Raw genomic sequence first — 57,415 nt, forward strand, 5'->3', positions numbered from 1 at the left:
TTAATGTCCTCACAATACATTCTAACTGTTTCACTCAATAAAAAGGCCTTGAAGTGAATATGCCGAGTAGTTGTACTCTCCAGTGGGTGTTCAAGTAATTTTGCAACTGATAGATTTAGCCGATGATTAAAAATGGTCAATTTCCTCACTTGGCCCATAGACAAATTCATCCCCAAGGGTGTCTTAGTTTCTCCACAGAGGCAGTGTACGAACGACACGCACTGCGGAGGAAGACTGCCAGTCTCACTTCCTATCAGACTGACAAGGGCAGCATTAACCTTAATAGGTACAGAATAAAAACACTGAGCAGGACAGCGAAGGCAGCCAGCAAAATTCTCAGTGCACTGTCCCATATCTACATTAGACAAATAGTGCAGGAAACCATAATCATAGATTATATAGGCCACTATAATCATTGACAAAGAAGCTTCCCAACATGGGCTTTGGGAGCCAGTCTGGTTCATCTGGCACAATCTCACAGATCTTTTTAATCTCGAGGTCCCAGGACTTTATAAGGTGTTTGAAATGGGAACTGTGGACAAAATCTCTTCCACCTGTTAAGTGAAGTTGAGCTCCTTCCTTCAGGACATTGATTTAGTAATAATAATTGCTTACACTTATATAGCGCTTTTCTGGACACTCCGCTCAAAGCTCTTTACAGGTAATGGGGATCCCCTCCACCACCACCACCAGTCTGCAGCCCCACCTGGATGATGCCCATTTAAACTGTGCATGTTCAATAGAACTAATTTATCCTTTATCCCCACAGCAATTAACCTGCTTAATGTAGGCAATTTTAGATTTTACTTTACTTTATATTTGTTTTTTCATCCTAGAGTTATGTCTTTTATTTGTATGGGGTTCTTGTTGTGTTAAATGTGTTGTGTACTGTGTCATGTCTTTTACCCTCCTGCTGAGCAAACTGCCCACCTGGGACAATAAAGGAAGTAAGCAAGCATTAAAAATCGCATCAGTGAAATGTGCATCTTGGACTCTCGGAAGGGAACAAAGGATTTGATGAGATTGGGAAGAGTTTGGCGAGGACGGCAGCTGTTGTCACTGCTCAGTCCAGTAAGGGGGCAGGCCCTTTGTTAGGGTTCCTGCGTTGGGGTTTAACAATGTCACATCCAGTGGTCACCTCAGAATAAACAATGACCACAATGGGTGTGGAAATTTCCTAACATGCGTTAGATTGCGCTCCTGTTGACTTTGTGTAGATGGATTGCTTCTTCCTTGCAGCTGGGGATTCTGGACTGTAAAGCCCTTAATTTTACATGACAGCAAAGGCAGGGACAAAACCAGAGATGAACACTAATTTGATGTAGAGGGATTCAAGGAGCAAATATAAGTATGTTGTAATTTAGAAAACAGAAATGCAAATAAAAGGGGAGAGTGGGAGAACTGTCTGCTTAGCTCTGTAAGTGGATGTTTAGGAACAGTATCGCCATGCTGGAAGGTTTTAATTGTCCCTAAAATGCAGTGTAAAAAGGAGTGTCTACCACAGGTACAAGAGAATCACGCAGTGTGTGTATTGTGTGTGTGTGTATGCTTGTTCAACACCATTTTCTTATCAGTGCCAATGGTGCTGAATGTAAACAGTTTTAAGGCAGTTTTCTGCACGTTTCAAGAGCTGTATGTTCCTTTAGCATGTGATTGGGTGCTTAAATTAACGCTTCACAATACCCAAATTACAATGATCTAAATAGAGTGAAAAGTGGATTGATGACAAAGAATTATTGGGATTCTGAACTGCATCATCAACATACATCAGTACTGATTCTGATTTGATAATATTGTATGCCACCAATAAATAAAACATTTTTATTTGCTGCCACATCCAATTCATATTCACCAAACTACCTGTTGATTCTGACCGATACCTCTCTTGGTGCTGTTTTACATCCTTATAATGACCACTTATTCCTGTTCTGTATATAATATTACTCTATATTACTTTAAATTGTACACACAAAATGTATTTCACATCAACTCATTACAACTAAAACGGATTTGTTCTACAACAATTGTGGTTTGACCTGTTTGGAGTTAAATATAGAAAAATAGTCTATAACCATATTTAACATTTTCTCAATAATAGCATGATTTCTTATAGTAATAGTAATAATTAAACATCTAAAACTGAAACCACATCTCTAAATTGTTACACTTGTCTTAAAACAGAGGTAGGTGTTACTTTAAGCACAACTGTACTGCACTATATTTAAGGCAATCAGTCTAATCAGTAATAAATCATAACGCATAAGGAAATTCCTTGTCTTTAACACATGTAACAAAGTTAATAGGAGAAGAACCTAAAATGACATTATTGTCAAAACAACATGCTGGTAGCTTCTCTCACTGCCCCGTTCACCTGAGTGTAAACTTGCTCACGGGTGTCTTCAACACTTCAATATGTAATGTACGGCCATTTTTGTCTGTTCACACGTGAGACCTCAGAACCCGAAATCGTAGACTACAAATTTTCCCGTTTCAAATCACTTTGAGTACATAATACACTGTAGCACACATTTGTAATCTCAGGTATCGTTTTCCTTATATACGGATTAAAGAGTTTTACCGTAGACTGGCAGCTCTCGGTGTTGCGACTAGACATTTATTCGAGTAATTTGCGTTTCGAGTTTCCAGGTTTTACAGATCATCGGGAGCGTTTCTGCTGGCAACTGAACAGAGTGGGTTTATAATAGGATTAGACAAGAGATTTATCGATCGGCTTTAAAAAAAAAACATGTAGGTGTCCGTACAATTATAAGGTGTATTATTCTTAATTTGTTCTTATCAAAACGGGTGGTAGACTATTTTTAAATTAAAAAAAATAGCAAAGGACAAACATAAAATGGACTCAGTACCAAATATCATTCTTAGGGACAGCCCAATTTCCTAAACTTGTAGCCGTTAAATGCATTGAAATGCTTGGGTTTATAAAATAAGGTTACATTAACCGCTGTCGCTGCGCTTAAGCCGTGTTTAACCAGGTGAGCAAAGTAGCTGGTGATTTTTATTAATACATTATGTACATCCTTAAAACGAAGGCCCATTATTTGTTTATCGAGGTAATTGGCGTTCCTGTAAGACATTACCCTGCTGTTTGTCCAGTTAATGGATTCATTTAAAGGAAGTTAGCCACCCAGGGAGAGCAAACTTCCCACGCAGAGTTTCCAACAAAAACGTTTTGCACATGAGGAAATTTATTTCGCCTCTTAACCCAAATTTCAGCGTGTATCCGTACCGCTTGGTTATTTTTTTCTTTATTTTTTAGTGTATTATAAGAAAGTCAGGAGGTATTGAAGTAATTTACCCCGCCTTGATGTACAGGATACCCCAAATTGCTTATTGGCCGTTGGAGCGGGTTTCGCACCTTGTTAACACCGCCGTTAGCTTTTCTTTACATTTGCTGATAGTTGATTTACATTTGCGACTTAATGCCATCTTTTACAGCTGTTGTCCCAGGGCTTAGGGGCACCCAGGCAGAGCTCCGCCACTTGATATAAAACAGTGTGGCACAGGAGGTCTTCAACCACTCCTAGCTCGGGACAGCTTCTGGAGAAACGTTTCTGAAGGCTTCTTGCGAATACCGCCGAGCAGGAGCGCCGTGCCCACGGAAAACACGAAGATGATCTCCTCGGTCCTCGTCCTGTGCGCTTTGGCGAGCGGGTGCTGGGGCAGGCCCACCCTCGGTTACTTGGACAACGGATTTGCTGAGGAGAACGACTCGGAGGAGGTGCGCTCGGAGGCGCTGAAGAGGCTCTTGGAGGTTTTTGGAATGGGAGACGCGCCGCACGCCCGAGGCCTTCACAAGCAGCCCCCCCAGTACATGCTGGACCTCTACAACACCGTCGCGGACGCGGACGGTGTAACGAAATACCCCGACTTGCTCGAAGGAAACACGGTCCGCAGCTTCTTTGACAAACGTAAGAGCGCGCCGTTCTTTGTTAAATCCCTCTATGTAAGATGCAACGTACCTCAAAACCTACGGCAAAGCAAAATCTAATGGTGCCGTCTAATTAGCTGCAACTGTCATTTTGCATGTAACCGGTTACAGCCGTTGAGACCAATACAGTAATCGACAGCCAACGACAACCTAGTCCCCCAGGCAGCAAGAGAGAAGCAGTTAAGGGGTTTTAAACTCGCAATTGAACAGTTGTTGGTTAAAGTCCCAAGTGGAGTACTGCTGTAATACACTTGTGTGAGGTACATTGCTTCAGTACAAATTGCGCATCTGCAGAGAGGGGTACCTATTCTACTTTGCTTGGGACTAAATCGTCGGCCGAAGAAGTAACATTCATAGAGACACAACAGACTATTCCGTAGTCATTCAGATAGGCGGCTAAAGGTGAAATGCGCAATAACACTTCATGTAAGAGTGTTTCCAAGTGTTTTTTTTAACACATGCAATTGTATACTAACAGTACACATTCTCTTTTCCCCTCCCACCCAATGTAGTTCACAGCGAAAAAATCCAGTTTATGTTCAGCTTGTCTACGGTCGCGAAGACAGAGAAAGTCCTGACGGCGGAACTTCACCTCTTCAAACTCCGACCACAGTCTTCCGTCTTATTCAGCAAACACCACTTCTGTCAGGTACAGTTTGCTTTTTATCCTCATATCAAAGCACGGACCGCGTACAGCGCCTAGCCCCGTGGGGTGGCTGGGCTGACGTTGGTTGCAGTTTTATAATATACCGGGTCTCTGATCTAATCCAGGTGTGTCATTTGTCTGTTCGACGCGGTTTCTAGTGTACGGCGCGCGGGTCACAGGGCATGCAATTAATAATATTAATTAAGATGTCCCGTTTGGTCCACGGGAGGGTATACATCGAAGAATTTCTTAAACCGTTTTACACTACAGTACTAACTGTCGCCGTTTCTTTCCAGATGTTAAATTAGTGATGTTAATTATGTACTGGTAAAGTGCCGAAGGAAAATTGTTCGAAGAGTTAATGTATCTTTCATAAGATTGCAAAGTATCAGTGTTGTCGTGCAACAATGCATTATCCCTTAGTTTGTTAGATAAGAAATAATAGATAAAGAATAGATGACAATATACTTTTATTTACCAACTTGTTTTTGCGGCTCTGGCAAGGGCATTATTGACACGTTGCGGAAAGCGATTTACAGTATCTAAAGGGAATCGCAGCACAGAAATGTTTTTTTTTAATGACATCGCTTCCGGCGGGTCAGGATAGAAGAGTTCAAAACGATTGCATTAAATTTAAAATATGTTAAATTTAACCGCGAACCGTTTTTAAAAATGATTGCAATTACAAAAGGACGTCGAGACAGCTCAGAAATCATCACTTTCAACATAAACAAGTAAACCGTGGGATTATAGCAAATGTCCATTTATTTACGCCTGAATTTATGCAGGGAGAGATAAACGGAAAGGAAAGAGCAAGTGATTTGCATCTTGGAGAAACACTTTGCGCTGAGGAGGAAGGTTGATTGTGTGTGCAGTGCTAATGAGGCCATGTGACCTTTTGTTTCCCAGGTGAGTGTCTACCAGCTCCTGGATAACAGCAAATTGAACATTTCCCAGAGCAGGAAGCTGCTGTCTTCAAGACTGCTTCCTGTCCACACCACTGGCTGGGAGGTCTTCTCCATCACACATGCAGTAAGTGTGCATTGGTTCAGATCCCATCTGCAGAATGCAAGCATTGCTGGACAGCGGTCAGACAGAGCCTTTAATCAGTCAAAATCACCGTCAGGAATTATAGACACACACAAGGCCACTTTACCAGTGTTGTAAAACAGAGATAAGTTTTAAAGGCCCAAAGAGATGTTTTATACAAATTCTGAACTGAATGCACATCGATAACAGCACAGAACTGCTGCATTGCCCTGATTCTGTAGAAACTCAGCTGACAGAAGTATGATATGACTACAAAGTCATGGGAGCATGTTTGTGGCTACAAATGTGTCAACTATCCCCACCCACTATAATTAGGATTGATAATTACTTCTTGGTGGATTTCACTGTGTGTGTATCTTGCTATGCCTTGGACCACTGTAAGCTTCAAAGATCTATGGTGGCTAAGCTGTTTGCAGCTATAGGAATGGCGATACATCCTATATATATACATATATCCTGTCGTGCCTGTAGGAAATAACCATGAAGGGGGTCTGATGCAGGGCTGTAGGGGTCTTGCCATATGGGGACACAATTCAGCTCCATGTCTAATTCTGTCTCTGCTCCTTGCCACTGCAGGTTCGGTCCTGGATGGCCGAAGAAGGCAGTAACCTGGAGTTGATGGTGGTGGTCCGAACTCTGGGGGGCAGCCAGATGGACGCGAAGCTGGTGCGCTTCGCCTCGGGCCGGAGCCACCACCAGAGCAAGCAGCCCATGCTGGTCCTGTTCACCGACGACGGCAAGCGGGAGGCATCCCTGGAGCACACTCTGCAAGGTGCCTATTCTGCAACATCTGCAGGAGCAAAACACTGGGGCTCCTCTCTCCCTACATAGTTAGATTTACTTGCATCAAGACTTTAAGAACCATATTTGACCAATTGTTCATTCTTGGATTAATGCATCTTTTGTTTTTTCATTGGTAGCTCTCATAGTGTAATGCCCGGTTTAAAAGCTGATCTTTAAAATGAAATGCGAGCTACATCCTTCTGCTTCCTCCTCACCAACACTTCCTTTCCTTCCAGATCTCGATAAGGACTCGGCTCTCCCCAGCGTGCCCCATGTACAGAGTCCCGCCGGTGCCCGCAGCGCCCGCTCCCTGGGCGATGAAGACAGCCTGGCCTGCAAGCGCCAGCCTCTGTACGTGGACTTTGAGGAGATCGGCTGGTCCAACTGGATTGTCTCCCCCCGGGGCTACAACGCCTACCACTGCAAAGGGTCCTGCCCCTTCCCGCTGGGCCAGAACATGCGCCCCACCAACCACGCCACTGTGCAGTCCATCATCAACGCCCTCAAGCTCACCAAGGGGGTCAACACTCCCTGCTGCGTGCCCGACAAGCTCTTCTCCATCAACTTGCTGTACTTCGACGACGACGAGAATGTGGTGCTCAAGCAGTACGACAACATGGTTGCTGGGAGCTGTGGGTGTCATTAGATGAGGTGTGGGGTACCCACTGGAACTGACAAACATCGGAAAGCCTGACCCCACGAGGAAGGCAATGATGAACTCCACCTACAGCCTGAGGCACGATGGCATTTCTTACTGGCATGTAGGGAGAGAACCTGACTGACTGTGCTCTGGGTTGGCACAGTGGCCCTATGGTGAGCGTTGCTGCCGTGCAGTGCAGTGTTCTCCTGTGTTCGTGTGGGCTTCCCCTGGGTGCTATGATTTCCAGTCCAACGACATACTGGTCAGTTAATTGGGTTATGGGAAAATTGGCCCTGCTGTCAGTGTGTGTCTGTGTGTCTGCTGTGCAATGGACAGGCGTCCTGCCAAGGGTGTATCCTGCCCTGCATCTGTTGCTGGTTTAACGGATCTTTGGGTTTCCGCCCTTGCCCCTCCTGCCCTGCCAGTTCGTCCCTCACTGCCTGGGCTTGAACCCGGGTCTCCGGCGTCACGCAACGGGGAACTTGCCGGCTGAGCTAAAGGAGACCTCCCTCAGCCTGGGTGGCTGAGATCCCTGTTATACGCAGGGGCGTATTTGTTACACTTGCTGGGATAATCTCCAGCTCTCCCGCAACCCTGAATTGTATTAAGTGCTTAGAAAATAGCTGCTTGGACGGTATTGTCTCATATAGAAATTCATCCATGCTACATATTAATTTCACTGCTACTGCACCAAAAACTAGCTTAGCAGTTCTTTATCAGTTACGCATTTCAGAAAGACTTTATTACACTTCTGTCAGCATTGGTACTTGTGCCATCAAGTGCCATAGATCTCTTCTCTATGTTTAAAGAGCATTGCATGCTGTCATAGCATGCTGAACATAGCTGAACCTAGCTGATACAAAGTTTTACCCCAAGCATGGCTTTTATATATTGTATGTGTCACGTGTATTGTCTGTTCCACAAACACCAAGAATGTGGATTGTAGGTGTTAGAAATACTCACTTATAATGTGCAGGCAGGGGTATTAGATGACCATTATTCTATAAACAAATCTGGCCATCAATGGAAGGAATACACTAGATTGAAATGCATGAGATTATCCATCTGGACTTTATGAATCCTGCATTTTGGTTCCCTCTCACTTGCTGTGCTAAAATGGGGCTAAAATAGATTAAGGGACACAAGTGCTTGTTCCCTGGGGGGATGTAAGATGTGTAAATAGCTATAAATATTTAATATATGAGTAATTCTTAAAAATCCTGTAAAAACCTGTAAATGTGTATATTTGTAAATATAACACCTGCATATGAAAGAGGAAAGGAATGTCCTATTAAAGTAAATCAAACTGATGTGCTTGGTCCTTCTTTCCTACTGTTGCTGGAGGTCTGAGTGGGGAGCTGCATCAGTGTGCAACTGAAGGTTAACTCCAAGCTAAAAAGGCCTTTCAGCATGAAATTAACCTCCATATATCTTCACAAATGTATTACGTTAGCATTTTTAAATGCATAATTATTCTTCTGCGTCGCAAAACTAATGGAGTCCTTGTAAAAACCAATGGGATTGGTATCAACGCCCCTATTCTCCTCCCTCTTAAAGGATTTGGGTTTGTTTTGGTCTTCAGACAGCTTTTTCTTTTCTTCTAAGACCTGGCAGCCCCAGGAACCACCGGTCCTCGGCTCACAGCCTCCTCTTGTCCTCTCGCTCACAGAGGGAGGCCGGGGTTCTCTCTTGAGAGCATCGAAAGCTGAACCCGATCTCTCACTTTCGGTTCTGAGACACCTCCCCTCTCACCCCCCCCCCCCCCCCCCCACTCTCGCCATCTGCTCCTCGTTATTTTTATCATTCCAGCATGACTGGCTGCCCATCTTCTTTGCACGTTTCATGAGGTGGGTCTCAGGAACGATTAATAATGGCTCTGCGCTTCACCGGGTGCAGTCCCCAGGGGCGAGAGGGGAGATCCCCCCCCCCTCCACAGGGGCTGCAGCTGCAGGACCCTCTCCCGCACCTGTGCAGCACCCGTCTGCAGGGCGCTCGGCTATCCCAGGATCCCTCAGTGCACTGACGAAACATGCCCGGCTAGTTTTGGTCAGCCCCTGCCTGCTGTATCTCTCTCACTGCTCACAGCAATAACTCTGATCGACTTGCATTGATCCCTACTCCATCCCTACCGTTGAATAGCTGTGGTTTAGGGAACCCTGTAATCACCCAACCCTTCTGACAGTCAGACAGCTTGCTTCTGCTTGTTCTAGTAGAGCTCAAAATGTATTTTGGTACTAGGAAAATCATCTCTAGCGGACAGTGTATGGCAATACGAAACACTGGCTCGGAGAGTTGAAGAAAAACAAGTTTGGGTGTAAAGATTTCAAAGATGTGTTTCACTTTTAGGACTAATTTTAGCTTTATTGAAGCAATTTTTCAGCTTTATTACAATATTGTTAGAATTTGTGGACTGTGGATGATTATGATATTTGCAAGAATGGCCCCACGTGTAAACATATTAAATAGTCATTTTACTAAGAGTTACTGTTGCAAAGAATAGAGTCTAGACCCGGGGAGGATTTAAATAAGTGTGGCACTTAATTGTACAAATATCTGTATTTAATTTGTAAGTATGTATGTATTTAAGTTAAATTAAGCGATAAAAAGGAGGTTTTCGCTGTTCTCAATTTTAATTAGACTTATAACACACAGTACGCGTTCAAATGTATTATGTTTTTAATATTTGCTACTTTGTATGTCTAAATTATCTCTCCCACCAGAGTTGTTCGGTGCTCGGTCCAATTTTTTGTGTTAAGTATTACTTAGAGATATTTGAATAATTCAGTTAGAGCTCTGTGAAAGGACCCAAATACGGTTAACTGAAGCTCAAAATGCAAATTATTTCCGTTGGACCTCAATGAATAAATCGTTCTCAGTGGCCTCTGCCGCTTTGCTTTCTGACTCGAGTGCCTAACCTGTTAAAGCAGAAGACGTTTAAGTTTTTTTGTTTCAGAAAACCTACAATGACCATGTTCTTGCTCTGCCTGTTCGTAAACTGCGTCTTGATTCAGATACCATGTGAGTTTGACGTTGTTTCGTATTTATTCTACCTGATAAAAAAAATGCAGATTTCAATAATTGAAACAAAGTTGACTTTAAAAAAAGGCGAAGCAAAAACTAGCGAACAGAACATTTGCAACAGCACATTCTGGGGATTGATTTATTCAATGTAAGACCATAATATATCTGATAAATGTCAATGTGACGTCAGGCTTTTAGATTCGTTTTGATTGTTATTTTACTTGTTTTAATTAATGGGTTGTTTGACAGTGGTATTAGTGATCTAGCGTTGAGGGGCTGGTGTACCGTATCGCGGTGTTGCGTTTACGGCCAAACTGGTTTAAATTGGATAAGAAAATCGATACGAAAACTACAAATACATTTGTATACAATACAATACAAAAACAATAACGCTACAAAATTGCATATAATTGATCTGTAGTGAGAAAATGGGTCTTTTTGAATTGGAACAACGTTTAACGACAGATTAAGTTTAAGCAAACTTAAAAAAAACTAGCATTGTCTTTTGTTAGTTTTAATGTTTCTTGGAAAAAAAACAAAGTATAAAGCTTTTTTATACTCAGTCATGGTAATTGTCCTAAATTTTCATTCATTAGACTATGCGTTTATTTTCAGTTCAGTATGTTCCGTCTGTCGGTGTGGAGCTAAGGGAATTTACTATTTAGTAACTGTGGTAGGGCCAGTGGAAGAAAAGTAGCTGTATCAGTTGTAGTTTAAAGAGTTTTAAACATTTAATAGTTTCTAAAGCTGAATACTACAAAATTAAGTACACATTCTGTACAACTAAGGCATCTTTAAAAATATCTCTGATTTGAACTCCGACTTCTAATATAAATCTAATTATTACTAACAATAAATATAGTATTTTATTTATCCAGATTACATAGTCTAAATCTTCAGTTTTGAAATCCTCCTCATCCCAAGAGTCACCTGTCCCGGCGGAAGAGCTGGACAAAGGGAAGGCCACTTTGGTGTGTCTGGCCAATAAGATGTCCGTGGGGCTCGCTGACGTCAGCTGGACAGCCAATGGGAGCCCGGTGAGCGGCGGGATCCTGACCAGCCCCGCCTCCCCGCAGACTGACGGCACCTTCAGCCTGAGCAGCCTGCTGAGCGTGACCCCCGCCGAGTGGAACAGCGACCGCCTGTTCTCCTGCACGGTCTCGCAGCAGATTCAAACCAGACAAACACTACAGCAGCAGCCGCTGTACGAGGACAACATTTTTCTTTGGCTTCTGATTTGATGTGAAAGTTTTGGGTTTTTCTTCCTGGTTAGTATGAATTGCTTATATAGACTATTTTTCTTTATAATTATTAGGTTGAAACAGCCTACTGATGACTGACCTGAAGTTGGTTGCTGTGCGATTCCTTCTTGTTGCTTGCTTTTGCTATTAAAATCGTTTTTAGAGATGACCATTACTTAACTCCTTAGTAGACCAAAAACAACCTTACTCTAGAATTCCCCCCAGACACAGAGTAAGGCTTAAGAACACGTTTGTGAGTACAACACCTCCCAGACCTACACTAGAACAATCTTTTAGAAGAAATATTGTCTTCACACCTGCAGTATATGTACTTAACTGAAACACACTTGGACGCAAGGTGGGATGCACCCTGGATCGGACACAGATGCAGAGCTCATACAGACACAAACATGCACACACTCACACCAGGGCCAATTTTCTCAGGAAGCCAATTACCCTACCAGAGTGTCTTTGGACCGTGGGGGGAAACCGGAGCGCCCAGAGAAAACCCATGCAGACACAGAGAAAACATGCAGACTCCACGCATACAGCAACCCGGGTCCAAAAATTGAACCCAGGGCTCCAGCGCTGCACCACCGCCACCACTGCCATTGTGCGATCCTTAAATTTCTTCACTTAGCAAACATCTACACTCTCCCATTGGCCCTTTACCAGTCATGGCCTCCTTATAACCCCCCTCTCTGAACTGGCTTCATCACTCTGCTCTCCTCCCCACTGAGAGCTGGTGTGTGGGGAGAGTATTGGTGCATTATGGCTGCCGTCACATCATCCAGGTGGGGCTGCACGCTGGTGGTGGTGGAGGGGAGTCCCCATTACCTGTAAAGCGCTTTGAGTGGAGTGTCCAGAAAAGCGCTGATATATGTGTAAGCAATTATTATTAATTATTATTATTATAATTATAAATAAAACAACACTATTACATATGGTGATTGACACGACTTCCAGTCCTTTTATTTTTTTTAAACATCTTTCATACTAACATCAAAAATACTGGCACTGAAAAGATACCAAAACACTGATCACCCCCCAATCTCCAGAACAGCATAAAACTAAATTCCAATTCATTCAAAGATCCAAGACTATCATTATGCCAACCTACACAAAGTGAAAGCAGAGCTCTTAATGTCCCTTCAATATCTACTTTACTAATGTCTACAATTTGAAATAAACTCACAAATAACTACCATATCTACGTCAATCTATTGATCCAGCTTCTAGATAACCCTTTGCATTTTTAAAATGGGGGTCTATTAACTTTCAGATATCAACTCATGCAAGATCCAAGATGCATTGTGTGTTGGTTTTGAGTGGAATGCAGAATTTTGCAAGAAGATAACTAACAAAAAAGCAAAAAGTATCAGAAAGAAAATCCTGCATGAACACTTGCAACTATACAACCGAATCACACCTGCAAAGAATACATCTTCTTAGATTCCATACACTGTACTCTTTTAGCTTCAGTATAATGTTAAGTGCAATACTTTGAGCATCACCTTATGAAATGTCTTCACTGGTTTTAGTCAAACAGATATTTAAACAGTACAACAAGTGCTGGTTATCAGTGATGCCACAACTACAGGGAACAATGCCAAAGTCAGATTAGAGGTATCTCTACTCAATTGGTAGAGATAAGGAGATAAATTAAATGTTTTACCACCTGGGCATCACAGATAGATGCTCATTGAAACTTGCCTATAGTATTAAAACGTGCAGGTAGTAATAAAAGTGAGACAATATTGTCCATGAGTTACATTTTTCTTCTCTATACACATTATACAATTAGTGTTCAAACATTCATATATAAATAAGTACTATGTATAAACACAAACCCCCCACGCAGTTGTCTGGAAAATATTAAGATATCAACCACATTCTAACAAAACTGAAAAATAATTCAGAAACAAATGCCTTGTTGAACAAGAGAACATGGACTGTCAATCCATGCGATTTAAATCAAATTAACAGGTTCAATCAGAACTGCTACCTGTGTACCTTCAACCATTAAAGAACATAAGAAAAATAACATGAACTGTGTTTTGAACTCTGACATATAAGATCAACTCCTTGTAGCAAAACCGCAGTCACAGATATCTTGTATAGTTGTGCTTAATAAGGCTAGGACGTGACTTATCACAACACGCACTCAAAGCTCAGAACTATTAAGGCAATGCACAAGGGGCAACATTAAGCTTCTTAATGTCAATCATAGATAAGACCATTCACGTCAAGTGTCTGGTAGTATGTGATGTAATACTTGTTTGAAAATATAATTTGTGCATTACACCTGTTTCCATCAAATGAGATCACCTATTTGTGTTCCAGAAACAGAACCAGGCTCTACATAGGAAAAAAAAGTATGCTAAATTTTAAATTGATTTGTAATTGAACTAATCAATTCATCTGGTTTACAGTGATAACACTGGCAAGTTATTTCAGGTTCAGGAAACAGTCTTTGCCTTCTTAGTTGTTATAAACAGTTACAATTGACTGTAATGAAGCTACAATCCCCTTTTTACACCAAATGCTTTTTGATATCCGCAAGCTGACTGAAAGATGGTTAATATTTTTATCACCTTTGTGAGAAAGTAACGCAAGACTGAATAGATAACACTATTCCCAAATAATCTGTCATGACAAGTAGTGATTGTGGTGCGTTGCTTGAGTGTAAATGGTATGCGGAGCTGTAGTAATGTTCAGCTGCCATTGACGTCTATACCAAGTATTCTGGTTTCTGGGATGTAACTACTTCTGTCTTTCCCTAGGTGGCACTATTGCTTGTCACCATTACTCTTTTTCTGCTGTCAATGAAAGTAATCACACATACTGTAAATTATGTCAGTCTCTTAAAATTAAGTACTTTCAAATAGTGGAATGAATGCTAACGATGATAATAAAAATTAGGGTTTAATTCTTAGCAACATAACTTTGGGATTAAAGTTTATCTAGATGTTTTCATTGCTTCCAAAATTAAAAAATATGTAATGTTATGTATGGTGTATTTAAAAGGATCACCTAATATTTAAAATATGAGAGGTAGATCTACAATAAGGGCATAAGTCTCAGGTGAGAGATTGCAAATCCCTGGTACAGTAATTTAGCTTAATTTATCAACAATTATCAGGAACATTCTGACAGCATTTTGTTTACAAAGTTAAAAACTGTACAAGAAACTCTAATAATGACATCCTGAAATTTTAGTCTGTTAGTACTGATAAAAGATAGTTTGCAACTACCGCAGTCTTTCATACTATGTACCTGGGCTGTGACACTCAGAGATAACAGGGATATTCACTTGTACTGAATTCTACCTGGTGTGATTAGAGAAATAAGATGGAAGAGAATAAATTTTTGCTGTATTTTTGGAACTGTGACAACAAGACCATGGTTTTCAAGGTAGAGGTTTTGTTTTAAAAGTGGGCTTGAGAATGCAGACGGGAGAGGATGTACCGCTTCTTTTTTAAGGTGTTTTGACATCCTGTTTCTCTGAACTGCCCGCACCTCCTCTTTCGAGATTTGCGGTGGTGGTGGAGAGCGAGGAGGGCCGCCCCTCACATGATGGTCTCGCTGTTGCGGTGCTTCTGCGTGTCGTTCTCCTGGCAGATGAGCTGATAGGGCTTCTCATTCTCCTCGATGACGGAGTTGCCGATCTCAGCATCGTGGGTCTGCAGCTCCTGTCGGGACAGGTGCTCGATGATGCCGGTGCCCAGGGAGTCCCCCAGCACGTTGGTGGTGGTCCTGAGCCGATCCCTGCGTGAGAAAAGCCGAGAGTCACTCCCTGTACCATGAGTCAAGGGCAAGACTCACTTTTCAATTAGCAGCACATACAACCCTTAAACATCCAGCTGTTTCTGTCTTAAATATTCAGCTCAGGTTGGCAATCAGTGCAAGAATGACAAAACAGAGTAACCTGTGACCACAAAGGACAGAGCTATTCATGCCCACTCTGTGTTATGTAAAACATATCTGTACCCTACAAAATGTTCTCAACTTGTTCAGTATACACCATTAGTTCCTCATAATATCAAAATAAACAAAAATTGGATCCATCCATTTTCTAACCGCTATATCCAATTCAGGGTTGCAGGGGAGCTGGAGCCTATACCGGCAAGCAGCAGCCACGTGGCAGGATACAACCTGGACAGGACGCCAGTCCATCGCAGGGCAGACACACTGACACAAACACACACTCACTCCAGCCTCACACTTAAGTCAGGATGGCATTCAAGAAACGTACAGAAACCAGTCAACAGCAATGATCAGCGTAATGTCCTCAGTGGGCAGCCCCACGGATGTCAATACGATCACCATGGTTACCAAACCAGCTTGAGGGATCCCTGCTGCTCCGATGCTGGCTGCTGTTGCAGTGATACTGTGTAGGAAAACAACAAACAAACAAACAAACAAAAATAGAAAGAAATGTAAAAACATGCTATATATCTAATTTCACACGCAAAGTAATGTTCAATCTTATGATGAGCGCTTAGAGAAAATTGCTTCCATAAATATTTTCACTGAACTGGCTAAGCAAAGGGGCCTAGATTTGTAAGCAGAAAAGTTGACAATAATAAGAGTTATTTTATCAGGTCAGTCTTGATAAACTATTAAACACACCAAGGTCCTGCTTCAAACTGGGAGCTCTTTGTGGAAAATCCTTTGGATAAAAGAGACAGCTACTGTGCGTAGTAGTATGTTCTCAGGTGATGTTGTCCTCACCTGATGGTGATGAGCTGCCCGAAATTGAGATCCATGTGATTGACCTGGGCGATAAAGATGGCCGCCACCGCCTCGTACAGAGCAGTGCCATCCATGTTGATGGTGGCGCCCACAGGAAGAACGAACCGGGTCACTCGCTTGTCCACTTTGTTGTTCTCCTCGAGGCAGCGGAACGTGATGGGCAGGGTGGCAGAGCTGAAAGAGACCGACACCACCTCTGTTACCTGATCATCACCCACCGTGCAGCCATTTACAAATTTGACAGGCTATAGAGCGACATCTAGTGGACAGTCAGCTGTAATTACAGCCCTGTCTTTAGCTGGCCTGCCACAGAAATTCCTTATTATTAGAAGATTATTTAGCAATCTGATTAGCAATAAGAGAAAAGGGGGAACCAAAGGAAAAAGTTAAAATCTTCCCTAGGATGTGACGTGCTCCTGCAACCGAGGAGATGTCCAATGTCTGCCCTGTGTAAATGTTCTCCATACCTGGAGGAGGTCCCCAGGGCAGTGATGAGAGCCTGCAGCAGCCCGCCTATGAAGATATAAGGGTTTTTGCGCGTGACAACAAAGTAAAGCAGCGGAAGCACAAGCAGGCCGTGGATCAGCAGCCCCACGATGACAGAGATGGTGTACATCCCCAGCTGCCCCCCAACCTGCACCAGGTCCTTCATCTCCAAGATCTTCCCCGCGATGAGGAACATGATCCCCATGGGAGCATACCTGAGAGGACAGCAAAAGGAGATGCTTCACTAAAGAAAACACTGCAGAAAGTGGAAACAATCCATTGGATATGGATTATACAATTGACAGGGTCTGTGTTTACCCTCTGGGTTGACCCACTAGAGCCTAGAGGCCACTCTTTTGTTAAATGGCTAAACTTGTTCCATCAGGTAGGATGGGTGACACCTGAGCCCCCTTCCCTATTAGGTATGGCAAAGATGGAGGCAGAAAATGTAGGGAATCAGATCTAGGAACACCAGGGGGCTGTGGAGTAGCGAGCGGATTCTCCCTTCAGAGTTACACCACCGCAGTTTTGCATGAAGGAAAGGAGGATTTGTCATGTCTTCCTGGCATGAGGGCTTACCAGATGATGATGGCCACCAGGCGCATGATGGCTTCATTGAGGCAGTCGAAGAACTCGCGCAGAGCTTGCCCTTTCTGCTTCATGTTCCCGATCACCAGGCCGAAGCACATGGAGAAGACCACCAGCCCAAGCGCGTTGACCCCGTTGGAGGAGCCTGGAACAGGAATGGTCTCCTCCACAGTGATGGTCTCCTGGAGGAAACCGGTGAGGTTGGCCAGTGTAGGGGACTCGGTGACATTCGCCACCTCCGTCAGGTTCATGGCAGTAGTGATATTCTTCTTGTATACCCTCTTGGTATAAAGGGTTTTGTACTGGAGAAGACAAAAAGGAACAGATCTTAGTGACGGATCAAGCTATCCCACACTGCGTGTCATTATGACACATGTCAGGGAAAGGTTTCCAAAGTGTGTGTTGATTAATGCAAGAAATTGCATGAAATACTTACTGTCAATGCAGTACACATTTAATGCCTCAATATAAATTAAATAAAATCTGGAAAAAAAATCACATTTGCACACTGGCTTCCTGAACTAATTGCTGTTGAAAATCAGCAGCAAAACATTTGGTAGGTACCAAATTATTCTCTCCCAGCCCTCTCAGCTCTTGCAAGACGTTACCTATAGATATTTGTGAAACAGACATGCGACAGAAATGAAAAATTACCACAGCAGATTGCCTACCAACTGTTGTGCTGGACTTCCCATCTCTGACTTCAGTGTTATGAAAGCAGACTTTGTGTAACAGCACTGTTCTCCGGTGTGGATATTAAAAAAGCACAACTTTCTTCACTCTGCAATATCTGACGATTTACATGGGTACCACTCTGGAGTAATAGGCTACCTGACTATTACTTGAAGGAATTACACAGACAGAAGGGGTGACACAATGGTGCAGTGGCCATCTCTGCTGTCCTGCAGTGCTGGGGCCCTGGGTTCAATTGCTGGGGGGCTATCTGTGTGGAATGTGAATGTTCTCCCTATGTTTGCGTTTCCTCCCTTTGAAAACGGATGGATGTCTTGGACTATGTGCAGTGCTGCAAAATGTGCACTATCTTTGCTTTAAGGAAAAAGGTCAGGTTCCTCATTTTCACCATTTACAAGTTTATTGGAAGTTCCCCTGAATTCCAGTTTTAAACACAAGCTCTAAAACCCACAAAATATCTGTGCTAAACATGTACTGTGCTTTATCTGCCAAACCTTGATATGCCTGATTTCTCACCTGTTTAAAACATGCTTCTACGAGGTTGGGAGGAAACATGTTTCTGAAAGCACACAAAAGAGAACAGGGAATTACTAACTGAATAAAAAAGAGCAACTGTTATCAGAAAGAGATATTTCATCCTACATTCTAATGATGATATTTCAAGTCCTTTTGTATTAAATTGTTATTCTTCCCAGAACTATTCAATTACTAAAGAATATAACAAGGAGAGGTGCCAGCATGTCACCATGGAAAGCAGACAGGGGGTTGAACCCTAGACCTTGTCATGGCCAGCATGAGACTATTTCCTCATACTGACACCGGCTTAGAGCCTGCTGCTAACCTGATGAGGTCAAGGAATGCATCGGCTGCCTGGACCTGCTCAATGTTGTTGCCTGTGGGCAATGGACTGTCCCGGTTCCCTTTGCCTGGTCTGATGATCATCACCATGACGATGCCAATGAACACGGCAATGAACGTGGTGACCATGTAGTAAACTATGGCTCGCATTCCCATCTTCCCTGAGGCTTTGTTGTCCAGAGACGAGATCCCTAGAATGCCAACGGTTCCTAATTAGTGATTGACAACATACCATTGAGGCGCCTCACAAACAGCGACATTATTTAATTGGAGGGCCATTTTATCGAAAGCAACACACAGAGAATACAATAACCTCTTGAACATGTACTGGAATACGCTTTGCTTAAGGGCACAGTAGGGTCACCACCCAGGATCTGAACCCCCAACCCTCTGGTCAGGAGTCCAGATGGCTTCTCAGTACTCTCTACTCTGCACTGCAGTCCTAGAAGCCCATTTCATCAATGCAGCATAAAAATCGCATTGAAGGGAAGGTGGTAATTCTGGTTTATTAAGCCAATAATTGACTCAATTAAGACCGTTTGGCCTTCCAGGACTATGAAAATTTACCATTGTTGCATACATCCAGTAGATCCTCTTATCCATTCAGAGGAATAATCCATACAGGAGTAACACTTAACACTTATTAAAGTTTGATATTGCACTTTAATCAGAGGTATAAAAAAAAAGGAATAAGTGTTGTGCTGTATTTCCTGAAACTAGTAGAAACCCATCTGTGTGTTTTTTATTTTGCTAAATATTAAAAAATGTTAAAAAATAATCCCCTAATTAATTGATTTAGCAATTAAGAACGAACATGGATTTTATTTTGTCCTTTGAGACAGATCGACAGGTGTGGATTTAAGAGGCTAACAATGAAATTCACACTTTAAATGCTGGGAAGCCTGCACATACCTGTCACAAGGCTGGACACAATCAGGGGCAGCACCAGCATTTGTAACATCCTCATGAGAAGCTCTCCGGGAAAAGAGAAATATTTAATCTCCCTGAGCGACATGTGACGAGACCGCAGGCCAAAGCCCAGCACGATTCCTGAACAAAGAACAACAGGAGAAAAAGTGAAATATTGCACTCTGCTCCAGTCTCTCAAAACTGACTTCACAAAAGATGGACATTTTTTGGTCGATCTATGATTCAAAAGGATTCTTGTTGCGCATTCCATCACAAAGATTTTCCTGTAGTCACATGGAAGTAGTCACTTCCATGAGTCACTTTAGCAATAAAAGATTTCCCTAGATTATGTCACTTGTGTCCTGTCCGATATTAAGGAAACTAAGCATGGATTCTCATTTCTTTTCAGTATGTATTTTCCAAATAAAAGTCACATGCGAACGTGTGTGCAGGGATTTGTTGAAAAACATGTTTATTGATTCAATGACTAAAGCACGGGGACTTGGGCTTTCAGTTATACCACAGAACTATTTGTAGTGCCTTTTTTTCAAGACAATGCATATTGTCTTGTGTACTCTGGATCCCTAAGGAAGGACTGTGCCATTTAACTAATTCTGAACTAATAGTTTACGAATCTATACCCGTTCTATGAATTTTTGTTTACCCAGCATGACAGCTGCCACTGTGAACAGCACAAAGGCATTCCTCCACAGAAAGTTTTTGATGCTTTCTCTGGTGATGGAGGTCATGCTCTTCTGAGCTCGGGACGCCCGCTTCTGCATGGCCTTGCGGAGCCTCTGGAAACTGCGGTGGGCGTGTGGGTGCTTGTCGGAGTCTTCGTTCAGGAACAAGGTGTTAGTGTTGGGAGGCCTCTCATTCATAATCAGCTCCAGCACCTGGTCCAGCAGGCAGGACTCGTGGGAAACTGGAGGTTAAGGGATGGAGGAGGAGGGGGTGGGGGAGGCAGGAAGCAGGGATCAGGCACAGAAATTAACCCATTTAAAATCAGCAGCAAGTATGTGGAATGGGAGCAACTTATTTTTTGAATTCTTCTAATTAAACACCTGCTGTGGCACTCTGTTATAGGTTTTCATATCGAAAGGAAAAGTTTATCCTCCTCAGATCCACTCCAGTTTGCAATTTTTGCTTGTACATTTCCTGTAATGCAAACACACATGCACTGAAATGCACACTGGGACTGAAGCAGAGGTGAGTGGTAGTGCCGAGTCCTTTAAAATACAAAAGGAGGGCCATACTGTCAAGTAGTCATGAGGCAGATGGAGAAATGCACAGTGGGAACTGATTAAACTCAGGAAAAGCAGTTCTGGAGAGGGAGCCCAATTCAAAGTCTTTTGCAAACATTTTACGCTTGCATATGTTGGTTTAAACGGTACAGGGATGCAAAATGATCTAGAATTTGCATTCAAGTCTTCTTTTTACCTGCAAAGGGCAAAGGCTTTCATGTGTGTGGATGCATTATTTTCCTAAGAGCTGCAGGTGCTAGTCTCAGTTGAAACCTTGTATTTTCAATCTTTCAGCATGCTTCTGAAGTGCTGAGTCTAACTCTCGGGTTTACCAATCTCGAAAGTAGCCATGCTGTGGAAGGACACTTACTGAAAGTGGAGTAGATCTCTAGCACAGTTTAATGTGTTTAATGAATGTGGCAGGGGTGTATGGCACTGTGAATACAGTGTATACTGAATACCCCCAAGGTGCCACCTTCTCTGTTCCATTTCTGTTTGTCAGAGCCCTTTCAGACCAAGAAAAAACAACATTTAACAACAGTAGTAATGCCCTTTTTCAGGGCAACATAATACAAATGTTCTCTCTTGCTTTAAATGGCAGATTCATGTATATGCATCCAATAACACCACAACAGTTGATTTCTAAAATGTATACATACCCACACATACCTGCTACAGAAGACTGAATATCTCTTAAAGAAATGTAACATTAAATATATTTAATAAGCAGTGATTTAACTGATACAGCCAGGTCCTGTTTGGGGTTAAAAGCTAGGGCAGTGAGCTCACCAATTGCACAACACATTAGCTCAGCCTTTTCTCTGCTACTTGTGGGGAGTCCAATTAAAGATTGGCTGAGGTGCGATCTGTTCCTATTCAGAGGAGGCAGCGCTGCGCCAGCCATTGGAAATTCTGTTTCATGCGTCCACAGAGGGTATTAAAAATGCATTACTATGAGCTGGTGGCGCTTGTGCAGAGGCAACAAACCAACGTGAGGCATTTCAAATCACGCAGAGAGGATTCTCCGCGGATATGGAGGGGTAACCTTCAGGTCCAGTCCACAGGAGCGGATGAACAATGGGAAATAAACTTACGGACACTTCACAGGATGTTGACTGAGCACTACAGGGCCACATAGGACAAATAAGAGAAAGAAACAAATAATAACAGAGTTCTGGGTCAGGTTGCTTTGGGGAGGTTCAGATCTAATGAATACCAGAGGGCAGCCACTCTGTCTGTCTGCCTGGAGATTCTGAATACTGTAATCTGCAAAATTATGGAACTCTTCTCACAGTGTTCTTTACCAGCCTCAACAACCAAAACACTTCTGCTACATTTACATATCATTGTTTGACAAATTAAAATGCAATTTACTAAATCCCCCGGCTGAAAAAAATAAAAGTACATTCAAAAGCAGCCAACCCTGAAGTAAATTTGACTAAACCAAACCTTCTCAAACTGCATTAATCTCTGCTGGTCAAGAACAGTTGGATTAAACAAATGCTGCACCATTTCAAAGGCCTTCAGAAAAAGAAGTGTTTCACTACAGTTACTTCCTCTGAATGTGATTCTTCTTTGAACAAAGCCCCTAATAAACGCCAAAATCCAGAAAGAAAGCTGAAGGAGACGTTTTCCAAGGTTGGATTTACAGAGTGCTTAAGGTAATCCTGCTTGTGTACAGCAGTTTCAAACATTTTGAGCTTCATGTGAGGCACAAAAACTATTAGGGTGACAAGTGCACTGTACTTTCCTTCCTGCTCAAATCCTCCTCTTTAAAAAGAAAGAATAAAAATGATGAAATCCCAGGTCACCCAAGCTGAATTCTGGTAAGATAACACTCTCTTTTCTAAGAAACCAGTCTGATAAGCCAATGGGGGGCACTTCCTGATAAAATGTGCTGCAGCTTGTGTGCAGATAATACACCTCTCTAATTAAACCACAGAAAACCGTTTGCAGGGCGAGTGTGAAGACTTACTGCTCAAGTGAGAAAAAATGGATCTGCTGTTTTATCCAGTTCCTAACAAACACCAATTAAATTCCCTGCAAATGTCGTCTTTTCATACTTACTGTACATCACCTCTTCCTAGGGCTGCCCTTAGTGCAGCAGCATGCAAGCAAGCTTTAGGACAAAACTACACTGGCAAATTTAAACATGTGACAGAGCAACTGGCAAATTTTCACAGAAGTAAATCCGTTTGCAGCTATTTTTTACTATCCATGTGAGGAATGGTATGTAACTTATGGAGTATACGCTAGACAACCTTTTCTTCGTTTTCTGACTGTATTTTTAAATAGGTCTGCAAAGTAGGCAAGCGTGAATGATTAAGTTGCTTTATCCAAAGTGAATTACATTTAGAGACAAATGCATGGTTTATTCCATGCTCAAAAGAGAAGAAAGGAAACACAACGTTTATACTTGTCGTATTTAGCCATCTGTGACCTAAACAGAAAGCTCACACTGGAAAAACTAGAGCTGTGTGTATAATCACTGACGTGCACGATCTGAGAAGCTTGTAAAGGCATGAAAGCCTCATGCTAAATCCACACTTCATCCAGGAGCAGAGCGTGACCGAATTCAAGCTCAAGAAAAGGAAATAACATATACCTATTTAGAATTTACCATCTGCTTTTTCATTTTACCTAAGGAAAAGGAAAGAGGAAAACAAACTAGAAGAAGAGAGTGATCTGAAGTAGGCGTCCTCGCTGGCGTCAAAACTCATGTAATGAATGTTGCCAGGAGTGTGTAAAAAAACACGACACAGATCCTTTCGTTCCACACACAGCCACATGCAGCAGTTCAAGGGAATGGTGGTAACTTTCCCTGACTTCGACGACAGCAGCCTGAGTCGAGGTTACTCACCACTCATAGCTGCAGAGTCCTCGAACCTCCACCTTCTCCCACTGTTTCTAATCCCACAGGAGTTTCAGTCACAGGGATCTGAGCCAAAGTGCGCCGTGGACACTCTGCACTGAAGCTCATATCCCACGAGACATAAAAGGTCTGCCGTCCCGCCTGGCCTGACCTTCAACACCTTGCAATCTCACCCAGTGAGCTCCCACCGGTCTCATGACAACAGAGGCACCAGGGCTCCACACGTGCACGCACACACACACACAAACACACACTCTCACTCTGCTCCCTGTCCAGATGCCCACCAGCCAACAAACCTGCCCCATTCTTCAGAGGCCCTGCGTCTTTCAGCTGCGCTTCAGAACAAAGCCAAAACCAACGAAGAGGTATGTAGTGTCCCTGCAACATCACCCCTGGTTTCAAGTGCTACACTTAAGAATGCTGGGAGCTTCAGAAAGTTATTCAACACTGTTTCACAACACAAGACAACACAAGAACCCGGGACCTGGAAGGTTTCACAACCATTTACTGTGATCACTCCCCAGAGGAGGTAGCAAGGGGACAAGGTGGAGTGTGGCGAGCATCGCTGCCTTGCAGTGCTGGGGCCCTGGGTTCAACTCCTGGGGTGCTGTCTGCATGAAGATTGTGTATTTCTCTCCACCCTTCAAAGACATAGGGAGGTTAATGGGCTAATGGTAAAATTGGCCTATCCCAACAAGCAATGGACTGGCACCCTGCCCCTGCCTATTGCTTGTTGGGATAGGATCTACCTTCCCTGCAACCCTGAATAGGATGGACAGATTAGAAAATGGATGGATCAAAATCTTTTTTGAATTTTGAATTTTGGCAGGGCAGGGAGTGGGAAAGAGCATCTCTATTCCTTCAGGGTCACAGAGTCCTCCCCTTTTTATATCCTTGTACTGATTACCTAGCTAAACTGAATATTCCAGATAAACACAGCTGATTTTTTCAATGGTATGCTGTGTGTGCCCAGTGATGAGCTGGCATCCCACCCAAAGTATATCCTGCCTTGCGCTCACTGCTTGTTCCAGTTCCCTCGCGACTCGATTGGATAAAGCGGGTTTTACAAAGTTCTTTTACTGAGAATTTCTGCTTTCTGAGGATTTCTTCTGACCTGATAAGTTACCAGTAATTTATGATGGTCTCAGGCACAGGCCTGAGTGAATAATAAGAATGCCTCTCTGTTTCCAGAAAATATCATTTCCTTTAACGTACCTCTTATTCATCTCAATTTTCCTACGAATTTGTTTTTAGATTTTGCCCAAATACACACGCACAACCACACTCATACCCACACCTTTCCAAACTTTCCAAAGACTGGGAGACACAGCCCACATTGTCCAAAGGTTTAGAGACGTATTATCCCTGAAATACATAATGACCTTAATACAGAAGCAAAAAGCCCAGCTGTCTAGAGACTGAATGACCAAAGAACTGTAAAGTTTTTTTTCAGTGAGAATGACTGTAAGTATAAAGTTGTTACAGCAGAGTGAAAAAGCAGAAAAGGAACTTGCTTAATTTGAGTGCAAACTGAAATCCAAAAAAAACCCTTGTGTCTTTCGCAATAACCAGTTTCGTTTATTAACATACAAAGTGTTTTTTGAACCAAATGGCATTCACAGTGTACAGGAAATAATGCATAAAGGGCTTTGACACACTATATAGTAAGATCACAGATCGCCAGCTCTGTAAATGAAATACAAGACACACTGGTGCCTGCTGAAAGGAATCAGCAGTGCTTCAGCAGGGACCACAGTAATCTTGTCATCTCCCCCTCAGTGAAGAAAGAGGAATGTAGAAGTCGGGTATGGTTTTTAAAAAAAAAAAGTTAAGGAGTTCTCTAATCAATCCCTTGTGTTTTACAGGGTAGGTTTCTGTGTGGAAGCCCACCCTAGCATATTACATAAAAGGACATTGTGAGGGCTTTAAATGGCAAAGACAAACGAACAACTGATCAGCTGGTGCAAAAAAAAAACTTGCTGTGTATAACCAGTGAAGTGTCATTAAAGTCCGTCCACATTGGTAAATTTAATCCAGCAATAAAAATGACAACATGCTCTAGCATGCACGCCAATGCTGTAGACATCTGTGCTTCTCTAGAGGACTGTCCTTGCTGTGAGCCGGTGACAGGAGAGGAGCAGGCAGACACACACGCTGATGTGTGGTGACCCCGTGACCTGTGCGCAGAGGGCTCTGGAGGGGGGAATTTCAAAAGCCTTACAGTGCCTTTTCTCCAAACCGCAGCCCCACTGACAGCAGTCCAAACCGAAGACATCAGGACATAAAACCCATTCACTCTTCTCATTCTTATTCTAGCTTCAGAATATTTTTATTTATGAACGTACACATGTAATTAATTCATTTCTCACTGTGTCAATGTTATGTCTTCCAACTAACTGCTACTACTATCACAAATACATTTCGTTTCCAGGGCGCCTTCAGTTTTACTTATTACTACTAGGAGGGCTGTTAACGGTCCAGCTGCTGCTCATGGTGGGAACATCAGTCAATATAAAGGCTGTGTATAACAGGCTTATTCGTCTCTTACCTTCACTCCCCACGGAGTCTGTCACAACCTGCTAGCAGCCTTTCTGACTTCCCCAGGGAAATAATCTTCTCCAAATCTCCGGGTCCCGTAGAGCACACACAGTCGGGCACGTTGGTAGGACAAACAAACGTATTAAAAACAAACAAACAAACAAACAAACAACAAACAACAAGCAAATGAGCCGGAGGGTCCCAGTGCCGATCAGGGGAACCAAGTTCTCTCCTTGCGCGCTGACACCTCGTCTTGCAAGAACAGCGGCTCCAGCCTCCCCTTCTGTGCGCGCGCGCGCGCGCGCGCGTGAGAGCGAGCGAGCGAGCGAGCGAGCGCCCTCGCAGCCTCCTGCGGGAAGGAGCGCGGGGACCCGGCTGGAGCTGGCTGTCGCGCGGGGGGCACGGCGCGTGTGCGCGAAGGAGGGGAGTCTTCACAGCCCGGGCGCGCGGAAGGGGCGAAGTCACCTGCTGCCTCTTTCTGCGTCGAGCTCAATACCGAGAAGCGCTCCCTCGGTCGCAGCTTTACCCTCGGAGGAGGAGGTGAAGTTGGGTAGGCGAGAACGTCTATCTGCGTGGTCGTGCGGGCGTCGCGCCGGCTGCAGTTACAACCCGGGCTCACAACCTGCGTGCGTTTCTGAGCCATCAGCGGCGATCCAGGAGGACGGGCTGCGAATGATGTGGCTCTTAGCTGCCGCGGTGACCAAGTTGCTTCGCCTGTGTGTGGGGGAAACTTGGGGTTTGCCATATCTGGAGCCCAGAGGGCCATTATAAAGAATAATAAATTGTTTAATAAAATCTTCTGCCTTACTTCTGCTTTTCTGTTACAAGAATTGCTACTATGATTACTAATAACAGGCTGCTGCTGCTACTGCTACTGTTACTCCTGCTAAAGTGTGGGGTGATGTGGCACTGCAGAGGGTCAGCACTGCACAGCCCTGGGGCCCCGGGTTCAATTCCAGACCTGGGGAGCTGTCTGGGTGGAGTTTGTATGTTCTCCCCGTGTTCGTGTGGGTTTCCTCCGATAATCCAAAGACATGCCGGTGGGTTAATTGGCTTCTGGTGCGAGTCTGTGCGTGTCAGGGATGTACCCCGCTTTGCACCCATTGCTTGCTGGGACAGTCTCCAGCTCCCCTGTGACCCTGTACTGGACACGGCGGTTAAAGAAAAAGGACTGAAGGAATAATAGCTTTCAGTTACAGGGTTTTAGGAAACCAGAAATAATATGATTCAGATATTTGGTCTATTTTTAAATTCTGGAAACTTACCGTCTCACTTTTGAGTGTTGAACGCAGCTGAGCTGTGCGCAGCAAGGTGAGCAGGATTAGCATCTGTTGCTATTGCCATGGCAACAGGCTCGGCAGCAGCACTGGGGGATCTTGGGAAGGGCAGTGCTGAAGCTGGTCTTGGCGTGAGAATGGAGCTCAGGGGAAAATGCGATTCGCTCCAGCCCACAGAACCGCCTACACGTGTCACTTCGGGTTTGCACTGTTTACAGTCACAAAGCAAGCACGCTTCATGAACTTTCAAGGAGCTTTCAAGACCTCTTCCAAAAAGACGGTCGACCATTGAACCACCAGAACAGAGAGCTGGCCATTCGGCCTGTCTGGGCCTGTTTGGTTAAGCAGCAAACTGAACGAAGAATCTCACCCAGCTGAGTTGTGTAGTAAGTCAGGGTATCTGCTTCAACATCACTGTGCAGCTTGATTCCACACTCCCACCACCCTTTGTGTAACAAAGTGCCTGTTCTCAATTTGAACTAGTTTCCACGTGTGTGGTTTGCGCTTGTGTTCATTCTGGAAAATCTATGAAAACTCACACATGAGCACAATGGTGTGATGCCACCAGCAACACAAGCAGAATGCAAATAGACTATTTTATTTCCTGTCTAACTGAGTCTTCGTGCATCCATATAACCAGGAACCAACAGGGCAGCAGTACGTTTTGTTTGCTTTAGTAAGGTTACGGCATCGTTTATCTTTAAATCTGCAGCCAGACAGAGGCGTGGGCCAGAAATGGCAGTGCTGTGAGGTTATCAGCCTGGCTCCAGTTTTTATCCAGTGTCACCTTGCAACTGCTTCTCCAGCTATAACTAGGCTGCAGACACTAATGCTGACCATAGATAGGCTTAGTCTCTGTGTGGACCAGAGTTTTTGTTTTTACTGTTTTACTGGACTACAGCAATGAATGCGTAATGTTTCTTGGTGCATTGTAAAACTCTCCCTTGGTAAGCCTTGCTAATGATGTTTCTAGAGTATTTTCTGCTTTAATGCACATACAGTAAAGGAAGATTAAAAAAAACAGTTCACACAAATTATCAGTAGGATCATAAGAAAGCATTGTCTTTTAATGTACATGAACACATCCTCATATTTATGCATTATCACTTATACAGTCTTCCTACAAACCTCAAAACCCCCATGAAATGCTCTTACAATTTTAAAACAGTTCCAGGCTTATTTGCAACGGTAGGTGTATGAAGAATGTATCAATGTTTCAGTGCAAAGACTCTCACCTTGCCTTATATACATCATAGGTTTTGCACCTTAAAAAATGAGGAGGGGAAAATTAATGTATAGATAGGAGTTTGTGCAAAATGCAATCTTTGCATGAAATTGAAATAGGTGCTTTTGGCACAGCTCGAATAACTGAAGAAAGGAACCCATTTGCAGGTCATTTGAATGCCAAAGAGAGAACAAAGGGAATGATGTCACTGTAGAAGATTTGTATTTATCACATGAAGCCTTTCATGTCACCGTACAGCAGGTCTTCCAGACTTTCCAGTCACTGAGGTACACGGGGGATACGAAGAGCTCTTATGCTACTGTAGGGACACCTTGACACACTACTGGGTTTCTGGAAAATGCTTTTCAGGGTTTGCTCTCTCCAAAAGGAACCAAAAGACCAGATAGACCCAATATAAAACTTTAAGATAAACCTTATCTTACTTAAAAGAGTAAAACTCGTGTGCCTAATTCTCTAGCTAAAAGACCTGTATTTAGCTTGCTGTTTTCTGTAATTGCCTATTCTGTATAAATCCTTTTCTGGTTGCTTAATTTCTGAGCAGTTTTACCTTCTCCTGCACAGACACAAATCGACTCTCCTCAGAATGCCCAACTTTAATACAGCTTTGAAATGGCATTCCAAGAAGGGTGCCTGTTTCATGCATGACCCTATTGACCCTATTTTTTCCCTTGAACCCTCTTTCTTGGAATTGCAGGGGGGTAAAGGAATTGATCCACTTGGAAGAACAAGTTAAGTTTCGATCCCGTGGTACATTTCCCACTCGCACTGCATACTGTACATAACAGTGAGTTAGGCCCTTCTGCAAGAGAGGCAACAGATTGCATCACTATGGAAACACAATTACCCTGCCACAGCGTAGGAGGCCTGTGTCATGTGTGTTCCATATTTAGACATTTAATTATGCAGCAGCCTGTGGAGAAGTGTGTGTTGCATGTCAGATGTATGTTTGAGACCACTTTCATTTGCATTGCATCTGAAGTGCATGATGAAAGGAGGGCACAAAATGGGTCTTTCACCCCGGTATCCATGTTGGTTGTGAGGTGTGTCCAACTTCGAGCAGGGTTTGTTAAGCCTCAACAAATGCTGCATGAAACTATTATCATAAAGAAGAGCTCTTGTATCTGCCCACGTTACACACGTGGATAGAGTCTTGATAAAATAATTAAATGAAAAGCACGCTAAATACAATTTACTAACCACTGGGAGAGGACTAAGGTTTTTAACATCATTACACTCACTATCTAACACAGGAGTTCTATGTCAACGTGTTCCCAACATAAGCTATGTCCACCAAAAGTATTGTCACACTAGGGCTCCCGGTACTGATCTCCATAGACAAAATGGCCTCTTTATCCTGACATGGGCCAGTCATAAGACGACCTACACGAGTCTGCCCCATTCAAATGTTTTTGTCTCACCTGACTGTACTTTTCGAAACAAGATTTCCTTTAAATTTACTAATACGTCTCCTGTGCTAAGTGTGTTCAGACCTGCTCTAAAATGTCGATTCTGTGTGGTAGCAGGAAAAAGTCCAGGCGTTACCTAGCAACTAGCGCTTTGTGACATTCAAGGCGTTGTGATACAGATCTTCAGAGTTTGTGCTGTGTGCTATTGTATGTCACAACACACCTGAAATACACTGTTTACCTGGTTAGAGTTTTTAAGCATGTGCTCCTTGTAGCTGCACCATGAAAGACTGACGTGCTCTCCCACTGCCCCTGCCTCTCAGATAACACCCAGAATTGAGATCTTTGAGTTTACATAGCATGAGAGGATGGTAGATTTGGTCAAGAGTCTCCACTTTGTTGGAACCTCTTCCGGCCTCTCACAACACAAATGGCTCATGCCGTGTTTTAATATTGAAAGGGGACACTCAAGGGCCTTGAGCTGATATTCTGTCTTCTTTTTTAATTTGCTTCAATTAATGAGCTGTGAAGAACTTAAAAGAGATTCAGGTCAAGCTGTGGCGTTCTTCTCTCCCTCTGCGTGTGTAGAAGAGGGGTTCATTTAATCACTCTTCCTGTCCTTACACATCACAGAGGAACCTGTAATGACTCTTTCAGACACACTGCCCACACAGTGTGCAGTTAACTGCTTGGAGGGACTTATTAAAGCATGCAGAAGACTCAAGAACACAGAAAGAATAGACATCAGTGTTGTCCACTGAAGAAAATGAACAGCTGGCTCAAGTATTGCTCTTCCCTGTTAGCATAGGAATTGCTACAGATGTTTCCACAGTCATCCGATAGGTCAGTCTTTACCCAGCACTGCTCTAAAGTCTTGTAAAATTTCCGTTAAACACATACCCAAATATACAACAAATGATGAATGTCTAAAAGCCCCAGCAATTGCATGTGGCTTGACAGTCACCCTGTTGTGTGTGTGGCTCCTCCCACTACCCAGCGTGCACAGCCCACACCCACAGCAGAGCTGTCTGTTATGCCACAAGCCTGGTGAAGCAGACAGGCTGACATGCCCACATTGAGTGGTTTACCTCCTGCAGTGTTCCGGTTGGCTACATTTCAGATGGCATACCAAGGGCAGATCTGAAACACAAGAACTGGTACATGTTTGACACCAATTACAATTCCCATTCAACCTTTTCAGAGCTCAAAGTAAATTTATAAACGTGCCCAAGGTAGAAAATGAATATCAATAAGTCAGTGGTTAAACGTGTGTCTGAATGACAAACCAGCAATGGGAACCCTAGCTTTACTACACCTCCAACCACAATACCCAATAAGCATGTAGGTCACCTGGACACTTTGAGACAGGATGGTCTTTATATGTTACATCTAAACCAAGACAAATAAACGAGTAGACTAAGCAAACTAAACAGAAAAAAAAGAACAAAGCAGAATTACATTGTTGATTTGTTCTCTGATCATGAATCAAAAATTCAACTGATAAAACGGTCCGAACAGCTGTTCCATGTTACCGACATCTTGCAAAGAGTCCTGGCAAATTAGAAGGACATACGAATTAACAGAGACCTACCAACATATTTGCACTAGGGGATACTGCCGAATAAAAGAAAAAGTGCAGATACTAAATATTCAAAATGCCATTAAAATTGGTCAACAATATATTTATTTTAATAGTGCCTAGTGACAAGTAAGCAACATCTTACCTACAGCAAACAAATATTGGGTCTGCAATTAGAGGCCAGGTGAAACACCTGACCAAGCTGAGCTTGTCCAGTTGATGCAGGGCCAGCTGGTCACCCTCTCTGAGGGCAAATGACAACAAAATAAAAAATGGGTTAGTGCCGAATGCAAACTGCCTTGGTGGGGGGCTCTCGCTGCTGAAATCAAACCTGACACAGTGCTGACCTTTCCCTTTTTAAATTGCGGCCTTTAATCTCAGCTGAAATCCCATCACACCCCTGTCTACCTGCTCTCCGTCCCTTCAAAAGGGAATCCACATCTGCAAGTGAGAAAATAACATCATCTGACTGGAATAAATCAGTTGACATATTCTTTTTTTTTCTTTTTTTATTCCCAGACATTTGGGAAAGCACAAAATTATTGACTTATTAATTATTCCTCAAAAGCAAGGCTTTGCGTGGGCCGTTCTGTCATAACGATTACACTGAATATAGCTCAGTGGTGTCTAGCTACATTTTCTTTGACTTGTGAGAGAGTAGTCTTGAACTTTATAAAGGATGACATTCTGTCATCCAGAAATCTAGTATGGGGGTCCCCAGCTTTGATCCTGGAGAGCCCCAGTTAGTGCTTATCCCATGTGTTTTTTAAAGATTGGCAACACTTGTAAGATACTAAGGAAGCAGAGCAAGCAATCTGTTCAATAAGAGAACACTGGTCCTTGATGGCTGAAGAGTACCTAGATTTTAGACCTCAGTGATGTCTAAATTGCATAATTGAATAAATCACCTGCTTAATTCAACACAATGGAATTGTCCAACCTCTTTCAAAACTGGTGATTTAATGGTGACCAACAAAACCTGTGTTCTAGCACATTGGCTAGAGCAGAACGAACATTTTGATGCCACTGGCATAATGGTGGCATTTTTCCCGAGAGCATTAAGGGAATTCGAAGAGGCTGACATTACCCTGAAACGATTGCAGGGTCTTATAGCGCAACCAGGGATATTCCTTAAACGTCCTGCATCACGTCCGCTTGGGACAGGTTTTTGCCTCTGGGAGTGATGGTCTGGAACTCGATTGTACAGGGGAAAAAAAGGACTTTAAAAGGGAAGCTGCTGGTTTTGTAGAACCCTTAGTGTTGACAGAGTGCAAGGACTCCCGGGTTTTCCCTTTGAAATCCGTTGCAAGGCCCCGCTCAATATTTGCTTAAACTGGGCCAGCACTGGAGCAGGGCCTGTGTGCTGGGGCACCCTGGGGAGCTTCAGGAGTCTGCCCCTGCACGTTTGCACTCTCCAGTTGAAAGAGGGGCTGTTTGTTTGGAGGCCCCAGCAACACTACAAGATGAAAGCTAAGATTTCCTGATATCAAAATCGCTGAAAATACAACAAAAGGTCATTTAATGGATTCCCGGACCTTTGAAATCTGACCTGATTACTTTCAGGCCAAACACAGGTAACAGAAATGTACTGTAAATAAGCAAGGCCAAGCAGCTGAGGGTCACGAAGGATTTTAAACCACGTTTATGTTGTTTTTATTTGAATTTGTTCCAGGCACTGCCGTAACCGAGAACTGCCATGAGTATTATAGTAGAAACAAAACCCCCAAGGACATTTTCAATATGTTCAATGCTGATGCATTTATTCAGTAACTACAATGTTAATATTTTAGGGGAGAGAGACGCTGGACCCGAGGAGTTTACAAATCCAAACAGTTTTGTGGGCATGGCTTGTCTTTGCAGCCAAGTCGAATATCTTTCCCAGATATGGCTGTTATTTAAATGAACAGTTGGATGAAATGTTCACACTTAGTCATCTTCCCCCTTCAAATTCAGTTAGCAGAAAAAGATCTGTGGCAACACCTGCTCCTTCAGGTTTCTAAAAATAGCTCTCTTTCTTCTTATGAAAAGAGTGAAAAGTGCCTCTTCTATTTTTTAACTTGCTCTTATACATAGGGTATAGTGACAACAAAAAGACACAACCCCTGGTAATTCTCTTTCAAAACAGAGGGACAACCAAACTAAGCTTTTGACCTCCCATTAAATCCATCTAGCTGATGAGGCCTGACAATGGCTTAATTGGTGTAAAATTTGGTACCACGTAATTTATAGCCCAACAGAGTCAGGAGGTACTATAAGTTAATCTATTCATCCGTTGTCTAACCACTTTTTCCAATACAGGGTCGCAAGGGAGCCAGAGCCTATCCCAACAAGCATGGCAGGGTACACCATGGAAGGGACACCAGTCTATCACAGGGCAGATACGTACATAAAAACACACACACTCACCCCAGGGCCCATTGCCTCAAAAAACAACCTACCAGGTTGGATAATGCATCTGACTTCGGATCAGAAGACTGAAGGTTTGAATCCTTGAATTATTTGCTCATGTGAAAAAACAGTATGTTTTTGTGTTTTTGGACCCAGGGAGGAAACTGGAGCACCCCAATGAAAGCGAACAAGGGGAGAGCATACAAACTCTACACAGACAGCACCCCAAGAATTGAACCCAGGGCCCCAGTGCTGTGAGACAGCAATGCACACCACTGCATCACTATGCCGCCTGTATAATAAGTCAAACGAGTTGAAATGAAACTGTCTTTTATTTTACAAAGCTCTGTTGTCTTATGGCGTGTGTTCTGAACACTGGACTGCTGGAATTACAGAGCTGACAATGGTCAGTTTTGTTTTTTGTGTTTGCTAAAAAAATGCTTTTTATTATTCTGGATTGTACATGAAAAGACAGGGAGAAGAGGTAGAAGGAATTGCAAAGCTGATGTGGATTGCATAGTTTTATTCATGTTTACTTGGGAGGAATGCCCAGAGGAGGTGCTGTTCATAACTAAGACCTCAACCTTTGCAGTTTGCATACCAACAGACCTTTCTTTGTGCATGTGGGTGGGAAGCTGTCAAGTGATGCTGTAAGTGGGTTTATATTATGTGTCGAGAGGGTTACTGAATCTGTATCTGTAGGCAATGCGCACAGTAAAGACAGTTGTTAGTAGTAGTAACAGCAGCGGTAGTATCATTTTTATTAAAAAGAAGAATGCTCAGGAAAATAAATGTCAAAATTTAGCAGATATTGTTATCTGTGTCAACGTACAGAGGTTGAAATTATAGTACACCCGTCTAGTCATTTTCTAATCAAGGTATCCAGTACTGTGTCGCCGTGCTGCTGCCCCAAATTATAATACAGATGTTCAATAAAACAATCAAAAAATACATCACCAGAAAATACACAATGCAGTGGAATAGGAAATAAGGAAAGTTTAATTGTCAGTAAATTGTATAATAATAATAATAAATTGTATCTCAAAACTATCTTTGTGCTTAAAGGATTTCAAAGTATTTTACATACAGGAGAAGAGTCGTTTCATTCCCTGCCGAAGTGCACAGCCCACACCCAGAGTGGAATTGCGCTACGGGACGGGGGTGACCACCCGTAGGCTTCACTGACCCCAGCGGTCAAGCAAAGTTTTGCTTTGCCTTAACGTTTAAAGCTGATGCAGAAAGAAAACTATTAACATACATGATCACTCTGTATTCTTACCACTAATGACTTATGATTCACAAACGGGAAATACACTCACTGCTTAAAATAGCGGGAAGCCTCGGTCAGATTAGCAGACCTGCTCAGGGGTGGATCAGAGAAGCTGGAGACAAATTTCCACCGCTCTCCCCGGATCGAACAATTATGTTCAAAACTGGAGGAATTCAGGAATGTGCAGTTCAGTTTTACCTTCATCACAGCCTGAATTGGGGTTCAATTTTTTACAGAACTCTTGCACGCTCCTCCAAGCGTTTCCACAGTTTACAGGAAACCACGACTGCATATTCAGCGCAGGTTTCTCGCAATTCTGCAAATGCAGAATGTTTGGTTGCTGTTTGTGGGAGATAGCGACATCTTGTGACACAAAGAAGAACTGCACGACAGGATCGTTTTCTTTGCGAGAGAGCCAGACAAGCACCGTGTTTGTAATAGCAGTGCAATAGAATATTTTAATTTTTAATTTGCAGAACTTAATACCATAAAGAAGTTACATTAAGGCAGACTCGATAGCTTCTGGGTCCGTGATATTTTATGTCATAAGCAAGCAGCAAAGGCAGACAAAATGTTAGGACATACAGTTTAAAATTGCAGAATAGTGTGTACATTTCTAAAAGCCGAGGTATCGGCTTCGACAGTATGGCTGGCTGGGGAGCTTGTTCCACACTCACACAACCCTTTGATAAAGACATGTCTGTTGTTCTCAGTTTCAAATGCTCTTTCACCATGTTATTATAAATATTATTTGAAATGTTAAATTAAATTTCTGTTTTCTAGTAAAGAGATTAAACTGGCTTAATGTTGCAAGAAAAGGTTTTAACGAAACATGCTTCCACGACCCTTTACTCCAAATAAGTCTTCGCTTTAATAAAACAAAATACATTCACCTAAAGCACGATTTTTTAAATTGTAATTATAAAGTTTGTGCCTGAGGACATTTCGGGAAGTATGAATATGGATTTAAAAAGAAATAAAAACATTTTACTAAACACATTTTACTTGTGTTTTAGAACATCTGAAGTTATAATACATCTTCAAAAAGCAGCTACGTTTTTTAAATGTTTACACAATAAGAGGGGTTTCCACTCATTCAGTACCGTTTATCAAGTAGAAAAACAGTAACTTCAACATTCACCATTATACTTTTTCATTTTAATGTCAACATCACTTATAAGATGTGTGTTTTGTTACTTTTAACATTTTATAATTGCAGCAGTACTGGGCTTTAAAAAGGACTTATTTAGCACTTGAATCAAATCTATAACATTAATGTTATCGTTCTCATATTTTAAATTTTACTGTCAAGCAGGATAAATATTAAAAGAACACTTAGCCTTTATGAGGCCAATATCTGTATAATATTTAACCGAAATCCGGTAAAATATTTTCCCCCTATAAGATATGCACCCATGACCCAATCAGGAGAGTTAATCAGTTTCTTTAAGTTTCCGTACCAAACAGTGGCACACAAATATAAATAGATAAGCGTTGATTCAGACAATTTTTCCGTTGTTGAATTACTGTATATCACGACATAAGTGCGCTGATTCAATCGGTTATTACGCATTTATAACGTAACGCGTCCACGCATGCGCTCCCTTCCCCTCCTCCTCGGCCTAGAAATAACGCGCATGTCTGGCGCGGGGGGTTGTGGGTGTGAGTGAGGAAGTAAAATGGCGGACCTGGCAAACGAAGGTAAGGAGCCGCGGAGTGGGAAAGGAAAACAAAGCGAATGAATGGGCAAGAAAATGTGCTAAGAAAGCCGAGTTTAGCGGAGAGTAGCGTAGTATCGTGCCGAGGAGCAGGGATGGGAGGCCCGGGCTCTGTGGGAGCCGGGGGATGAAGTTAGAGCAGTAAAATAGGGTAACGTATTTAGGGTTCCCGGCCTTTCTAATATTCAGAGCAGGAGAGGGAGGAGGGGGGTGGCAGCGGTGGTGGTGGTGGTGGTGGTGGAAGAGGAGGAGGAGGAGGAGGAGGAGAAGGAGGAGAGGACAGGCCAAGTCGGAGTTGGAGTGATATAGTTGGGGGGGGGGGACACTTATAAATGAGAATGCTGTTTCAGATCGTTGCTTTTTTTTTTGGACTCCTTAAAGATCTTAGTCAGAGCTGTGCCTCGCCCCGGTCATTTAAACAGCGGCCTCTAAGGCGGGACACGCGCATCCAGCCGCCCAGCGCGGTGCAGACCAAATCTGATTCATATTACGGCGCGGTATGTCAGAGTACAGAAATGCTGCCTGACAACCGCCGTCAAGCACGCCAGTCTGGATATCTCATGTGAATATTTATATGCTCTTCATATCCTGGGACAAGCGGGCGCTTCTGAGTGTATTCGGAAAGGTGCCTTTGCAGCGCGGCGCAGCGCACAAGGTCCGGCTGGATCTTGTCATCTCATCCGCCGGCAAAATCGTCTGGGTCATCCGTAAACCACTCAACGTCTGATCCTCCGGGAAAAGGATCCGTTTTAAAAAAAATGGTAGAAACAGTGGCCTGGCATTCGTCCTTGATGATGCGCTGTTGTTCTACTTTCCGGTTTGATTTTAAGTAACAGGTGTAGTCTCGTGCTGGAACAAGAGCCGGCTCGTGGGGATGACACTTGTAAAAGTATTCTGTAGCTCCTAACTGGATGAGCCCTCGTTGCAAACGTGTAAGCTTGTATATTTCAGACAGGCACAGCGTTTTGTCCTAGGCAGTGTTGTAAGTGATTTTATGTGCTCTCGATAATTATTTTACAGAAGGTGGAAAAACTTTGTTAATCCCATTGTGGAGGTATTCACCATTTCAGTATTACAATGGCCTGAAATCCAATTCTTCTGTTGTGCAGCTTCAGGTTCAACCCTTAAGAAAATTACAGTGCCGAGCATTTTCTTCATTTACACTGTTTCAGTTGTCCATCATAGCGTTAAATGTCTTAAATACACAGTCTGAAGTAAAGTTGATTCTTGAAATAGGGACAAGCAGGATAAACAGCTGCTTAATAGGAAATTAAGGCTAAGGATCTTAAGGCTGCTTTTAGTTATTGAGAAGAAGTGTAGATTTCTTTAATAGGTCCATGGTCTCAACCATCATAATGTTAATTTGGAAGATAATTCCAGTAAAAAAGAGAACTGTATTGGTCATGTGACAACAAGCTTTTATAATATGTCAGCAACAGTATGCTTTCTAATGCATGACTTTTATCTGATCCTGTTTGACCAAAACAAACTGCATGCAGATAACTATAGCATGCAGGGAAAAAATGTAAAAGCAGCTCTCCTGGGTTCTAACCTAGTTGCACAGTTATAACCCTTTTGAGGTTGTCTTCTTTAGCATGTTTGCTATTGTAGCCAGCAATCACTTTAAAATCAGATGCCAGACGCTACTGCCTCTGGAATGCCAGTGTGGTCCTGGTGTGGCTTGGCCCCTGTAAACTATAGTGCTTGAAAGCATTTGATTTAATTCTCAAATATTATAACATCTATACTCATGTTTGCCTCCCTGATGAACCACCTTCTTTTTTATGTTTTCACTTGATCCAGTTCCAGAGTTGTAAGGAGCTGTTTAATAAACAAGTAATGATACTTTTTTTCAGGCATTCTAAAGTGTGTTCATATTCAGTACCACTTAATTGTGCTTTAACAGCAAGAATTGAAAGATGCTTACAGGTCTATTTGGTCTAAAGCTTGACTGTGTGCAGGTCAAATATAAATATGTACTCTCCGTTGTCTTTAAATTACTGAAAGCAGGTCTGCATCTATAATATGTTATGTCTGGTGTTCTTTTCACTATGAAGAAAGATTATAGCAGTGTATCTCAGTCCTGGTCTTAGGGGACCAGTGTCTCATTTTTTTCAGCAGCTGAATTCTTAATCATAAGCTAATTGATTCTCGTTTTCTATTTGGAGCATATTTTGAAATCTGCTTTCAAATCTCAGAAGGTTTAATGGAAACTGGAATTTGTATGAACCCTGTAAATAATTGTGGTTTGTCTGAATCAGCTTGTTTAAGTATTTGCTGTATTTGCATTCCTTCATTTCTATGTTCATCATAAGAACTATTTAGACAGAAATAAGGGGAATCAAGTTTGGGACAGACATTAAAATTCTGTGTGCTGAAGTTATTGGAAACTGTCCTTGGATTAGGATATTTCTGAATATCAAGAATGAGTTCAGAAAATAAGGAAAAAAATCTAAACAAGCAAGCAGGTTAATTACATTAATCAATTAGCACTGGAGAATTGGAGCTTAGCTGGAACAATAACCAACAGATGCTGTGCTCCCCAAGGACTGGTGATTGGTAACCACAATGTTGATATTTTTTGTGTAAATGCTGTAGTGCTAAGGTCTGAGGGCTAGAGGGCAGTAGTGCAAATTTTAAAGCTAGAATTCTTGGATGTAGAGGTTTTGCTCTGCATTCTTGAGTTTTTTAATGACTAAGGTCTTCGATACTTAGTATTTGACCAATTGCAGTTTTTGCAAATAAGCTGCAAAGTCACTAAAATGTGATTAAAACATACATTCTAGATCTGCTTCTTAGCAAAATTAATTTTTGCTTCAATTAAATGCATAGGTCTCGCCTGCATAGTACTCGGAATTAGGGTTTTGAAAGCATGCACTGAAAGTAAAACTAAGATATTCCTTTCTCCTGTGATTAAATGGGGTTTTGATTTAAGTGAAAGTGTTGCTCTCTCTCCTGACCAGATAGTGAAGCTTTCCATGTACTTATACTATCTATAGGTGGTGTGTGTGGGGGGGATGAGTGTGCAGGAATAAAGTTTTGAGGGCAGACTGTTAATGCTGCTTTCTGCTTGCTTTACAAAGGGCTGCTGATCATTTGCTGTTTATAGGGTCCTTAATGTCCTGACAAGGAAGTTCTAATGGTACTTCATACCCTGGTATGACGCTCTGTGTACTGTTGGCTGAAGCTTGGCAGTGTGAGCTGTTCTGTGATTACAGGATGGATGTCATGTACTGTACTTGCCCTGTTGGAGGGGATGTCTAGACTTGTCACAGTCTTAGTCCTTAGAATAGAGGCTAATGTAACTCAAGAAGTCAGTCAGAACTATTGTCCAAGACATTGGCATCTTCTCAGCACTGTGATCCCAATTCCCATTGCTTTGTATGAGGCTTCTGTAGTGTTTTGCATCCATGGATCTCAACTTGACCTTCAAAGTTCTTAAAACTAGTTGGAAGAAAGCAGAGAGATTGTATATTATACCTTTATAGCACTTAATTTTTAATCATCATGTGATGTTTGCAAGTTATTTTGATTGAGTTACAGTGCCTTGAATCTAATAGGAAAATCTTGATTTGTGGATTTTCTTTAATAATAGTAATGTTTCTTTTAATGTTTTAGCAGGTATGTGTGAACATCTCAGCTCATAAGTCTGTTAAAACCCAGAGCTAGAGATCACAAATCGGCATGGCTGAGGAGCAGGGTGAGTGTAGGGGGCCTAGGGACAGCAAATATGATTCATGCATTAGATTTACATAAAACATCTGAGTCTTTAAATATAGTGTTAAAATTAAATTAAGGTGTTAAACATTCAACACCTGTTAAAAAAAGACAGAGCTTCTCTCTGTGCAGCACAGGTAGGAGTTCACCTGTTGTGGAGCACCCCTGTTTCTGAGAACAGGATGTGCAGGAGAGCAGAACTGGTACTTGGAAACACAAAAAAAGTCCAGAAAGGGAATAGTTACCAAATCCTTACCAGAATCATGCTCTATAGAAGCTCTTGTGAAATAAAATTGTATTTTTCTTTTGTGGTGTAGTATTATTTCCTTCTCTACAGTGTACATGTCCATCTAAATACTGTAAATCTTGCCAGGTTTGCATTAGGTCAGTGAGAGGATTACTTGATGAACACAAGCATATTTATGAAGATCTCAAATCTTTTTACAGAAGCTTGATGGAATTTGTTTCTTTAAAGATGTTTCCTTAAAATTCTTAATGTTTTTCGAATTTCTTAGGCTGGCTCATCTTTTTTTCCCCATTATGACCATTTTTACTTTTTATCCTTTTATACTGTATAGCAAGAAATAATTTCAGTATCTGTATAGTGTAATCAGCTTGCTGTATTATATGCAAAGAATAGCCCCTAGGCTTAATTCACTGCTTAAAGTGGATGGGATAGTTCTGTAGCTAAGCATCTGATCTGTGGACATGACCAGCAAAAGCAGATAATGTCTAGTATCAATGTGCTTGGTACAAATTTAGCCTTATGTGTAATTGACTCCTGTTGCTGCTACATCTGACTTGGACCCAGATGTATAAGATTAGTTGTGTTATTTTTATATGCAAGTTTTGAATTTGTGAGATACTTATTTTCTTGAACCAGCTAACAGAAATAGACAATATTTTTAGTCTGATGCTCTAATGCTGCTAAAAATACACCGACGTTTGGCAGAGTTGTTTCTCCCAGGTCTGTGTTTATATCAGCTGACCTCAGTGTTGGGTCTAGTGCCCTCTTTCTGCAAGAATGTGCAAATACAATTGAGTTCTCTCCCATTTTTTACATTGCCTTTCTGTAAAAGTCAAAATCCTTATTCAGGCTATCTGAGCTGTCAGGCTTCCTTCAAGGTTGTCCAATCGTGGGTCCCGAAGGGCTGATGTCTCTGCAGGTTTTCAAACCAGTGTGGCACTTAATGTCCTGATCAGTGCCCTGTTGGCTTAATTGGACCAATTTCATAGCCGTTCAGGTGCTGGCAAACCTGCAGACACACCTCTGTCCTGGACTAGGATTGGACTGCCATGGGCAAGACCTTCTCATTTATAAGGCTTTTATAGAGCAAATTACCTTGTACCTATTGTTGTTGTTGTTGTTTTTTTTTAGGATTTATATAATTTTACATTTCCTACAAAAATTGGTCACCTTTGAAACCAGACGTGGTGTAGGATAATAAAGATTTAAATGTATTCCAAGAAACTGAAGTGGAAAAAAAAAGCTGTGCTGTTATTTATGAAATTCACATCAGTGTTTCTTTTGTTATTGTTGGCCAACAGCATGTTTTACCTCTGTGGCTGTCGGTTCTTTAGGCCAAGGGTTCCCAATCCTGGTCCTGGTGACCCATGTGAAAAATCAGAAGAGTGTTCCTCCGGGACCAGTGTTGCCAATTGATTTAACATCCGTGTATCAAAGCAAAAGCTGGCCTGGAGGGGACAGTGGGGAAGCATGCTGAAGTAAATCTGCTTTTAAAGGAGGGAAGGTGACCTGGTGGGTAAATAGTCCTCTTATTTGTCAGGTTATGATGAACTAAAGGTAGTCACTCCTTCAGAGTTACCCAGCAGAAAGTACAGGCCAAGTTTATGAAACCAGTTTTTTTGCTTCTCATTTACTACTCTTTTGTTTCCCATGGCCAGTGCTCAGCTCTAGATCGCTAAGAGCCCCAGACTGATCTTAAAGAGGACTAGAAGCTGTACTTGGAAAAACTTCACTTGCAGCCGTCTCGTGTTGCTGTTGTGGTATTGAAGGGAAATCTGGCCTGTGCAGGAAAGAAGCTAGACCTCTGCAAATGGCTAGTGAACTCCAAGCAATAAGTCACGTGTTTTAGTATGTAGAAATGTCCAAGTTGTTGACTATAAATAGGTCCAAGTGGAAATTCTAGCAGCTGTGTTTCTGTTGGATGTCTGTCTCACATCTCTGCAGCCATCTGGTAGAGGGTCTTTCGTTCCTTATGTGTCCCCAAGCCACTTTGACAGGTAGTGTTTAAGTAAAGCAAGACTGTTGTTTGCTGCATGTTATTTGGGGCACAAGAGGCCGAGTTAAGTTTCATGACCTTTTGCCAGTAACAGTCTGACGACTGATTTATTAGTGTTTTCGTTTTAAAGCGTTATTTACTGGGATGGATTTCTTAACCATTGAAGCAAGCTGTTGGAGCTGCGTTTTCCGCCTGGTATAAACTGTGGATTTCAGAAGCACAAATAAGAGGCATTCAATTTACATGACAATTGGACAAGTTGATGGGCAGTTCTGATAGAGCCAGTGATGAGTTCGTTTTCATTGGGGAGCTTCAGTTTCAAAGCTCTAAACGTCTGACATGTTGATAGCGTGATGGTGACATTTGAAAGGGACTCTTCAAGAATTAAGCTTAGAGGGTGCTGATGTTTGCAAAAGTCAAAATGCTAGTACTACTAACCAAAGAATATTAGTATTGTCTTTCAATTACGTAGACTGGATGCATCACAGAAGTGTTTTAATGTAGTTTTGCCAGTGCGCTGAAGTTCTTTGGAGCCGGCATCAGAGTCTGTCCGTAAACCACAAGTTTTTTTTTTGTTTGTTTTATAGAGAAACCTGCCATAGCTCCACCTGTCTTTGTGTTCCAGAAAGATAAAGCACAGAAGGTAAGCCAGCCAGTTTAGGAGCTGATTTATTTGACTTCTGGGAGCTGGGGGGGGGGGGGTGTTGAGTGGATGAGAAACACAGTAAAGGTTAAGGGATCTGAAATCCGTTTAATAACTGAACCATTTTATAGTGCCATATTGATCATGGTAAGAGTTTGGAATGGAATGCCATTTGACAGGAGGCGAGAACAATAAACATGTAATTTGTTGACTTATTTTTATTTCAGAGATCAGCTGATGGATCCAGTGCAGAAGATGGTGAAGGTGACTTAAAAACAGAAATTGTTGTTTTGGTGAAAAACTAGACATGCTGTATCACTTCATGAATTGATTGTGATTTCCAGGACACTTAGAACAACTTGTACTTAAATGTTTCAGATTCAGACAAAGACGATGGAGCTTATTGTCCCCCTGTGAAGCGCGAGAGAACATCGTCTTTAACACAGTTTCCACCCTCACATTCTGGTAACTATCGCTGCTTCTTGCGAGCAAGGTAGATGTGTATATAAACGTGATGTGAGTTCTGTTTAATTGGCTTGTATGAGACACTAAGAGCTTATTGCGGTTTTAGAATTTTGTGTATTCTGCTTGAGGTTCTATCCTTGTTAACCTTATGCCTTGAATGTGAAGGCAAACAGCTATTATATAAATAGCAGATTGTCTAAGCAGACACACATGGAATACATAAGCATAAATAGCATAAAGATGTTCAGTCTCCAAAATTATAGGAAAGGTGCATATTTGTGACCATAAAGAATCAAAAACCCAAATTATCATTTACATTTCTATATGTGGTTCTTGTCTCATGTGTATGTGGGCATCCCTGCCCTCCTAGGATGTGATCTAGAGATGGTTGCATCCAAACATAGCATTGACAGCTGCATAATTACTGTCTTCACTGAAGCACTTGACACTCATTCATCATCTCCAAAGGCACTGGTATATAGTACAAATCTGTGGAATGGTGGTTTACAGCCGGATGGGGCATTTTTTCTAAATTCTCATGTGGCAAAACAAGTGTTCAACTGCTTCCTAGAGAATGAGTATTATAGTTATTTCAGACTCTCATTTGTAAATGCTTACTAGGTACTGACCTGTGTGGACCCTGTAAGTAGTCTTAGAAATATTTCTTAAGCCAGAACTGTAGTTGTTTTGTTTGTGATTTGATGCATTCCAAAGATCATTCGCATAATCATCATTCACAAGGAAGTGCCTTTTTCCATTGCCCTCATCCCATCATTTATTCCTGATATGAGTTTTTTTCTTGGCCTTGTTTGTTCTCTTGTGTAATATGTTGCTGATTTTTCTTTGTAGTATCCAAAAACAATGTGTTTATGCCCTCAAGTTTCTGTCAGTCCCCAACTGGAAATTCAGACTCTGAGCCTGGTGAGTTCACTGAACCGTTCTCTCTGTGGGTCTGATTTGTAAGATGGCATTGAACTCTGGAAAGGTTAAGCATAGGCTTTTAGCCAATATATTTGGCTTTTTTTATTTTATGTTTAACCATTTCATTGAACAACCTATTTTTTTTTCTCCGTTTAGAGAATGGTTTTAGAATCATTAGTCAAATTTTTCCAAAATATTTTTTTTGTCTTGGCTTTTTACCTGCTGTTTAGTCTTATTGTAATCTTTGAATGTCTTGTACTTCATTTCCCACTTAACTAAAATTAAAACCTTTCTTCTGGTCAGACTGCTTTATCAGACTTGGGCCAGATTAGTTGCAAAACTCTTTGGCAAAACAAACTGGGTCTTCTACATTGTTTTGCAGTTACAATTTATATATGCAGAAAACAAGACTCTTGTAAATAAGGACTCAGTTCCCCAGGATAAAGATTAATTACTCAGGTTAATTTTTCCTAATTCCCTGATCATGAACTTGCAAGTGTTTATCTGTTTGCAGAGGAGAAGACTGTTGGATTTCGTCTGAAACCGCCCACCTTGATCCATGGACAGGCCCCTAGTGCAGGTGGGTATTCATTTCTGCTATGTCCACGAGTGGATTTAGCAGCTGCTAGCAGCCTTTTCCGCTGTGTGTGTGTTGTTTTTTGCCTGGGTTATAGTAAGTCCGTGGTTGCATGATGGATTTGCAGCAAATGCAGGAAAAAAGGAAATAATCTCATGCATATTCGTTAGAAAAGTCTTAAAACTTGATTTTCCAGTCTTTAAACTAGATGTGAGAGCAAATTAATATAATTCAAGCTAATGTTAGCGTATTTTCCTTGTATTACGACTTTAATTACTTGATTTGGCAGAATGCTTTTTATGGGAACTTTCCTCATAAAGAGTTCTTAACTTGTGTTTGAGATCACCTAAATTAGGGCTAGACAATATGGTGTTTTGATCGTTTTGAGATCCAAGCTATTGGCAGGTTATCTTTCAGGTGTTCCAAGCCAGAAGCCTAAGGAACAACAGCGAAGTGTACTTCGCCCTGCAGTACTCCAGGCCCCACTGCCCAAAGTTTTTCCACAGACCAGTAAGTAAACTACTACTCTGTTTACTGAGTTCATTTCCAGTCCACAGTCCCGTAGGTGGCATTCAGGCAAAAATAAGCCCATTCTGATATTTCATGGTAAAACTGGGTCACCTACTTTCTTGTTTCTGTCTATGTATTCTGTCATCTGTGGCCCTGAAGATTACAGGTGTTGAAAAATCTGCCTAGACATGAACTCCCAAATTGCCCCTCCCCCTTCCCATTTTCAGTCAAGTAGCCTGGGAAAGGTTAATGCTCTACTTTGGAGGCAATATTTGAATATCTTGCACGATGCTTTCACATCAGCAACCACGGATATCCTGGGTGTACTGTGTGACGTGCTTGGCAGTTGCTTGAAAAACTTTTAAAACCCTTTTAAAGCAGTCATTTTTCCTGTTTTTATTTTAACATTTACTGTCTCTGAATCTTTTAAAAATCTCATCCATCCAGCTTTCTAAAGCAATGAAGAGTAAACGGTTTAAGTAGAACAGTATTGTTTTGCAGGATTATTTTCACCCTGTGCTCAATGCAAAAATATTGCAGTACTTAAGGATGAGATTTGGGTTATGTTGGGAAGTTGAAAATATTCTTTCACTTGCCATTTCTCCCAGTTGTATTGCAGCATAGAGGTAGCTGGGATCCGAATCACCGGCTTAGAACGCGTTAATGTAGCCAGACTGTAAATTATGCATTCTGTGTCATCGTTTTGTGGTACAAGCTAGAGTAACGTATCAATCAAGTAAATAAAGTGCACTGGAAGACTAGTGCTGCAGTGAGAGAATATTCATTAGTTTCCTTGTATTTTTCTCCTTTCAGATTCCAGCAGTGGGACAAATGGTGTGAATAAGCCCTCGGATCCCGCACCAGATGGACAGCCTGTCTCCCAGAATAGCACGGAGAATTCGGAGGCTGCTGGGGGAGCCACGGTGAGCACTGGGGTTAAACACTGTGGTCCCTCTAGCAGGCACTAATTCAGGCCAGGATCACCTCTGCAGCAGGTTTCAAGATTTTCACTGTTCAAAGCTGCTGTTTAATAATATTTATTGCTTGGAGGCCGGCTTTATTCATATGACAAGTGCCACAGATTTTATGCACTCTAATGTTTTGAGATATTCTGTCTTACATTCAATCTGCATCTAATGTAAGAAAGAGATCTGATTGATTTACATACATTTTTCATCAGGGAAAGGTCAGAAATGGCAATTACTCTAATGTTGTTGAATGACCTGTCACTTTCTAAGTTTGGACCTGAAGCTTTTTTTGAGGGTAAGTATTTTTAGCAGTGTGGTTTAAATCATGTTAATATTCTATCTTTGCTTTACATTGGGAAATGTTATAGCTGTATCTTGAATGGCAGAACGAGAGAACTGTAGTCTAACTGTGGTAACATGCATAATAGCAGTGTGGACCCTTACTCAGTCCTTTCTTTCCCAGGAGCATGAGAAACAAGAAGATGGGCTGAGCAGTGAAAAAGAAGAGAAAACCGAGAAAAAGGATTCAGTCCCAGAGTCATCTTTTGTGTTTGGCCAGAATCTCAAAGACAGAGTGAAGGTTTTTATATAGTTGAACTTTCTCTGACAGTTGTCAAGAAAAAAATGTACATGCAATTGTTGTTCTACTCTGACCTTAAAGTTGTCCCCCTCGGAGCCTTGTTTTCATCAGCTTTAGTTTGCTTTTATAGTCTATTTCAGGGGATGTTTTGATTTTTAAACATTTTCTTCTGATTGAAAATTCCTGACCCAATTTGTTAGCCCCCATTCTGTCTGTATTCTTAGATTTTGGTAACTGGAGGGCATTTCTACAATTTTATTATTGTTATTTCGAAACATCCCCTCAGTTTTTTAAAATGTCTCTGGGCCCACACTACCCACAGGATAAGCTGAAAAACATAAAGTGGCTATTGAAAGACCAGTCTGTGGGAATTATTACCATGATATAGGCTTGCAAAAAGTTAGATTTATTGCAGATTCCCCTATACTCACTTCCCAGAATCATTGAATTGGAATCGTAAGGGATATGCATTCTTTCTTGAGGAAAAGTTCAAAAATTTGAGCGGCACCAAAACTGTGATTACCCCTAATGAAAATGTTTTTTTTCTTCCAGATAGAAGAAGGCAATGAATCCTCAGATGTTAAAGAAAGCAGTTGCCCACCATCAGAAGCATCGTTGGCGGGCACCAATTATTTCTTACAGTACATCAGCACCCCTAGGTATTGTAGGCCGAGCTCTTTTTCTTCTTTGCCTCATTTCACTTTTGGTGATTTTGGTTGAAAACTCGCCCCCTTTTCCTTGTTTTCACAGTTCACAGAGTGTTGCCAACAACACAGACACCGGGGCAAAGTTTGTTTTTGGGCAGAATATGTATGAACGAGTTCTGGTGAGTGTCGTGTTCGAGGACACAGAGCGATAGTTGTCTTTGATATCCCTTCCACTTAAACCACGTGGGCAGATTGGCTCAGAATTTCCTGCTTGTCAGAAGACAGTCATTGTCACAGCTTTGTACGCCAGTGAGACTATGATTGCAGAGAGGTGCTTTTCCTTTTCAGAAGGAGAGGTCAGTGCAACACAATTCTTTGCTAACTTTGCTTGGCTGTGTGAGAGGGGCCTTGGACCCAAGTTCCTCGAAAGCATAGTTCTCTGTTTCACAGGTAGCCCAATTAACCAGTACTTAATCAAGTCCTTTTTTAAACATCTCAAATGTAGAATCCGTGGTGGATACATCAGATAAATCTGTTCACCAGCTAGATGAAATAAAAATGAGAAAAAATCCGTTTTTTTGAGGAGTGGAATTGGAAAGGCTGGCTTTGCGGCTGTGACCCCAATTTGTCTGGTCTCTACAGAGCCCGCCAAAATCCAGTGAGCCGGCACCAGAGGGAGGCAAGGAGAGCACAGCCGCCCCGCCCACCGAGCCTTCCTCACAGGAAGTCACTCCGGAGAAGGGTAAACACTTTTGCTGTCAAAAGAGTGTGGCTCTACACAGCGTTCTTTATCGCTAGGTCACAAGGAAGAATGATCTGACCTTGATCCGTGCAATCTGTGTGCATGTGGATATCGCTTCAGAAATGAGGTATTTGCAAATGGTATTTAAGATAGAAATATGTAATTCATCAGCCCAGCAGCCCAGGACCTGTGAGTTTCATGTATTATTCCCAGCTTGAATGCTGACCCTGCATTGCTGACTGGTGTGGTGCATGTCTTTGCAGCTAACAACGTGACTGAGTCTTTGGAGGAGTCTGCAGCAGCCTACACTAAGGCTACAGCCAAGAAGTGTTTGCTAGAGAAAGTTGAGGTCATAACTGGGGAAGAGTCAGAGAGCAATGTGTTACAGGTGGGCAGGTTTTCTTTGTCTTTAGCTCCCCACTTTTAGCATTTTTCGGCTTAATGTTTTCTCTAGTTTAAGTGAAACTCTGACTGGTTTTTAACATACCTGACTTTGTGCATTTGGTCATTAAATCAGTTTGTGACATGAAGACGTTTGTTATATCATGTATAATTTAATTAAGTAAACACCTCTTCATGCAAGAATGATGTTCATGTGCCTCCCGTTACAGAAATATTAAACAGAGCTATAGAAGCAAGTATGACCAGATTTCTGTTTTTTTTTTAGATTCAATGCAAGCTGTTTGTTTTTGACAAGACCTCCCAGTCCTGGGTAGAAAGAGGAAGGGGGCTTCTGAGATTGAATGACATGGCATCGACTGATGATGGAACATTACAGTCCCGATTAGGTAAACGATACAGTGTAAATTATTCCTGCTGATGAAAAATTTCTGTGATGACTTACCTCTTTTCTAATTGGGATGTGGGAGTATTCATCCATACAGCAGGGCATTTTACTGAAGCACTCTGAGTGAAGTACCATGCTCAAGAGTGTTACTGCAGTGCCCCACCACTGGGTATAGAAAGGCTAGACCTACAGCTGATCTGGTATGGGGTGGGAGGCACACTATGGGTTAATAAATGCTTGATCATTCAGTCTTGTCTGTATTTGTAAGGCTTTCTCATGTAAAGGCAGTGCATAATGCTTTTGTGGTCAAAATTGTGATAAGCTGCTAAGGATTTTGTGATCCTTTCATTTTATCCCCAATCTCCTCATCTCTGGTTATGAAAATGCTCACTAGAGTACTTGTAAGTAAGTTGACCTCACACTCTCGATTACTGGAATGCAGTGATGCGGACCCAGGGAAGCCTGAGGCTGATCTTGAACACCAAACTGTGGGCTCAGATGCAGATTGACAAGGCCAGTGAGAAGAGCATCCGCATCACAGCCATGGACACTGAAGACCAGGGAGTCAAGGTCTTCCTCATATCGGTAGGTCCCTGTGGATCAAAAGGAGTTTCACCTAATTGCCATAGTGATGATGTAATTTCCACAGAGAGGAGAGAAAGGTGCGCGCACACACACACCTTTCTCATCCCCCCAGAAATATTCAGTTTAATTCAATGTAAAGACTTATTATAAGGATTGTGAAAATCAAGCTGCAGCTGTACTGATCATTAAATTCTTCAACTTGGCAGTAAAGTGATTAAGACTAAATGTGAAGTATTTTACAACAAATGGAGGTGAGCAGTATTATTATGTTTATTAAGATGACCAGAGCTTTCAGGGATTTTCCTTTCTTAATTTTAATAATTAAAAAAATAATTCTCTGTTCCCTCTTTAAGATAGATAGATCACTTTATTAGCCATATACAATTTCCTGCATTAGGAATTCATCTTTTCGCATAGCCTAGTTTGCTTTCCATGAGAGACAGGCACACAGACGGGGAGAGAGAAGCTTGGGCACACAGAGTGACAGGAAGTAGTCGATGATTTGAGATTTGAAGGCAAAATCAAAAATGAATTTGAATAAAGCTGGTATTTTATTTTTCTGTGCAGCAAAAATGTGTAATGTACATGAATGCTGTGACTTTAATGAAGCAGCATAATACACCAGAGTGTCTAAGGGTGATCTTAGCTTAATCATATGTAATTTGTGATTGTAAACTGTGTCTATTCCCCCACTGGAACCAGCCGATGCAGAATTGCATAATGACGTTTTGACGTGTATATGGGACTAAACGCAGAATATTTAAAAATACACTCCTGGGAGCTTCGCTTAATTTTTTGGCATTGAAGAGGTTCATGGACGGATAGATGTACTAATTGGTTATAATTAAGTATTTTTATAGAGCATTGAATGTTTACACGGCAAACTCTTTAACAGTGTATAATTTGCAAGAAGGTTATTAACTGTATTTGTTGTATGCATGTATTTACAGCAAGTTGTACTTGGAAAATGTCACTGTTTTGCCTCCTAATGCAATGTTTCGGCAAAGCTCTGGCATTTACCCATGCCTCGTGCGGTGTGCCCTCCCCAGGCCAGCTCGAAGGACACTGGCCAGCTGTATGCAGCCCTGCACCACCGGATCCTGGCTCTTCGGAGCCGTGCTGAGCAGGAGCAGGAGACCAAGGTCACCCCACCTGAGCCCGAGGTTGCCCAGTCTAATGAGGAGGACAGTGATGAGGATGATGTCATTACTCCTGCCAGCGGTAATTTACTTTCTTCCCCGCTGGCGCCAGTCTTCAGCCTGGCACTGCCATCTTGTGGACAATGAAAAATGTTTGCATTTTTATTTTAATTGATTCCAACAGAGAAATAGCTGTACCTGCCAATCTTGTCAAAGTGAAAAAGGAAGTGTTTCACAGCAATACTTCGGATAGGATTTTATGCTCTGCAGGTGAAATTTTGGACAGTAGTAAATCCGAAGACATTTCTCTCTGCTTGACCTCTTCACTGCTTATTTCTCCCCCCAGGTAACGCAGATGCTGGAGAGGCCCAGGCTACTGGGAGCACATAGCGTCTCTGGCACTGGTCTGCTTGCAAGGATGCTTCTTTTGGCATTTTGCAGGCGCCTCTGTGGACACCCCAGACCAGCCTTTTTATTTTGGGTAATTAGAAGTTCAGCTCCAGGAAGGATCCCGCACAGGTGTTTCTCACATAAGTCTGTGCAGTTCCATTCCCTGCATTAAAAATCAATCTGGAGTAACTTTTTTTTTTGACTGCAAAACTGCGAAGACTTTTCAGCTTTGGTTTGGGACTTGGATGCTCATCATATTGATGAGTGCGAGGGCGCAAGAGAGACAAAAGAGGTTCTCTCATCTCCAATAGACGTGGCACATTTAAGACTCTACCGAATAACTATGGGACCTTTCTATTAAAGTCACATCCGTAAAAGCCTCTGGGACCTAGAATTCCAGCAGAGTTTTAAGTTTGTCTAGAAATCTAGTCTTGTACACAAAACTGGTTTCCCTTTTTTTACTTGTTTACCTATTGTCACTCATTCTGATTTGTTTTCTTTTGTTTTCTCAAGCTCTTAAAGGCCGTTTACACAGGCACACACAACTGTTACTAAAACGCTTAACAAAAGCTGTGCCCCTTGTCTTTTCTTTGTTCATAATAAACATGTCCTGCTCTGGTGGGTCTAAACACAGAGGGTTAAAATCAGTTTGCCTACAATATTGATGTTTTTGAAAATCTCAACAAAGCAGAAGCTCAGGTATAACATGTCCAGTAGCTGAGCTTTTTTTTTTTAATTTTTTAAGACACAAACTCTAGAAACTAATAGACATTCTACAGGCGACGGTTTGGTTTCCAGTATTTTTCTTTTTTTTGGGGGTTTGTATTGTGCTGAGACTTATTTTTTTATTGATATTAACACTTTTCCTGTTTTGATTAATGGGCTCTGGCATGCTCAGAGCTGGAAAGAGATTTTTTTTGTATGTATATATATATACATTACTCTTTCATTGTAATCCAAGTGTTTTGTTCTTTGGAAAAAAAGGGGGCAGCCAGACTTTATGAAATTATCAGCTGTTTTAGGAGCTAAATTGGTTAAGATCAGACATGGGTGTATCTGTTGCTCTTCCCATCACTTGACTAGAAATGTAGGGAGTATTTATTCAAATGCGGAATAGGCAAACACGTTCTGGAGAAACCTTTTAAAGTAGTGAAATATTTAACTGGATTAGTTTTCTTATGGGTCTTTGTGGGTTTATCTGGGTGAAAGTACACTAGATAAACACCTGTATTCAGATGTCTTAATTTGAAATGGGAAATACAGCTGTGACACTATTTGGGGCCACTAAAACTGTGGTTCAGGTAACTTGGGAGCATATATCTGAATACAGTGCTGACTGCTTTGCTGGTTTCATGAAAAGACCCTCCTCCCTAACACAACGGATAGCTTCCTTTGGGTATGTTTCAGTTTTGTTCTCGATGGCCTGTTTTTTCATGATACAGTCCTTAGAATCCTCTGGATTAAGCTCTGAGAGATGAGTGGGAATCCATAGCAGATGTGTGTGAAACCCAGAAAGAAATGGCTTCTTGAAGTCCAGATGAAGGCTTTGAGTTCTGACTGATTTCGCCTTGGGTTTGCTCAGAAATTCAACCTTTTGTCACAGCACCTCAGGTGGACTTGAGTGCTATAATCATCTCTTGTGTACTCCATAATTACTTGAATAATTAGATTATGATTGAGGCAAAATGCACCATTTTCACCTCTGTTAACTGAAATTTGTTCCCCATATGTTATACCTTGAAATGGCATCTGCTATGTATTAGTGCACAGTCCTCCCCTGCACCCACAGCCCTGGGTCAATCAATTAATAACCTTGAATTGTGTTACAAATCGGAATTACAAGACCTTGTATGGCCTCTCCCATGCTCTGAGGTTTATTTTACGGCTATAAAGAACATTATTTTGAGAATTTCAATTAGGAGAGTTTTCTGGAAAGATCAAGCATGGACTAATTGTAGCAGATCAAGTGTTGAAATTCATGGGGAGTCCTACAGTAGTCGAATCTTAGTTTAGCACAACTCTGAAGGCTAGTATAATGAGTTGTGGGGAAAGCGTTTTCAGAAATATTTGGAAGAACTCAAAGTACTGTTTCCTCAGGGTGAAAGTATTTCTCCCTCATGATCATTTCAGTCTAATAAGGCGAGAAAATCATTGTTAATCTGTGTTTAGTCCTTGCTCAGTGCTTTTAAGCACTGCAAATTTGACAGTTACTTTTTACTCAGTTCATTCCATTTGTCTCTAGGAATATAGATGGGAAGATCAGCTGTAGTAATTGGCCGACTCAAAATTGTTTGGTTCCACTCCTCTCCCTCTCTGCCCGGACAGCTGGGTTTGAAAACTTTAAAGTAGCTTGCTATATTTGTTTATCATCCATTAAGTGTAGCTGCCCTTTTATTTTTATTTTGATCAAGTTGGATTGATAATCTATATACTGTTGTATAAATTGTGCTCTTCTTGTACTGCAGCAAGCCTTTGGATGTGGAAATATGTATTTTAACTAAAAAAAAAAAGGAAAAAGCAGCAAGTAGGAGTATTGTTGTTTAAAAAATGTAAAAAGCCCTCTTAATATGTATATTCTTGAACAAGCAGCCTTATAGTTTGAGGATATTCTCTTCTGTTTATTTTGTACTTTCACTGCAGTCAGTAGAGAGTTGTTGCCAGGAGTGTTAGTGATTAGTTTTCCATATTGCTAATTAGCAAGGTGCATAGGACAATTCAGCTGGTAGCAGGGCTCAGAAATGAATGTACAGCATTTGTCTCGATCTGGGCATAGTCCTTCAGCACTTTTCTTTCCCCCTAAATATGAACTTGAAATGCAGTGTAAAACGCCAAACCAACTTAAAGGCTGTTTTCATTACCGATGATAATGTTGGAAATCACATGAAAGGATTTCTAAAACAAAGTGAAAAGGTTTTTTGTTATTGGAGATGTAACAAAACATTGTGAATTGGGCTCTGTGCTTGTGTTGGCTGAGGCTCGTTCATTGTACTGTCTTCACTGTATAGGAAGGTTATTAGCATTTTGCAGTACAAAGAATCCAGTCATAGCGTTCCAAAACTGGTGCTATTTTCTTTTATTAGTGTTGTGGTTGTTGGAATATCTCAGATCTCAAAGGTGAAGCTACAATTGTGGAGAGTTAACATTTTCAAGGTTAAAAAAATCCCTACGTTTCTCGGTGGATGTTGCACTAGAAATTGAAATGACTTAATTGATTAAACAATTACATTGGAAAGAGAGGCTAACAGCAGTCTGTGTGGGCGATTAATAAGTAACAGCTTTCTTTGGAAAATTAGCTGGGCTTGCCCTCTTCTATAATACAATACCATCTAGTTAAAATTCCTTCAGATTTTTTTCTCTCCTAATAATACCCCAGCTTTGTTTAACTTTACAATACAGCTATAATGCTTTTTTAAAACTTTTTTTCAGTTTTGTGAGGTTAGCTGACAGCTGAGCTCTGCCTTCTTTGAACACCAGTGCTAAAATGTGGGGGGAAAAAATACTACTACATTTCCAGGTTTTTCACAAATGCTTATGTTTTGGGTACAGGATGTAATAAGACATTAAATGTCCTTGTTTTTCTTATCAGAATATTTTCTTTGCATTTCCAACTAAGCCATACTTCCATGTTTTTTCATTCAGTGTTCATATATGATGTAGGAGGTTTCAGAAACTACCAGTGCTCTGGCAGCAGCTATGAGTGCTGTTGTAATGCCCTGAGGAAGTCCATTCCCATAGTTTTTGCAGTATTTATGGCTGAGGGATTCAAGTTGTGCGATCTGGGCTTCTGTTTATCTTCGCCTACAATGCAAAGGTGCTGAGAAGATGTCAACGCAGAGCAAATAGCTCAGCCAGTTTTTATTTTAATGTGACTGCTGATCACCGCCTGGACAGTAGATGTGCAGGCTGAAAGGAGAACGGAGTTTGAATGTTTGTGCTGTCTGTGGCAGAATCAGTGGGGAGGACGTTGATGGGACCGGTCTGTTGGTCACTCTGTGGATTGAGCAGGTCGTGAATAGTTGTGGTTTGGTCGAAGTGACAGCCGTCTGAGATTTTTCCAGTGTCTAAAGCAAGCCCCCATACAGCAGCTGTGCTAAGTAGCTTACATGTAGTCGTTTACATTTTGTATCTCACAAAATTTTAAAGGTGGCGATCGGTATACAAATGGGGTAGTTTGTGCTTGTGTGGCTGTGGACAGGGGAGGTAAATCTTCATAATCTACCACTTCATTGAAATTCATTTTTGAGCCCTCTCTCTTGCCAGGTCAAAACCCAGAAATAAAAACCTAAACATGTTACTTTATGCTTCGAGCTTTAGTAAAAAAAACAAGTATAAAAAAACAAATAAAAAAGGAAATATCACTAGTGTTTTGAAAAGGTTTATGTAAAATTGTCATATCCGATGTATTTGAGAATTACATTAAAACTTTTAACAGAAAGCACTGTTGGCAGTTTTCTTTTTTTTTAATTTTTAAAGTTAAAACCATGTTCTTGATATTCAACATTGCTTCCTCAACAGCGAATCTGTTAGTATCTCAATAGTTACAACACATCGCATCTGATGTTTTTTCTATGTATATTTTTGCAAAATCTAAGTTGATGACTGTTAACTTGGGGATCAACATATTAACTTCTGTGTACCACCCCGTGGGGTGGTGTGAATTGTAGTTAAGGATGAAGTGGTTCCACACTTATATATATATAAAACATCTTTTCGTCTGTAGGATCCCAATTATATAATTTCAAGTATACAGAAGTGCTAGCCAATGTGTAACACATTTCCTTTAATAAGGAATTTTTTTATTGTGAGAGCTCTTGCCAGATTGTTGTACCACAGTTTACTTTAGCTCTGCTCAGCATTTTACCAAGAATTGGTTTAGCAAGTATTGACTGCATAGGAAGGTGGCACCTTTTGGGGTTTCATTAAAATTAATATTGTATATGTATCAGATTACTTGTACTCTTCTTACCAAGTCCTATTGACATTTAAGAAAGAAGGAGAGTGTGAAGTTGGAAAGACAACCATCAATGAGGCACATTGCGTGTAGGAGAGAGCCTTGTGAGTTTATTTCACAGCATGTTAAATGTACTGTTGGCGTTTTTACAGTTGGAATAAATAAACTGGACTTTCTTCTGTGTACAGAAACTTAAGTAACAAATGACCATTCTTAAATGTTGCACAATCCTAAAATGCTAATAAATGACCATTTGGCACCAGCTGTGTAAGATGACCGTGCGCGTTGTCTGTTTCCTACTTTTTTCCGAAGAAAATGTTCGCACAACTTCCAAGACACAAAACCGGCAAAGGAGATATTCTCAGTGCCCATTAGGGGGCTCCCCTGAGAAAA

The 57,415-nt window shown here is 41.7% G+C and overlaps 3 protein-coding genes across 8 annotated transcripts; 2 read left to right on the plus strand and 1 right to left on the minus strand.

Moving 5' to 3' along the window:
* Window positions 1-3,631: 3,631 nt before the first annotated feature.
* On the plus strand, window positions 3,632-7,074 carry admp (anti-dorsalizing morphogenic protein). The gene is made up of 5 exons (XM_088907326.1): window positions 3,632-3,929; window positions 4,462-4,598; window positions 5,505-5,627; window positions 6,222-6,417; window positions 6,665-7,074. The coding sequence occupies exons 1-5, from the start codon at window positions 3,632-3,634 to the stop codon at window positions 7,072-7,074; spliced, it is 1,164 nt and encodes a 387-aa protein (XP_088763452.1).
* Window positions 7,075-12,274: 5,200 nt separating this feature from the next.
* slc1a6 (solute carrier family 1 member 6) lies at window positions 12,275-27,063 on the minus strand. 2 transcript variants are annotated; one of them, XM_088907387.1, is made up of 10 exons: window positions 26,284-27,063; window positions 20,284-20,544; window positions 19,623-19,760; window positions 18,694-18,901; window positions 18,369-18,411; window positions 17,151-17,461; window positions 16,553-16,786; window positions 16,065-16,259; window positions 15,586-15,720; window positions 12,275-15,098 (listed from the first exon to the last, which is right to left on the minus strand). In XM_088907387.1, exons 2-10 carry the CDS (start codon window positions 20,498-20,500, stop codon window positions 14,900-14,902), a joined length of 1,680 nt encoding a protein of 559 aa, XP_088763513.1. In that variant the 5' UTR covers window positions 20,501-20,544; window positions 26,284-27,063; the 3' UTR covers window positions 12,275-14,899. The 2 variants fall into 2 exon arrangements, with proteins under 2 accessions (XP_088763513.1, XP_088763514.1); XM_088907388.1 differs by lacking the exon at window positions 16,553-16,786.
* A 10,031-nt stretch (window positions 27,064-37,094) lies between these two features.
* Window positions 37,095-56,506, plus strand: LOC148813891 (ran-binding protein 3-like). 5 transcript variants are annotated; one of them, XM_088907865.1, is made up of 17 exons: window positions 37,095-37,140; window positions 43,705-43,760; window positions 43,988-44,024; window positions 44,139-44,225; window positions 45,075-45,146; window positions 45,661-45,726; window positions 46,129-46,233; window positions 47,047-47,156; window positions 47,665-47,781; window positions 48,334-48,440; window positions 48,532-48,607; window positions 49,071-49,170; window positions 49,434-49,558; window positions 49,838-49,958; window positions 50,400-50,542; window positions 51,592-51,763; window positions 52,028-56,506. In XM_088907865.1, exons 1-17 carry the CDS (start codon window positions 37,119-37,121, stop codon window positions 52,069-52,071), a joined length of 1,560 nt encoding a protein of 519 aa, XP_088763991.1. In that variant the 5' UTR covers window positions 37,095-37,118; the 3' UTR covers window positions 52,072-56,506. The 5 variants fall into 5 exon arrangements, with proteins under 5 accessions (XP_088763991.1, XP_088763993.1, XP_088763990.1 ...); XM_088907867.1 differs by having other exon boundaries at window positions 46,141-46,233; XM_088907864.1 differs by lacking the exon at window positions 37,095-37,140 and adding an exon at window positions 43,044-43,118.
* The last annotated feature ends 909 nt before the right edge of the window (window positions 56,507-57,415 follow it).

Source organism: Atractosteus spatula, chromosome 28 (genome assembly GCF_055471065.1).
Source record: "Atractosteus spatula isolate fAtrSpa1 chromosome 28, fAtrSpa1.hap1, whole genome shotgun sequence".
NCBI classification, from domain to species: domain Eukaryota; kingdom Metazoa; phylum Chordata; class Actinopteri; order Semionotiformes; family Lepisosteidae; genus Atractosteus; species Atractosteus spatula.

Excerpts from the sequence above, each read along its gene's own strand:
- admp (XM_088907326.1), top strand. The coding sequence starts at position 3,632 with ATGATCTCCTCGGTCCTCGTCCTGTGCGCTTTGGCGAGCGGGTGCTGG. Across the intron at positions 3,930-4,461 it reads CCGCAGCTTCTTTGACAAAC|TTCACAGCGAAAAAATCCAG; the intron begins GTAAGAGCGCGC and ends CACCCAATGTAG. Across the intron at positions 6,418-6,664 it reads CCTGGAGCACACTCTGCAAG|ATCTCGATAAGGACTCGGCT; the intron begins GTGCCTATTCTG and ends CTTTCCTTCCAG.
- slc1a6 (XM_088907387.1), bottom strand. The coding sequence starts at position 20,500 with ATGAATGAGAGGCCTCCCAACACTAACACCTTGTTCCTGAACGAAGAC. Across the intron at positions 18,902-19,622 it reads TGTGTCCAGCCTTGTGACAG|GGATCTCGTCTCTGGACAAC; the intron begins GTATGTGCAGGC and ends TTGGCATTCTAG. Across the intron at positions 15,721-16,064 it reads GGGCAGCTCATCACCATCAG|TATCACTGCAACAGCAGCCA; the intron begins GTGAGGACAACA and ends TTTCCTACACAG.
- LOC148813891 (XM_088907864.1), top strand. The coding sequence starts at position 43,094 with ATGTGTCCCCAAGCCACTTTGACAG. Across the intron at positions 43,119-43,704 it reads TCCCCAAGCCACTTTGACAG|AGAAACCTGCCATAGCTCCA; the intron begins GTAGTGTTTAAG and ends TTTGTTTTATAG. Across the intron at positions 51,764-52,027 it reads TGTCATTACTCCTGCCAGCG|GTAACGCAGATGCTGGAGAG; the intron begins GTAATTTACTTT and ends TTCTCCCCCCAG.